The sequence below is a fragment of the Trematomus bernacchii genome, unplaced genomic scaffold, assembly GCF_902827165.1.
Source record: "Trematomus bernacchii unplaced genomic scaffold, fTreBer1.1, whole genome shotgun sequence".
Taxonomy (NCBI): domain Eukaryota; kingdom Metazoa; phylum Chordata; class Actinopteri; order Perciformes; family Nototheniidae; genus Trematomus; species Trematomus bernacchii.
The window spans coordinates 7109039-7180077 of NW_022987910.1; the positions used below are offsets into that span (position 1 = coordinate 7109039).

Genomic DNA, 71039 nt, shown 5'->3' on the forward strand with positions numbered 1-71039 from the left:
AACGTAATATCTCACTACAAAAACGCAAATATTTAATTTTAAACAGACAAGTCCTTTCAAGTCATCCGTCTCAAGCTTAAGTCAAGTCTCAAGTCATGAATACCAAGTCAAAGTCAAGTCAAGTCTTTTATCAATGTTAGTCAAGCAAGTCTCAAGTCCAAAAATATGCGACTCGAGTCTGACTCGAGTCAAGTCATGTGACTCGAGTCCCCACCTCTGGTGTGTGTATATATCTATATATATATATGCTATATATGCTCTGAACATTCCACTTCCTGCCTGCCCGACCTTACGTTACGGCTGCGCCGCGACAAAAATAGGATTCGATCCTAATTTTAGAGGAGCCCTGCGCCGAGCCACTTCTGGGACGCTTCTGAGCCGTAACGCGCCGCGTGTGGTGGAATAGCACCCATTGACTAGAGTGGCCGCGATCGCCGTGAGCACCGCGGCGCAGCCGTAACGCGCCCGTAACGCGCCCGTAACGCGCCCGTAACGCGCCGCAGACGGACCCGGTGGAATCTAGGGGTAATATATCACACTGAAAGGGCCATTCTGCATACTGTTACTTTGGATGATCTAAGAATACTTCATATTTCTGTACTTTAATTTGAATAAATCTGTAAATACTACATATTTTTACATTGTGACGTTTCTACTTTAACTTAGGCAGAGGAGTTACAGTAGGTAAGTTCTCCACTGACTGCCGTGGTATACCGGCTCCTTCCCGTTCATTGCTGAATTCTGTTCCCAACCTGTAAAAAACCCAGGACCTCCTTGTGTTTTCTGCCAAAATGTTGGAATTCATATATAGCGTTTACCTCTGTCACTCACATATAGGTATTTATATTTGAGAAATTATAGGATCAGTTTTTACAATAATGATTCTAATGCAAGTCACAGCTACTTAATATATGTTAATTGTAGACACATATTATTCATGGATATACAACTAGTTCCACCTTTGCAAAAAATTGAGATAACATATACAAAATTCTGATTCTTGTATTGTATTTTCATTTAAAAAAAGAAGAAGACACAAATCACTTTATGCACTATATACATTTTAAAACATTATCTATTAAAATGCTTCCTTGTTAGGAGTATTAAGGTGTATTTAAAAATAACTACAGGGAGATCTTAGTTTAAAGACTAACTGTGAGAATGATACTATGTTTAATAAGTCATAGTTAAATTACTGTCCAATTATTATGCCACATTTACATTTACTTTTTTATTATTTTACCCTATACCTGTCTTTTTCTGTCCTTTATATTTTGAGAAAAGTATTATTTTGGATGAGGGAGTTAAAGTAACACTTTTGACAGCTGATCAAAATAAACAATGCAATAAATGAATTTGGCCATGTGAATTTAATTTGGTGTTATTGTTATTTTTCAGTCAAAGAGATGTTTAATTGTCACCTGACATGCCTCCTAATCCCTCTTCAATTAAAAATAACTTGTTGTTTGTGTTTGTAGAGATGCCTGTTAGTTTATGAAACACTTCAGACCTCTGCAGAGGATTTGTCTTTAGGGGCTCATTTAGAAGAAGAACGTGATGAAATGTAAGTGCCTCAGGCCTGACTATAACTCAAACCTCAGGCTATTTCCACTCGAAGCGCTTTAACAAACTAACAAACTTCCTCTGGAGTTCACAGTGTCCCCAGTCTGCCTCCACACCTGTCCCCTCAGCCTATACTGGAAACTTCCCCTCAGGCCTGTTGCATCATGATAATCATAATTATGCCCTGGAGGATTTGACCATGATGTTGACTTTCGATAAAAAACTTTCTACCCTGAAGTAAAGAAAGAAAGACTCATACTTTAAGTTTATATGCTTATGTTTTTAAACCTTTGGAAGCAATTAAGTTAGATGTCAAATAATTCCTAGATAAGACCATACTGTTAGGCTTTGACAGGAACTTCACAATGAGATACAAGTGAAAAATAAAAGTGATGGAACATTTACCAATGTTATAGTATTGGTAAGGTCTCACAATGTGTGCATGTTGATATAAAAGTTATTTAATTTGGAGGAATAAAAAGTGTGCAACCCTCTGACCTTAGAATGTTCTTCCTATGTTTGACGTGTAAGTGCATTAGCACATTAATAATTCTCTATTTGTTTAACTACTGAGAGTAGCAGTGCCGGAACTCTTAGGCAGGCTGACCGATGATTTGGAAGACATGGCCATCTGATTTTAGGTGTCAACGAAGACTGTGGATCTGGCTGGCTGTCAGCGTAGATGGCCTACTGATGATCTGGCTGTGCATCCGCAAAGATGGCATGGTGAATGCTTTCTTCTAGGAAGAACGTCCTGCAAATGGCAAGGTGAGACATGTTGAGACATGGCCGAAGGACGTTAGGCTTACTGGTCAACAGGTCGACTGAAGGCTCAGAAAATACAAGATCAGTCAGAAAGTAGGTGGGCTAGCTGGCTCAGGGAAGGCAAGGCAGAAGGCATGGTCCGAATGGCTGCCGAGGCCATCAGCTTCCTCAACTGCCCATTTCCTCTGCACCTATGCTGCCAAACCAGAAACATCTACCATCTCATCTGCCATCCCTGCCAAACGCCAGACTGATCGTCAAGATCAGCAGTTGGCCATCTCCAAGATCTACCTGATCTTCAGGAAAGCCTCCTTGCATGATGACTTCAAGATAAATATAATCTGGGGCTGTGCTTTCAAGAAACTGCCACCTGAAAAATGTTTACTTAATGAACAAATCCGGGGTCCTGTTTCCAAAAACTGCATAAAACTCTGGATGATCATTTAGAAAAAGTAATTGGAAACTTTCACAAAAAAAAAGCAAGCTGGAGGCTGTGTGCTGAGTCCATGTTTTGGTCAAATTATTCTGTCACAAAGGAAATTAAAAGGAAAAGACCCATTAGATCAGATGTAGTGGCCAGCAGCTGGAAAACTCATCAGAGGCCTAGAAAGAGAACCGCTGTAAGCAGAGATACCCACCTATTCCTTAAGTTTGTCAATTAATATACTGTGTGGTCCACCATGTCAAAAGCTGCACTGATATTCATCGGTGCCAAAACAGAATACTCTCCTGTATCACCATCAATCAATATATCATTGGAGACTCTGGCTTTAACTATAAAAGGCAACTTGGAAATAGGCCATGGATTTTGGGTTAGAGAAGTTTCAAGATAGGATCTTTTGAAAAGTGACTGAATAATACTGGGTTTCTTTGCAGATAAATGTCAAATATCAAGTGCACAACAGTACCAGTAAGTTTGGTAAGGCAAATAACCCTTTTCCTGTTTGGCGCCTCCTTCCTTTGCGCCCAACCTTGTAAGTCCACAGAGATAAAACATCAATGTTCCATCATTCTTTCCCAAGTTTCTCCAAAATATATAAATACAAGTGCCCAATTTAAATTTACATTGGGGTTCATGTGATGCCACTGAATTGTTTTGGCTGACTCAAACAGTATGTCATCCACACAGAGGTGGCCGGAGCAGGGATGGGCACTCTTACATCTGTTGCTGGTGGCATCTTTCTCTCAGGCTGAGGAGCCAGTGTGCACACAGAGAGGGGACCCTGAGATCCCTCAGATGTTTAAGGATGGGGACATAATGTTGGGGGGAATCTTCTCTTTCCACAGCAGCTGGAAGAACAGACAGGATTCCTACATGGACAAACCACTGCCACTGCAATGCACCAGGTAACAGTATACCATATCAATATTTTGCTTCAAATTTCTGAAAGGGTATAACATTTAATATTTAAATGAAGATATACTCCTGTTGTGTGTGATTTTATCATCAAACATTTCCATGTACTGTGCCACTCTTTCTACTGCATGGAATTTTTTTAACTAATTATTAACTGTTTGCATCAAGCTTGGATTTCAGAGGGTTCCAGTTTGCCTAGGCTATGCTATTTGCTGTAGAGGAGATTAATAACAGCACGGACCTATTGCCTGGCATCTCTCTGGGCTATAGGATCTATGATTCCTGTGGCTCAATTGCCAAAAGTGTGAGGGTTGCATTGGCCTTTGCAAATGGTAATGAAGTTGTATCACAACCCTCTGAAGTACCATGTACAAGACCTGCCCAAGTGCAGGCCATTATGGGAGAACCTTCTTCCTCTCCTTGCATGGCTATGGCTACAGCCATCGGACCCTTTCATATTCCAATGGTGGGTATTGTTTGATATTATTAATATTCAACTATTGCAACTATGTATAGCAAAAGGGATTGTAGTTGGCTGTATAACTACTTTATATCCTGAATCTTTACCTTGGGATGTAACTTGTTTTTTTCTTTTAGATCAGCCACTTTGCTACTTGTGCCTGTCTCAGTGATAAATCCAAGTACCCATCCTTCCTCAGAACAATACCCAGTGACTACTACCAGAGCAGAGGCCTGGCACAGCTGGTTAAGCATTGTGGTTGGACTTGGGTTGGAGCTATTAGAACAAATGATGATTATGGAAACAACGGTATGGCCACATTCACAGAAACGGCCCAGCAGCTTGGCATCTGTCTTGAGTACTCTGTGTCCTTCTTTAGAACCGATCCACCAGACAAAATACAAAAGATAATTGACATTATCAAGGCTTCCACTTCCAAGGTGATCATTGCTTTCCTCTCCGGCATGGATTTGGATGTGATACTACATGAATTTTCTCACCACAACTTGACTGGGTACCAGTGGGTAGGCTCTGAGGGCTGGATCTTTGATTCACAAATTGCAGCCGTGGATAAGCATCACATTCTAGACGGTGCTATAGGTCTGTCCATCCCCGAAGCACATGTCAGTGGCATGAGGGAGTTCATGTTGGATGTGAGGCCGCTCAATGTATCTAGTAATGAAATGTTTACAACGTTTTATGAGACATTATTTAGTTGTAAGTTCAAGCAGTCAGAGTCTTCATCAAGAAATCAGAAAGAATGTACTGGACGTGAAGATTTGACTGTAGTACAAAACATCTTCACCGATATGTCTCTGATGCCTATCTTTAACAATGTATATAAAGGAGTGTATGCTGCGGCCCATGCACTTCATGTTATCCTCAGCTGTAACAAAACATGTAACACCAAGGTGCAGCTAGATCCATTTACGGTGAGTTGAACACCAATGTTACTGAAGTTTTTACATCAAATCACATCAACAAGGAACATGTTTATGACATTTTAACTTTTGCTGTCTATCATGCTGTTAAAACACTTGGACTACAACTCATTCTTCAAATTATGTTCTGCATTGACGGATATTTGTTTTTAGATTTTACAGCACATAAGAACTATTCAGTTTAAAACAAAGGAAGGAGAAGAGGTTTACTTCAATGAAAATGGAGACCCAGCAGCAAAGTATGAAATTATAAATTGGAAGCCAAGAGAAAATGACATTGTGGACTTTGTCACAGTTGGCCTTTATGATGCATCTTTACCTGCAAACAAACAGCTAAATCTGCAAAATGTGTCTATAACTTGGACACAGAACTCCCAACAGGTAAAATACTCTAAGATCACTGTCGTTGCTAATTACAGTCATTTTTTTGATTATAAATATGAAATTGACACTGTTAGTCATGCACGTCATAATGTATGTTTTTTGTGCATAAACATTTTAAATAGAAATATGCAAAGGCAACACCTTATTTAAGGTGAATGCCCATCTTTTTTCTTCTCATAGTCGATTTGATCCCACAGGTGCCTGTGTCAGTTTGCAGTGAAAAATGTCTTCCAGGAACTCGCAAGGTTCTTCAAAAAGGAATGCCTGTCTGCTGCTATGACTGTATAAGATGTGCAGAGGGACACATCAGCAACATTACAGGTGTAGTTACATGAATGCAAGACAAAACATGTATTGTTCATTTTAAGAAATTGCAGTGGATTTTTTATGTGATTTCAAAAACATGCAGTCCTTTAAGAAGAAAAAAACAAAGTATTGTTACATAATTGCAAATGATACATATACAGATACTTTGACACAAGTCTGAAGTCAGCTATATAAATATATGCAAAAGTCTTCCTAAGGATTAATGCATTATGTTAAAGCACCAATGTAAAATAAATGTTTCTACTTCAAGTCTAACTAAAATAAATCATTTCATTATTTATAGAAATTCATAGAAATCCCTGGGAAGAACTTGTGCTTGTACAAATAAGCAAAACATTGTATATACTTATTATGTGCTGTACTGTCTTGTATGCTTAGAAAAGATGCAACGTAGGGACAAATACAAAATTAAAACATAATTATACATAATGTTTACCACATTTTTTTTTCAGATTCTGTCACCTGTGTGCGGTGTCACCCTGAGTTCTGGTCAAATGAAAGAAGAGATGCCTGTGTAAAGAAGGAGGCAGAGTTTCTGTCATATGAAGAGATTATGGGAGCGCTGCTCACTGCAGCATCCTTATTTGGAACATGCATCACAGCTGTTGTGGCATTCATTTTCTTCAGATACAGGAAAACTCCAATTGTCAGGGCTAACAACTCTGAGCTGAGCTTCCTGCTGCTCTTCTCCTTGACTCTGTGTTTCCTGTGTTCTCTGACCTTCATCGGTCGGCCCTCTGAGTGGTCCTGCATGCTACGACACACAGCATTCGGCATCACCTTTGTCCTCTGTATCTCTTGTGTTCTGGGGAAAACTATCGTGGTGCTAATGGCCTTCAGGGCTACACTTCCAGGCAGTAATATGATGAAGTGGTTTGGGCCTGCCCAGCAGAGACTAACTGTTCTGGGTTTCACTCTAATACAAGTAATGATATGTATCCTCTGGTTAACAATTTCTCCTCCTTTTCCTTTTAAGAATCTTAAAGACTTCAAAGACAAAATAATCTTAGAGTGTGCTTTGGGCTCAGCTTTGGGCTTTTGGTCTGTACTTGGGTACATAGGACTACTGGCCATTTTATGTTTCATTCTTGCTTTTCTGGCTCGGAAACTGCCTGATAACTTTAATGAAGCCAAGTTTATAACCTTTAGCATGCTGATATTCTGCGCTGTATGGATCACTTTCATCCCAGCGTATGTAAGCTCTCCTGGAAAGTTTAGTGTTGCTGTAGAGATATTTGCTATTCTGTCCTCCAGTTTTGGACTGCTCTTTTGTATTTTCATCCCAAAAGGTTATATCATCTTACTCAAACCAGAGAGGAATACAAAAAAATATATAATGGGAAAGGGAGCCCTAAAATAATTATGGAACCCTATAATTAGATTTGTTTATTTTAGTGTCTCCAACTGTGAGTTATTTTACTGTGTAACGTAGCATATTGAGATGACTCCTTTTAATAGAATACAAGTTTCAACCAATATGTATATATGCAAATAAAAAAAGAATACAATTATATGCAGACCCAAAATACCAATCTCCTATGTGATTTCAGATTAATTGCCAGAAATTGTGATTCAAATAATAAAATCAACATTGTCTCGCATAAAACATTTGACTAAACTTAAATTGAATCTCGTCTCCTGAGACTTCTTTTCAAGCAGGAAAAAGCCCTTCTTGTTATTAATGGTGTATAAAGGGGTGTCATGAGCTCTCAAGCAGATTGGCGTGACCTGAAGAGCACAGCCATGTCCTTACTGAGGCCGCTCCTTTTGGTTCTGCTAATGGGGAAGGGGGACTCTGTTTTACCGACTGCAAGACTCAGCACAACCGCCTGAACTGTTCCAAGATGGTGACCTTGTTATTGGAGGCATTTTTTCATTCCGCACAACGCAGGATCTTTCACAACACCCTAGCTTCAATTTTTGAGAATTCAAATTTTCTCAAGCATTGATTTTTGCTATCAATGAGATCAACAAAAATCCTGACATGCTCCCTAATGTTAAACTTGGCTACAATATCTATAATAACTGTGGAACTATGGACATACTGAGAGCTGCACTGGCACTGGTGTCTATTTTACTGCAGATCAACCTCAGGCTATTTCCACTCGAAGCGCTTTAACCTGTTTAGCCCTGAGCCTGTTTTTCAGGTCTCAGGCTCGAAAATGACATTCCCAGAACAAATGACCATATCTTCCGTTCTAAAAGGGATACATTAATAATCTTTTTTCTCAAAGTAATGATAAACCTGTGAATTGGATGTAGAAAAGTCAGAATCAATATAGATATTTTTTTATTTTAACACCGCCAGAGGTCGCTGTATACCTAAAACCGCCAACGGGTAAAATGTACCTGCCAATGATTTCCAAGTTACAATGTACCATACAGAACAGTGAGTTTTGATCGCACAGGGATGAAATTTATACCAATATAATCTGTGGACTCTCAGCTTTTCATATGATATAGTTTCTGCAGATAGCATGAAGTATAAAATATCGCTACAGTGCTGATTTAAATGCTTGGTGTTAGACTTGTGTTTTGTTTAGGTACAAATCTCTCTATCTCTCTCTCTATCTATCTATAACTATATATCTATCTATCTATCTATCTATCTATCTATCTATCTATCTATCTATCTATCTATCTATCTATCTATCTATCTATCTATCTATATATCTCTCTCAATCTATCTCTCTATCTATAGGAACAGCAGTAGACAAAAGGCGTTGCTATAGCAACACGTCATGTTTACGCGCAAAATCAATAGCGCGAGGATCGCTGCATTTTCTATGGGGTAAATATTACCCGCTCTCGCTAATAAACGCTTGATGTTAGACTTGTGTTTCGTAAAGGTAACAATGCTTCATATAGTCTGATAGCCTTCTACTCATAAAAAAACAACAACATGACAATAATATAATATAATCATGTATTTTTTATATAATTGAACAGCAGATAACACAGAACGTATACAAATAACAAAAAACATCAGAGAAGAAGAACAATAAGAACACAACGCTTCACAAACACTCAAACACAATTGTTGCAAACACTGAGCACCTTGGCTGTGCATTTGCCACACACAGCATCCCCACACTTGACACATTTGCAGAACGTTTTATTTTGCATGCAGTGCGCCTTCACCATGCAGGTCATTCTCCTGCGCTCTTCTGCACCGCTGAAGGGCAGGTCCGCAAGTGGTGGCGCTTTTGATGCCATCCACTCAGCGCGCAGCTCGTGTGCCAGATGGAGCATGAAGTCCCTTCTCGGGATGTTCTCCTGGCTCATGCAGCTCCGGTACAGCACCCAGGCATTGATGGCAGCGAGATCCAGCACATTGTAAAACACAGCAACGGCCCATCTACGCGTGCCACCTGAGAGAAACAGAGGATTTAGTAAAAATGATTGACCAATGCAGTTTTTTGTATAGGCCTACATAATAATAATAATAACAATAATAGCCTACCTTTCACAGAATATTGGCGAGCCATTTGGTCGAGCACGTCAACCCCCACTTTTGAGTGGTTATAGTATTCTATAGTCTCTGGCTTTTTCTTTCTTTCTGTGGAGATGGCCACATGCTGGTGTTGCGTGCTCAGTGTTGTCACGTTTCTCCTCGGCTTACACTGGTAGACAGAGAGCACCACTTTGTCGCTCTTCAGCACCTTGGTGCTGAACAGCTCAGATCTCCCTTGCACAGAGGGTGGGAGCTCCCGCTTGTTGCGCTTGATGGTTCCCACTAGGCTGGTGTTTTTGGCGAGAAGCGCTTTGGCGAGAGGGAGGGAGGTAAAGAAATTGTCTGTTGTTATATTTCTTCCCTTACCAACAAAGGGCTCCACCAGCCTCAGCACCACATTCTCTCCTAGCCGTTGTGTTGCTGGCCTGCTGGCATATTGTCCCAGGTAAGGGAAGCCATTCAGCATGTATTTGCTGTCAACGTCAGCTGCCAGCCAAAACTTGATGCCAAATTTGTCCGACTTGTTGGGCATGTACTGTGTGAATGGACATCTTGATTTGGTCGGGAATAGCTGTTCATCCACAGTGATGTCAGACCCTGGCCTGTAGGACGCGATTGAATTGTCGACAAAACAATCCCACACCTTCCTCACGTGCATGAACTTGTCGGTGGTCAACCGGCACCGGCGGCTCTCCTTTTTATCAAAGCGCAGGTAGCGCATGATATCCCGAAACCTGGTCCTCGACAGTGTTGCGTTGCCCCACTGCTCGGACCAGAAACTCTCCATCTCAATGTTCTTCCCACAATATGCACCTCTCACATAGAGAAGCGCAATGAAGGCCTTCAGCTCCATAATACAGACATCCCAGGTGGCTCTGTCTCTCCGCGTAACATTACATTATCACACAGACACATAAAGGCTGTGAGTTTGTCAGTAATGCTGTGACGTGCGTGTAGTGTGGGGCCAGCAGACTCCGTGAGGATGTTCTGTATCTGCCGTATCCCTGTGCCTCCGCAAGGCTCCATGACCGTCCACACTGTGCCATCTTTCCCGATCTCTTGGGCTGGTGACAGCACACACTAAATAGGAGAGAGGAAAACACTACTTTAGACTAAAGTATATTTCATAAATGTTTATTTGATAATATTACAGCCTCGAAAGGAAATGAAAGGATAATTTGTAAAAAGAAAAGGCATTATCTATATGCCTTGATATCTTATAGGCCTACGATTTGTAGAAGAGTAGGCTATAGTCTTATTTTGTAGTATTAGTCTCCCATGAAGAGCAGGTAAACATATACAGTACACGTTATCTGCAGTGTTGAGTGTGTGTCAGGGGCAGACTGGGACTAAAAATCAGCCCGGGACTCTCGACTTCGGTACCGCTAGTAAATTCCGCGGAGGCTCAGTATCGCTGTCAGATGACCCATCAGAGGCAGAACAAACCCAGGACACATCACTCAGTCCTGATACTTCCCCACCATCAGACTCCGCTTCGCTCAGACGGTTTAGCAACGCTAATGCCTCCTGTACGTTCATGAGTCTCTTTCTTTTGTCCATTTCGGAAATATGACCGGCTCTATCTATCTATCTATCTATCTATCTATCTATCTATCTATCTATCTATCTATCTATCTATCTATCTATTTAATGTGTCTCTTCCCACATTAAAAATAAAAAAAATAAAAAAATATATATTTAAAAAATATATATTTTATTTTTAATAAACAAGGTAAATATTATATAATTGGTATCAGTAAAATGTATAATCTACAATAAAATCTCGTTTACAATTGTGTTACGATGTCTAAAGTTACTGATAAGTAACATGTTTCCTGCCTGGCCTTGCCCGTGTATCATTACTCCCTCTCGTCTGGGCGCTATGCACAGCGCCCAGACGAGAGTGCAGCAAGTGCAGCAGAAGCCAACTGTTGCTATCTTTAAACTATGCCGCCGAAACATAATTTCAGCCAATCAGCTTCGTCAAATCTGATAGTCACAGGGCTCCTACGTGAGCGCCCGGTGCAGTCTGTGAGTTGTTTGGACTCGTATCCAAGGAGACAAAACAGGAAGCTGTCATACACTCTGGAAGCTACCATTAGCAGCTAATGAAAACTCCATTTTTGACATAAAAATGGAATTATGGATCATCAATCATTTTTCAAAGTGACGGACACATTGGATTAACCTTCAGCTGCGTTTTTCTCGTTTTTGATCAGAATTGTTATTCTGCAAAAGGTGAGCATATCTCCATGTTTTGCTACCTAAAGCTACATTGTGTGATCTCTGTATTTGCTTCCCCTGTCGCGAGTTCTGATCGCTCAGTGATGATACTTATATTTCTAGAATTTGTGGAATCTCAGCTTGTAAACTTGTTTGTGCATATCCGATAAGTATATCGATTGATTTATACCTAGAGTCCGTTAGCATTTTTTCGCTCAGGGCTAATTTAGACGCTTCTTGTGAGACTTGTGTTTTGTTTCGGTAAACATGGTTCATATCATCAGTTAGATGCGTTTCCTCTGAGTAGTGTTGGAGCAGAACACCTATTGTGGTGGCTGATAGCCACCCCCTCTGCTACGCGCCGTTCGTTTGATGAGGCTGAAATCTCTATTAAAATAAAGAAAGGAATTGAAAACACCGGAATCAAAAGTTATAACAATTATCTGAGTTTACTTCTGGTAGGAAACCAAACACATATACAAGTTATACAGAGTACTCCGGACTTCAGGTCTGTGATGCGATGCGGACACAGATGTCGGGACCAGCCACTCACATACAAGTTATACAGAGTACTCCGGTCTTCAGGTTTGTGATGCGATGCGGACACAGATGTCGGGACCTGCCACTCACCAAACCAAAAAGCATTTTTACATACAAAAACATCAGTATTCATATCCTTATTTTGGGGCGGAGATGTGTTGACTTTCCCCTTCCCCTTTTACTCCCAAGCGAATCAGAGAGTCCGTGAGGAGGAGCTGTGTGAGCTGCTCACATCCCCCAGGTGTCCTTACTGGCTGGATTCACTTCTGGTCGGGTTCAATAGTTCTCACCAGAACGTGAAATTCCAAAGTTTCACAAGGTCAAAAGTAGGGATGGGTATCGTTAAGGTTTTAACGGTACTACTACTTTTATCGATACCGCTTATCGGTCCGGTCTTTTAACGGTACTCTTATCGGTTCTTTTGGAGAGAAAAATGAGGTAAACTAACTATATGTTGTATGTCAGGGACTACGGATGGAAATTAGCTCAAAGCTAAAATCCGGCATATTTACACTTGAAGCATTATTTGTCTAAAGTGTTCATTAATGTGCATTGTCCCTATTCAAATAAACAATTAAATGAAAATTAACAAATTGTGAACAAAACTAACATTGCTTTTTATTTAAATGAAATACATAATATTTCACATCAACAGAAACAACAACGTTTTAACAAATCATATTAAATAATCTGATGACAGAACTGTGAACAGAATGGCTGAAACTTTAACAAACTAAAAAACTCAGTTCCCTCTAATCATTAACCCATGTTTGAATCATTGAGTTAGCTCCGTGTGTTGCTGCTAGCATACATAATATACCTGACGTGGAAACGTTACTCGTGGATGGGGCTACAGAGCTACTAGAGAGACAGTCGAACCCGGTGCATTTCTCCGTCTGAACGTGGTGCACTTTTGCAAGATGTTTAGACAAATTGCTCGTGTTACCGCCCTGACATTCTAAACTCTTATTGCACTTTAGGCAACGAGCGAGACGGGTAAAGTTTAACCACACCTCGGAGCGCGTTCTCTCTGCCATCTCCTCCGTGTGTGTGTGTTGCTGCATGTAGCAGCTGCGTGTGTGTAAACTGCCCCGCCCCCTCGCACACAGGCGGGGGAGAGAGATCTCTCGTCTGGATTGGAGAGATCGAAAATACAAAAAATGACGCATTTTGCAGTCTTTTTGCGTATTAGAAACGGAGTTGGCGACACTAAAACTGCAATATAATGTTTGTGTAGCAATAATACACATGACATATTTTTTAGATGTCTCCAGTACCGATAAAAAGACCGATAACGTCGGAGCTTAACGGTACCACGGTCTTTAATAATTCAGCCCCGGGGCCCGTTTAATACCGGGGCTCGGTACCCATCCCTAGTCAAAAGTCAACCTTTATCTCCGTCCCGATCTTAACTCCATTCCTTTCCCATGGGAGTTTTTCACATAAACTATTCCCTCTCCGACATTTAAACCTTTGTCCAGATATTTAATGATGTCTTTAACGACCTTAAAAACAACATCTGGTGTAGAGGAGAGAACTATGTGTGTGTGTGACACAGGATCCCTGGGTCAGTGAGTTGTAAGAGAGAATATCATTTCTATATATGTGATTACCCAAAACCGTTGTGATTACTTAAAACAGTTCAAACAATACATGTTCACTAAAATACAATTCAAAATAATACATGTTTACTTCAATTGGTGTAGAATCATATATTTTTACTTCAGTAGGACACATGAATAGTTTATTACATTTTAAGAAGCCCTGAGACACAGTTTCGTGAGAAAAAAAATGGGGGAAAAAAGCCCCTTAACAGGTTAAATGGGAATTAAATCAGTGTTCCCAAAGCCCCGGTGTTCTGCAGTTTGTGTGGGCATACTGTACTGTTGCACAGTTTATGCTGTAGAAACTATGTCCAGGACAAGGTGTTTGGAAGTTTTGGAAGATTCATAGCTCTAACCACACTGAAGTTATGGAGGTATTGATCAGTCTTCTCATATTTTTAAGCCTCAAATTGTCCTTCCCCCCCTCTAACATCACCAGAAGTCATAATTTAAGGGGTCTTTTCTCAAAAAAAATTACCGGGGGAGCATCCCCCAGGACCCCGCTAGTATTGTTTGATCACCATTTCCACAGCCCCACCTAAAATATTTTCCACCAGCCGCCACTGTTATCTATCTATCTATCTATCTATCTATCTATCTATCTATCTATCTATCGATCTATCTATATCTCTCTATTGCTCTATCTCTCTATCTCTCTATCAATATATCTATCTATCTCTCTCTCAATCTCTCTCAGCAGTAGACAAAAGGCGTTGCCATAGCAACACGTCATGTTTATGTTTTACGCGTGAAATAAATAGCGCGAGGATCGCTGCATTTCTATGGGTAAATATTACCCGCTGGCGCTAATGGGTATAAATGGCATTTTTTTTGGCGATCTTTTCAATCTGACTTTATATTGACACATTTTAACAACAGAGGGTGCTACATAACACACTTTCAGGAAAAGTCACGGACTGGGAGACTTTAATATTTTATTGAAAAAAAGTTACATACAATCAAAAAACAGCTGCGGGTAAAATGTACCCGTTGGCGATTCTAGTGTTAACCTGTTAAGCCCGAGAGACCCCGGTACCGGGGCACTGCCGCAACATCTTGCAGGAAACAGTGTCTGAGGGCATGTTCATTTAATAAACTATGAATGTTTTATATCCATGTAACGGGAAGAAACTCATCTAACTGATCTTTTTTCTTTTTTTTTCAAAAGAAAACCCACAATGCTAACACTGAGCCTCTGAATTAGCAACGAGCGAAAAATGCTAACATATTACTGCACCGAAAATCACTCACAAAACCTTATTATTTATCTTTTCTCCACATCTATGACATCGATTCACATCGTGAGGTGACACAGAATCGAAGGGTACCCTCATTATCACTGAATAATATGAAATCGCTAAGTTATAAACAAAAACAGACATCAAAACAGGTGGCACTAGGTAGCTAAAAATGCTAACATGCTTACCTTGGCTCTGAAAGTGGTCTTCAATGTCATTAAAACGATAAAAACGCTGCTGAAGTTAATCCATAGGTTAATCCAATGTGTCTGTGTCCCTTTGAAATGATTTCTGATAATCCATGAGCAATGAGACTGATAATCCATGCTTTTCCGTTTCTAGATGTCAGAGCTAGAGTGTAGCTTCACTCTAATGCAAAATTACATGCGCAAAGCCCCCACCTTTTTGTTTCACAATGAGTGTGTTTGGGGGACTCCCCCTTCGATTCTATTTTCTCTAACGGTCAGAAAGAGGTGTCAACCATCAAAATCGACAAAGGGGGGCCAGAGATATGAAAAAAAAATGTTTCCACCCAAATCACCTCAGAGGTGGAGTGTTTTTGGCTAAACCTCTCTAAAAAGGTCAAATGTCACTTGTTTTGCATCAATCTTGATACAGGGTACTTATTATATATTGTACTTTGGATTCTTAAAGCTTTTAGTCTACCTTACCATCATCCAAGGGTAGTTTTCACTATAAGTAAAAAATAATTTTTGGACAGACACTATAATTTACAGTTTTTTACTATGTAAAATTTGAATTTTCTTTAAAATAAAAAACATCTATATTGATTCTGACTTTTCTACATCCAACTCACAGGTTTATTATTACTTTGAGAAAAAAGATTATTAATTTAACCCTTTTAGAAGGGAATATAGGGTTATTTGTTCTGGGAATGTCAATTTTGAGCCTGAGACCTGAAAAACAGGCTCAGGGCTTAACAGGTTAAAGAAAATTCAGATTGAACATAGTAAAAAACAGTAAATTATAGTGTCCGTCCAAAAATTATTTTTTTACTTATAGTGAAAACTACCCTTGGATGATGGTAAGGTAGACTAACAGCTTTAGGTATCCAAAGTACAACATATAATAAGTACCCTGTATCAAGATTGATGCAAAACAAGTGACATTTGACCTTTTTAGAGAGGTTTAGCAAAAAAAACTCCACCTCTGAGGTGATTTGGGTGGAAATGGGGGTTTTACCGTTTCTCTGGAACCCATTGGTCGATTTTGGTGATTGACATCTCTTTATGACCGTTAGAGCCAATAGAATCAAAGGGGAATCTCCCCCCTCACACACATGGTACAACAAAAAGGTGGTGGCTTCGTGCATATATGCTTATGTTTTTAAACCTTTGGAAGCAATTAAGTTAGATGTCAATCATTCCTAGATAAGACCATACTGTTAGGCTTTGACAGGAACTTCACAATGAGATACAAGTGAAAAATAAAAGTGATAGAACATTTACCAACGTTATAGTATTGGTAATGTTTCACAATGTGTGCCAGTCAGTGGCGAACCGTGTCTATCACAACTGGACCTTCTGCAGACACACACACACCCTCCGCCGCCGCCGCCGCGCCCCCCGCCGTTATAATGTCCGTCTTTTCACTGAATTGTCGTCTTGAAAAGGGTACTCACAACAATTCCGCAACAACATCATCTTCACCTGTTGCACTTGCCATTTCAACATTAAAAACAATAAAACGGCATATTAATTGCTTCGTGGCATTTATCTAGATCCTCTGACTCGAGCCAGTGAACTACCGGGCCTTCTAGAATACCCTGGAACCGAGGGAAACTCTGAAAGAATACGCCCATTGGCTACAAATCAATATATGATTGGTTGATCAAACTGTGAATCCAAAGGTACAGTACGCTCTCATTCAGTGCAACGGCCAGGGTATTCTATCAAGGATATAGAATACCTTGTTGAAGGATATTCTACCCAGAGACCGAGAAAAATATCTGATTGGTTGCTTTTTTTTTCTAACACAAAACCACTGAAATGCGTAGTGCATGGACCGAGAAGGACAAACAAATCAACGTAACACTGTAATATTACAGATCAACAACACAGATACGATTCTCATTTATTCATTTTACATACATTTTATTACATTTTATTGATGTATTGTCATACTGATATTCTGTAGAAACTGTGAAGTCCACTGAGACAAATGTAACATTTGTGATATTGGGCTATATAAATAAACATTGATTGATTGATTGATTATGTAATTAAATCGATTTTTTGTTTGTTTTATCTGAGTGTTCCAGGGTAGTCTCTGAATACCTTGAAGGCCCTGACGGTTCGCCACTGGTGCATGTTGATATCAAAGTTATTTCATTTAGAGGAATACAAAGTGTGCAACCCTCTGACCTTTGAATGTTCTTCCTATGTTTGAGGTGTAAGTGCATTAGCACATTAATAATGCTCTATTTGTTTAACTACTGAGAGTAGCAGTGCAGGAACTCTCAGGTAGGCTGACCGATGATTTGGAAGAGATGGTCATCTGATTTTAGGTGTCAATGAAGACTGATCTGGCTGGCTGTCAGAGTAGATGGCCTACTGATGATCTGGCTGTGCATCCGCAAAGATGGCATGGTGAATGCTTTCTTCTAGGAAGAAAGTCCTGCAAATGGCAAGGTGAGACATGTTGAGACATGGCCGAAGGACGTCAGGCTTACTGGTCAACAGGTCGACTGAAGGCTCACAGGGTTCAGAAAATACAAGATCAGTCAGAAAGGAGGTGGGCTAGCTTGCTCAGGGAAGGCAAGGCAGAAGGCATGATCCAAATGGCTACCGAGGCCATCGGCTTCCTCGACTGCACATTTCCTTAGATCAATGTTATGCTTTTTTATTTATGCATTTTATATCTAATCCTTAGGTAGATTTCTTAAAAAACAAAACTGTTTACTGAAGTTGAAGCTGCCAAACCTAAAACATACCATCCAGGCCCGCCCCTCCCTACACGCAGATCACGCAGACTGCGTGGGGCTTCATCTTGTGGAGGGGGCCTCATCTGATGCGCAAAAGGGGCGCAATTAAGCGCGCCACAGTTCCGCCGCTGCGAGGCTCCGGCGCTCGCAGTTCACGCGCGTGCTCCACTAGCACTAGCTGGCTTTAACTATAAAAGGCAACTTGGAAATAGGCCATGGATTTTGGGTTAGAGAAGTTTCAAGATATGATCTTTTGAGAAATAATTGAATAATAGTTGTTTTTTTAAATCGAGAGCAGACAAGTACCGGTAAGTTTGGTAACGCCAATAACCCTTTTCCTGTTTGGCGCCTCCTTCCTTTGCCCCCAAGTCCACAGAGATAAAACATCAATGTTCCATTATTCTTTCCCAAGTTTCTCCAAAATATATAAATACAAGTGCCCAATTTAAATTTACATTGGGGTTCATGTGATGCCACTGAATTGTTTTGGCTGACTCAAACAGTATGTCATCCACACAGAGGTGGCCGGAGCAGGGATGGGCACTCTTACATCTGTTGCTGGTGGCATCTTTCTCTCAGGCTGAGGAGCCAGTGTGCACACAGAGAGGGGACCCTGAGATCCCTCAGATGTTTAAGGATGGGGACATAATGTTGGGGGGAATCTTCTCTTTCCACAGCAGCTGGAAGAACAGACAAGATTCCTACATGGACAAACCACTGCCACTGCAATGCATCAGGTAACAGTATACCATATCAATATTTTGCTTCAAATTTCTGAAAGGGTATTACATTGAATATTTAAATGAAGATATACTCCTGTTGTGTGTGATTTTATCATCAAATACTTCCATGTACTGTGCCACTCTTTCTACTGCATGGAATTTTTTTAACTAATTATTATTAACTGTTTGCATCAAGCTTGGATTTCAGAGGGTTCCAGTTTGCCCAGGCTATGCTATTTGCCGTAGAGGAGATTAATAACAGCACGGACCTATTGCCTGGCATCTCTCTGGGCTATAGGATCTATGATTCCTGTGGCTCAATTGCCAAAAGTGTGAGGGTTGCATTGGCCTTTGCAAATGGTAATGAAGTTGTATCACAACCCTCTGAAGTACCATGTACAAGACCTGCCCAAGTGCAGGCCATTATGGGAGAACGTTCTTCCTCTCCTTGCATGGCTATGGCTACTGCCATCGGACCCTTTCATATTCCAATGGTGGGTATTGTTTGATATTATTAATATTCAACTATTACAACTATGTATAGCAAAACGGATTGTAGTTGGCTGTATAATTACTTTATATTCTGAATCTTTACCTTGGGATATAACTTGTTTTTTTCTTTTAGATCAGCCACTTTGCTACTTGTGCCTGTCTCAGTGATAAATCCAAGTACCCATCCTTCCTCAGAACAATACCCAGTGACTACTACCAGAGCAGAGCCCTGGCACAGCTGGTTAAGCATTGTGGTTGGACTTGGGTTGGAGCTATTAGAACAAATGATGATTATGGAAACAACGGTATGGCCACATTCACAGAAACAGCCCAGCAGCTTGGCATCTGTCTTGAGTACTCTGTGTCCTTCTTTAGAACCGATCCACCAGACAAAATACAAAAGATAATTGACATTATCAAGGCTTCCACTTCCAAGGTGATCATTGCTTTCCTCTCCGGCATGGATTTGGATGTGATACTACATGAATTTTCTCACCACAACTTGACTGGGTACCAGTGGGTAGGCTCTGAGGGCTGGATCTTTGATTCACAAATTGCAGCCGTGGATAAGCATCACATTCTAGACGGTGCTATAGGCCTGTCCATCCCCAAAGCACATGTCAGTGGCATGAGGGAGTTCATGTTGGATGTGAGGCCGCTCAATGTATCTAGTAATGAAATGTTTACAACGTTTTATGAGACATTATTTAGTTGTAAGTTCAAGCAGTCAGAGTCTTCATCAAGAAATCAGAAAGAATGTACTGGACGTGAAGATTTGACTGTAGTACAAAACATCTTCACCGATATGTCTCTGATGCCTATCTTTAACAATGTATATAAAGGAGTGTATGCTGCGGCCCACGCACTTCATTTTATCCTCAGCTGTAACAAAACATGTAACACCAAGGTGCAGCTAGATCCATTTACGGTGAGTTGAACACCAATGTTACTGAAGTTTTTACATCAAATCACATCAACAAGGAACATGTTTATGACATTTTAACTTTTGCTGTCTATCATGCTGTTAAAACACTTGGACTACAACACATTCTTCAAATTATGTTCTGCATTGACGGATATTTGTTTTTAGATTTTACAGCACATAAGAACTATTCAGTTTAAAACAAAGGAAGGAGAAGAGGTTTACTTCAATGAAAATGGAGACCCAGCAGCAAAGTATGAAATTATAAATTGGAAGCCAAGAGAAAATGACATTGTGGACTTTGTCACAGTTGGCCTTTATGATGCATCTTTACCTGCAAACAAACAGCTAAATCTGCAAAATGTGTCTATAACTTGGACACAGAACTCCCAACAGGTAAAATACTCTAAGATCACTGTCGTTGCTAATTACAGTCTTTTTTTTCATTATAAATATGAAATTGACACTGTTAGTCATGCACGTCATAATGTATGTTTTTTGTGCATAAACATTTTAAATAGAAATATGCAAAGGCAACACCTTATTCAAGGTGAATGCCCATCTTTTTTCTTCTCATAGTCGATTTGATCCCACAGGTGCCTGTGTCAGTTTGTAGTGAAAAATGTCTTCCAGGAACTCGCAAGGTTCTTCAAAAAGGAATGCCTGTCTGCTGCTATGACTGTATAAGATGTGCAGAGGGAGACATCAGCAACATTACAGGTGTAGTTACATGAATGCAAGACAAAACATTTATTGTTCATTTTAAGAAATTGCAGTGGATTTTTTATGTGATTTCGAAACCATGCAGTCCTTTAAGAAGAAAAAAACAAAGTATTGTTACATAATTGCAAATGATATATATACAGATACTTTGACACAAGTCTGAAGTCAGCTATATAAATATATGCAAAAGTCTTCCTAAGGATTAATGCATTATGTTAAAGCACCAATGTAAAATAAATGTTTCTACTTCAAGTCTAACTAAAATAAATCATTTCATTATTCATAGAAATTCATAGAAATCCCTGGGAAGAACTTGTGCTTGTACAAATAAGCAAAATATTGTATATACTTATTATGTGCTGTACTGTCTTGTATGCTTAGAAAAGATGCAACGTAGGGACAAATACAAAATTAAAACATAATTATACTTAATGTTTACCACATTTTTTTCTTCAGATTCTGTCACCTGTGTGCGGTGTCACCCTGAGTTCTGGTCAAATGAAAGAAGAGATGCCTGTGTAAAGAAGGAGGCAGAGTTTCTGTCATATGAAGAGATTATGGGAGCGCTGCTCACTGCAGCATCCTTATTTGGAACATGCATCACAGCTGTTGTGGCATTCATTTTCTTCAGATACAGGAAAACTCCAATTGTCAGGGCTAACAACTCTGAGCTGAGCTTCCTGCTGCTCTTCTCCTTGACTCTGTGTTTCCTGTGTTCTCTGACCTTCATCGGTCGGCCCTCAAATTTGTCCTGCATGCTGCGACACACAGCATTCGGCATCACCTTTGTCGTCTGTATCTCTTGTGTTCTGGGGAAAACTATAGTGGTGCTAATGGCCTTCAGGGCTACACTTCCAGGCAGTAATATGATGAAGTGGTTTGGGCCTGCCCAGCAGAGACTAACTGTTCTGGGTTTTACTCTAATACAAGTAATGATATGTATCCTCTGGTTAACAATTTCTCCTCCTTTTCCTTTTAAGAATCTTAAAGACTTCAAAGACAAAATACTCTTTGAGTGTGCTTTGGGCTCAGCTTTGGGCTTTTGGTCTGTACTTGGGTACATAGGACTACTGGCCATTTTATGTTTCATTCTTGCTTTTCTGGCTCGGAAACTGCCTGATAACTTTAATGAAGCCAAGTTTATAACCTTTAGCATGCTGATATTCTGCGCTGTATGGATCACTTTCATCCCAGCGTATGTAAGCTCTCCTGGAAAGTTTAGTGTTGCTGTAGAGATATTTGCTATTCTGTCCTCCAGTTTTGGACTGCTCTTTTGTATTTTCATCCCAAAATGTTATATCATCTTACTCAAACCAGAGAGGAATACAAAAAAATATATAATGGGAAAGGGAGCCCTAAAATAATTATGGAACCCTATAATTAGATTTGTTTATTTTAATGTGTTTCCAACTGTGAGTTATTTTACTGTGTAACGGAGCATATTGAGATGACTCCTTTTAATAGAATACAAGTTTCAACCAATATGTATATATGCAAATAAAAAAATAATACAATTATATGCAGACCCAAAATACCAATTTCCTATGTGATTTCAGATTAATTGCCAGAAATTGTTATTCAAATAATAAAATCAACATTGTCTCGCATAAAACATTTGACTAAACTATCTCGTCTCCTGAGACTTCTTTTCAAGCAGGAAAATGCCCTTCTTGTTATTGATAGTGTATAAAGGGGTGTCATGAGCTCGCAAGCAGATTTTACATAGTAAAAAACTGTAAATTATAGTGTCCGTCCAAAAATTCTTTTTTACTTATAGTGAAAACTACCCTTGGATGATGGGTTAGTAGACTAAAAGCTTTAGGAATCCAAAGTACAACATATATTAAGTACCCTGTATCAAGATTGATGCAAAACAAGTTAAATTTGACCTTTTTAGAGAGATTTAGCCAAAAAAACCCACATCTGAGGTGATTTGGGTGAAAATGTTTTTTTTTCCATATCTCTGGCCCCCCTTGGTCGATTTGGATGGTTGACACCTCTTTCTGACCGTTAGAGCCAATATAATCAAAGGGGGAGTCCCCCACACACACACGTTGTGAAGAGAAGAGGTGGGGGCTTCGCGCATGTAATTTAGCATCAGAGTGGACCTATCTCTAGCTCTGACATTTGGAAATGAAAAAGCAGTTTTATTGCTTAGGGATTATCAGAAATCATTTCAAAGAGGACACAGACACATTGGATTAACCTATGGATTAACTGCAGCATCGTTTTTTTATCGTTTTAATGCCATTGAAGACCAGTTTTGACCAAGGTAAGCCATGTTAGCGTTTCTAGCTACCTAGCTCCACATGTTCTGATGTACGCTTTCGTTTATAGCGTCGCAAATATTTATCACTGAGTGTTGAGGTTTTTTACACAGATTCTGTGTCTCCAGGAGATGCTAATCGATGGGTTGGCAGGGCATTTAGGATAAGTAATAAGGGAGTTATGAATGAGTTTAGGTGCCGTTTTAGGTTACATTTTTTCGCTCGTGGCTAATTCAGAGGCTGAGTGTTAGCATTGTGGGGGTTTTTTGGAAATTTTTTTTTAAAAGATCAGTTAGCTGAGTTTCTTCCCGTTACATGGATATAAAACATTCATAGTTTATTAAATATTAAGATTCCTTAGATGTTGTTTCCTGCAAATGACGCGTTTATCCGCCCGGTACCGGGGGGCGGTGCGTAACAGGTTAACCCTGCTGAAAAAACCAACATAGACCAGCTTAAGATGGTTGCTGGTTTTAGCTGGTTTTAGCTGGTTTTAGCTGGTGTTAGGCTGGTTTTAGCTGGTGTTAGGCTGGTGTTAGGCTGGTTTAGTTGGTTTACCAGGCTGGACAAGCTGGCCAGGCTGTTCTGGCTGGTTCAAGACCAGCCTGGTCAGCTAAACCAGCATAGACCAGCATGGATGTCATGCTGGTCTATGCTGGTTTTAGCTGGTAGTTAAGCTGGATGCTGGTGAAGCTGGTATTTATGCTGGTCTACCAGCAGTCTTGCTGGCTAAACTGAAACAGACACAGACAGACAGAGAGGGCGGGACACGGGGGGACGGCAGTGGTTGAAACAAAGCGGTATGTTTTGACTGGCACTAACGGCACTAACGGCACAACGGTTGAGGAGTGAAGATCAGTTGAGCGTTTCTGTGACTCCGCCCAGCGGCTGCTCTTCTGAGAGGCACCGCTCTGACAGCTCTGTCTACTGGGAAACGCGCTAAAAGTCCTTCTGGAGGTAAGCAACACTACACAATTTCACCAAGTCTGAGAGTAAAAGCTTTCTCGAAGGTTCGTTTTGCTTTCTTACAACGTTACGTTAATGTTAACGTAACCTTACGTTTGCTAGGAGGCTAGCTGTCTTAGCTAACAACAGTTAGCAGCTAACGTTTTCTGTAGTTTGTGTTTCCCCTGAAAAACGTGATGTAGTTATTTAAGGGTAAGTTAACTTAACGTTATCTTACAAGTTGAGAGAGTTACGTTTTGTTTAAAATCGTCAATGTAATGCCATTAGAGGTTTTGTGTTGAACATGAAGTTAGCTAACTGTAGCTCTCTACCAAAGGTTAGCATGTTAAGCTGTACTTTGTGTGGCAGCTCGCTTAATACAAAGAGGGTTTTTGTGCTTCATTGTAAACTTTTCTTACAAATGTGTGTTCATCTATCTGAAATTGTAGGGACAGTTTTTTTCTACTCAATGATACAGACCATTGTTGAGGAGATGCAAAACAAACTGTAAATGAGTTGGGTCTGACATATACTTTGAGTAATGTTACTTTGCTGCTAAAAAATGAAACATTATCAGAAGAGGATATCACCAAAGTGTGTGATTCTGTCGGGGGATTTGATCTGTTCTCTGCATGTCGTACAGGGCCTATGTACACACTGCTCTGGTATTAATTAAAAATATAATTGTAAAATGTAAGTCTCCCGCTCTTGTCATCGTTCAGGCTTTGCATTTGAACTCCTATGACTGGTTGCGGACTTGAAGGGAATAACTTCCTGGCCTTCCTAACATCCAGGAAAAAGGTGAGATTCTAATCCATTTCAATGCCAAAAGCAAGTTATTGTTTTTAACTTTTTTAATATGATTCTTTGGGGAATTTCAGTTTTATTGGACAGTAGAGATCTAATGGAAACAGTGGAGAGGGAGGAGAAAGGCCGAGCCGGATGGTTGCTGCTCCATGTGGAACGTGTTCTATCAGGTAAAGCACTTTGGTACCCAGTTATTTATGGTATTGAATTTGAATTTAGCCTTTGGAAGGTATTTTCCAACAGTGCATTGTAAAGACTGAAAAAACAGGCTCAGGTTAAAGCTTGACATGATTTGGTCTTTTACTTAAAGGTGGGGTAGGTAATTTTGGAGAAACCAGCTCGAGTGCGCTAGAATTTGAAAATACACAACCGGAAAAAATCTGCCACTTCCTTACAGAGCCCCTCCTCCAACACACACGAACGCGCACATGACCAATGAGGGCACGAGTTAAGTTTGTGCACAGATGGAAGGCTGACAGGCAGGTAGGCCATCCAGTTACTTTAGCCGGGCCGGCTAAAATGATTGGTCGTGCTTTTTACAGTACTACGGCTTCCACAGATGACATTTTTTATGGATTTTTTGTCAAAGCACTTAAGATATTCATTGCTATCGGGATGTTAAGAGCATTCCATGGAATATAACAAAAAGTGTATCTCGAGCCGGTTTCTCAAACTTACCTACCCCACCTTTAAGAGGATGTTTGTACTCCTGTCTTATTTTATTTCCTTATATTTCTTTCAGGTGTAACATCTACCAATGGTTGTACATAGACCTCCTCCACCTCTTTGCTGTCCTACTAGTCAACCCTCCTGATCAGAGCCTTTCCTAAATAGTGGTAAGTTGTTTTACAGTTCAGTGTACGTTAATTTAGCAACTTAATGCTTTACTGCTGTTCAATAAACCCTATATATATACATCCATCAGCAATCAATAAAACAAATCATCCAACACAAAATAGAAGAAATCTATTTATTTTTATACAACAGCATTGGGACTGCGCATTGATGTCATCAAGAGCCATTGAGTCTACCTTTTGTAGTCGGCCTCTCAGAATGTTTATCATTTCTTTGTCTCTTAACATTCCTATAATCATTTGTTTTTTTATTGTTGGTATTGTTTTGTTCTTTATTTTTGTTGGGAGAATCATTTTGCAATTGTGTAAGTGCTATATAAATAGTTATACTAATATAATTGTTGTTACCATCATTACTATTATTAAAAATGTTTTCTTTGTTTTCTTTATTCATCGCTGCAGAAAGGATCATGCCAGCCCACATCAAACACCTGATCAAGAACTTGTGAATCTTCAGGCAGAAAAGATGAAAACACCTGTTCAAAGTTCCAGTTTCCTGTACATCGAACCATGCATGTACTCTGTTCCACATGTCTTCAGTCAGTTCTGGACCCCATGACTCGGACACTAGTTCTACCAAGACTCATTAGAGGTAAGCAGTGGTAGGAGAGTGGAGTTATCTTTGTATTTAGGCTGCAAGTCGACAAGAATAGATTACAAATCGCTTAAAAAATTGTTCAGACAAGAGGCACCATGTGTTACCGCAGGTGTGGCGCTGATATAGTCTATATAATATGCAGTTGAACTTTAAAATTACATTATTTCCGGTGCAGAGACAAACACTCGAGGTGGATGTATAAAGTACATACTGGTGTTAATATAATATAGCGTATATCCCTCAATTTATCGACAATAACAATGACAATACATACTTCCGGGTGTAAAGTAATATATCTATCATACTGTAGCAGGGTGTCCGCGGGGTCTTAAAAAGTATTAAAAGTTGATAAATCAATTTAGCGAAAATGAAGGCCATTTCAAAGTATTAAACGGCATTTTCCAAGGTATTACATTTTGTAGCTTGTTTTCAATAAGTATATAAATTGTCCAAAGAGGTGTATTCTACAGTTTGCCTGAATGTAATCATTGCGTAGGTGTGTGTGTAGTGTGATTCTGTGTAGTTTATTTATGGCATCCCGTTGGATTTGACGTCATCTGAACAGGACATCGCACACTCACTGCTTGATAGCGCGCGAAGGTCCGTTTACGCCGGTTGTTAAACAACATCGTTATGGGGAAATGCAAGTTTGCGTCCAAATGGTTGGAAGATAAGGAGGAAGGACAATCAATACTGTATATAGTAAATGTGAGGTAAAGTGTAACCGGTTAAAACTCAAAGTGGCGATGAGGTCTTAAAATGTATGGAAAGGGTCTTAAAAAAGGTCTTAAAAGGTATTACATTTGACTTCAGGATTCCTGTATATACCCTGTGTAGATCCTACACATCCACTGGAGGTAGATTCTGAAAGTAAAATATACACTTCTCACTAGAAATGTAATCATAAAGCATTATTATGGCCAAACTATCCTACAATTTAGGATTTTCCACTGAAAAAAGTGTTGGATTCAAGATTCAAAGGTTTTATTCTACATAAGCAGCTACAGTGTAGAAATGTCAATGCAATTCTTCTGACCTGAGCTCCTCCAACAATACAACATATATAATAAAATACAAAAATACAAAATAAAAAGTAGTGCAAAAAGTTTATATACATTTAATGTAATAGAATATGATATTTACAAGAACAGAATATGAAATTAAATAATGTAAATTAAGAAAAAAATGTAATATGGTGTATTGCGTGGATAATAGACACAGTGAATCACAGTGAATGTTCAAAACTAAATTTGATACATTTTTCTTTTTCATCTCACAGTGCACATATTTAAGTAATAATAACACAAAGCTAAAAGTTAATCTGTTTTTCCTTTCTCTTTTCAAGAGTGCTTCAGAGGATGGCTGAATTCACAAAACGTGAAGAAGACAGAGAGGGAAAAGTTGGCCGGTTACTACATTTCACAAAAAATACAGGACCTTGTGAAAAGCGGAAAGAAACAGTTGAAGGAAACTGCTTAAAAATATGAAGTAATGGGTGTTTTGAAAATGTTTTCAAATTTGTGTTAATGTTCATTGTGTGTTATAAATTATTTTCCTGCTTCTAATCATTTGATGTATGAGTATTTATTTACAGACAATACTACATTCTGGTACCTTTCTGGTAAGGTGGGTGCTCTGATCTGAAATGATAGATTGAGCTACTGCAATTGGGTGAGAGTGTTTCGTCATCATATATGACCAGCTTAACTATCAAGTAATCCCAGCTAAAGTTCTACTCAAGATCATACAAGTCTGACCAGCTAATGGTGACCAGCTAGAACACTGTGACCACCAGCTTTTACCAGCTAAACCAGCTATCCTGACCAGCTAATGGTGACCAGCTACTAGACCACTGTGACCACCAGCTTTTACCAGCTAAACCAGCTATCCCAACCAGCTAATGGTGACCAGCTAGACCACTGTGACCAAACCAGCTATCCTGACCAGCTAAAGTGTCCAAAACCCCTCTTAACCAGCAAACTAATCCAGCCTAATATTGACTGGCTGGTCAGGCTGGTTTACCAGTCTGACCAGCCTGACCAGCCTTGTTGGTCTTAGCTGTTTTTTTCAGCAGGGAACAAACTAACAAACTTCCTCTGGAGTTCACAGTGTCCCCAGCCTGCCTCCACACCTGTCCCCTCAGCCTATACTGGAAACTTCCCCTCAGGCCTGTTGCATCATGATAATCATAATTACAGATGGAGCCTCTTATTTTGGACCCCAGCATACAGCTTCCTGCCGACTGCCAGCCAGTTGCCAGCCAGTTGCCTGCCAAAGACCAGTATTCAGGAATGTTAGGCCCTCCCACTATTCTCCAATTTCAGGGTTTAACCAGGAGATGGCGCTATATATTAAATAACTAAGACTTAGTTTTTCACAATAGAAAATGCAGATATTATATAAAAAACTAAAGTTAAAATCTTGTTTTTAATGCCCCAAGAGCAATAACATCTTGTCACAAGCTTTTTGGAAGAAAAAGACTGACTCAAGAGACCTGTAGTTGACTAATTACAGGCCTCAATAAAGTTCTGCCATTGGTTGTGAAAAACAACGGTGGACATAGTGGAAAGTGAAATTGACATTGTCGAATTTAATAAAAATACAAAATAATGTATCTGTGTACGTGTTTTACTATGTGATCTGCACTTATCAAACATCTAATTAAGGCGAGACACCCCAGGTGAATAGGGTATTTTTAACTTAAAGATATCAGCTAAATATTTCTCCAGTTAATTACTTACAATAAGGCAATTGTTTTTTGTATTACAAGTTTTCTGAAATAGCATGTTTAAATATCCAAATGAACCATTATCTCATGAAATATGCGCATATTTTAACACATTTCAGGAACCGAAATCTGAACTTTGGATAAAGCCAGGATCAAAATTATTGTTTCATTTTGTAGTCATATTAGTATCTAAGGCTTTTACAGAAGGGATTTTGGATATCTCTTTGTATCACTCCATAAATCAGAAAATACTGTCAACAGCCCTAAAATATCAATTTTCACCATGTTTTTAGGTATAAAATGTTATATAATTCAGGCTATGAATTATATATGACCAAACCCTTCTGTAAAAGCCTTCATAATATTGATAGGAATATAACTGGAAGGTTTGGTGTATGTAACTGCTGAGTGATTCTACAATTTAGGGTACATTCCATGTCCATTGATGTCCATTGATGATAATTATAATTATTCTAACTATTTTCTTCAAAAAGATCATATTTTGCCTATTATTGGAAAGCATGTTATAATATCACACAAACATTATGTGCATCCTATGCTTTATTTAGCTTGAAATGTGTCATGATGTTCTTAAATTGTCAGTTTTTGCTATGTCCGTTTTTCAGTTGAGGGTGTCTTGGATTCAAAATAATGAATAAAAACCATTAAAGTAAATTTAAAAAATGATTCATTTATTTCAAAAGTCTAAATACTAAAGAATAATAACATATTTTTAATTGATTTCCCCCTTTAAATAATTTAAATATCTTAATATATGAATGTCCGCAAAAGTTCTGTCAACTATGTTACTAACAGAACTTCCCCCTTTAACTCAAAAATTGTTTGTCCCAATACCATGTCACCAGCATCACATGATGCCATGTTCCTCTTTGGCAGACATTTTGAACACACTGTGGTGATTGTCCTCTACATTTTTACAATATTTTATGTATAATAGCACATGGTCAATTAATATACTCATTGACAATCAACAATGTTACGTACATTGTTATGGTTTACAATTGTTTAATGATTTTAATTCAATTATATGTGCAAATGTGATGTTAACCTGTTCAAGAAAATGACATGTGGTCATCCAGGCAAGGCCTACCATTGAAATGATGGGTCAAAATAGGGAAATTGTCAACTAGGTTACCTGTCAACTGAGTTACCCAGTACTGTAATAACTGTAGTAACTTAGTTGACAGGTAACCTAGTTGACAATTTGTACGACATGTAGACGTCATTACACATCATTATCAATGGAATTTTGCACTTCTGCCTTGAAATTAACATAGTGCTGATGGTTAATAATGTGTCCAGTCAACTATGTTATTTGCGTCAAATGTTTGACTTTCATTGTCAACTATGTTGCACCTCATTTTTTCAAATTTAAAATATCTAAAATAGTGCTTCTGATATCCTTTATAGTATAATGTATATCTACACAGGTTGGAGTTTTACATGACATCTCTTAAAACTATCAAAATGACCTGTATGGTAGTTTTATAATACAAAATATCCCTAAACTTAATGACAGTGCTGAACATATCACATGAAAAAACAAAACTTTAATACAATTATTTTTTAAACTTTAAAAAATCTTTGGATATATGGTAGAATAGACTCAAGAGCCTTTCAAATTTGATTTTACTTGAAGTGCAGGACTTAATCAAATGATAGTAATGACATCAAGTTTGTCCGTAACATAGTTGACAAACTGAGTAGTGAAAACATCCTTTCCCTTAAAATAAAAAAATATATAAAAATGTTTAAGCTTTGCAACTAGTGGATATGTTACACTGAGGAATATACTAACTTGAACCACTGATTGTTCTATCTATACATTTTATTTGGCATTAGTAAATAATTATGCACATTTACAGATATTTTACATGATATGAGTGATAACACGTGTTATAAGGGCTATTTCGCACAATAGGTGTGCCTTGAGATTTTTACTTGTCCTTTGGTGTGCCTTGGGCACAAAAAGTTTGGGAACCACTGCTGTAGAGAAATGTAAACGTTCACCATCCCCCACCCGCCTACTGTATGTTGCTTTTTGACATGTAAATGGGTAACTACCCCCCTCTGAGTGAATACCTGTTGTACCTGTCCGGGGCTAAGCCCATAGGACGATGCTCTGATGTCATCACCCTCGCACATTGGTCATATGTTTACAAAAAACGATGTTAACACTTTCTCGTTCTTAATATATGCTATATTTAGGGTCGATATGTGTTGAATTTACTTTAAAATAGCAGATCACTGTGATTCACTTCTCCGCGGCTCCTCCGTGCAGAGAGGCCCCCCCCCGTTGACAATTCACGAGCGTCTAACTCTCTCCCCCCTGTGAAGAGATATCACAGGGGGGGATTGGGACACACACATTCCGATGGCCAATTCGTTTTAAACAAAGAGTGGGGTGGGGGCTGGTGAACGGTATGGTCAATGTTTGTAAACACTGTGACATTTTGACTTTATTTGATCATTTCAGTTAAAAACTAACGTTCATATTTCATATTACTGTTTTGCCTGGCTGGACCTGTAATTTACAGGAAAGGAGTGCACGCTACTAAAGAGACACGCTACCATGGAAACCAAACAATGGTGTTGCTGTATTGAAGTCCGAGTGGAAACAGTCATATTTGGAGCGTTATGTTAGAATGAAACAGCGAGGTCGTGACTCACAAAAAAAAAGTGTTACTTCACTAACTGTAAGCTTGTCACTCAGAGTAACCTACAGTTAACTTAACTGTTGGAAAAGAAAGATCAGAGTTAGGAGTGTGAACACACAGCTGAGAGCTGCCGTTTCATTCTGACTGTTTAAAAAACGGTAACAACGGACTATTTTTCTTAGCGGATGCATGTAAATTTAAATCAATACATAGAACTATGTTTTAAATCAATAAAAATATTTTCTAAATCCATAAAAGCATTTTAATTAATATTGGGAGTCATGTCGTTACTTTGTTGAGAATGTGGCCATGTAATAAGCGGGATAATTTGCAGCGACTTGGTCATTATGGGGAAAAATAACACCCAGGGATCAAGATCCCTCCGCAACGCGGAGGGATCAGTAATTTTTAGTGAATTACTGAGTTTAGGCACGTTAATAACATTTTAATGAAGTTGAATACAGTATATTCATATTTGTCAGTGATTTCATGTCAATTCGGCGAACATAAACGATTAAATTAGGATTAAAAATCGAGAGCCGGCTGCTGTTCGTTACGGTAACCCAACTAGGACACTTGACACAGTGGCTTTTGGCAAAGCACACAAAGAAAACAAAAAAAACCGAGAGAGATGAGTTATTGTTATTACAACGTGACTTCACTATTATTTAACAACTATTTTTATTGGGTTCTTTTATTTGGGGTTAAGTACATTGTCAGAATAAGTGAGAAATGGATTTAACTTCTGTTAGACAGCTATCATACTGAATAAATATTTATGCAAAAATGTATGGCATTAATAATGTATATCTAATTACATTTAAAAATGTATGGCATTAATAATGTATATCTAATTACATTAACTGTGAATGTCTTTCATTTTATTTAAAATGAAATAAAATTACATAAAACATTTTCCATAAAAAAGTTGATTCAAGAACAAATCAGTACTTTTCTTATATGACTATTATTGCTAAATTTGAAAGGTCTTTACCAGCTTTGGAATTATATATATATATATATATAGCACCTTCTGCCATCCCATCTCTACTGACATATGGATCTTAACAAAGATCCGCTATACATTAGTACCAGATATACTGTACACGGACATTTTAGTGAACCAGACCAGCTGTTTCCGCCGGGTCTTCGCTTCCCGGGCATCACGTTGTTTACAAGTGTGTTCAGATGCTAAATGACAAGTGCAAGTGACAATTGTTGTCGTCTTCTCTGTGAACGTTTTTTTCTCCGTTATTTTGCCATTTTCAGATTTAAATTTCGAGCGGAAAGCTAACCAGGAAGTAATAATTACTTAAGCGGAGAACGGAGAAAGTAAACGTTACAGCAGGCATAACAACAGCCGGTGTTTATTTTATTATAATATATATCATTTGTTTTAAAGCTCAATATATAGTTCTATCCGTGACATATGGATCTTAACAAAGATCCGCTATACATTAGTACCAGATATACTGTACACGGACATTTTAGTGAACCAGACCAGCTGTTTCCGCCGGGTCTTCGCTTCCCGGGCATCACGTTGTTTACAAGTGTGTTCAGATGCTAAATAAAAGTTTAGCTTGTACTTTTGATACCCCGCCTCTCGGCACCACAACATCCAGTTTACTGTATTTCACATGAGCGATGTCGAACATTGAAAAGTCCTTATAAAATCTCTGTTATTAGATCAGTACTTTTCTTATATGACTATTATTGACTTGAACACTGAGAATGTATTTATTAACTTCAGACATTTGAAATATTTGAAATCAGATGAAAACAAACTGTAACGGACCCTGCCGTGTTATCTATGATTACTATGCCTTACTGTACATTCATAATTTCAGCCGGAGGTAGGTGGTAGGCGTTGCGGAGGAGCAGATTGCGAGTGAGGTGCCTGTTCTAAACGAACTATTCCAGCTGTTATAAAGCATTAAATAAAAAGTAAGCAAGGAATACAGAATGTTTCGTTACGTAACTTTGTTGAGAATGTGGCCATGTACATGTAATACATGGGATCATTTGCAGCGACTTGGTCATTGTGGGGAAAAATAACACCCATCCTGATCGTTTCAATGAAGTTGAATACAGAATATTCATATTTGTCAGTGATTTCATGTCAATTCGGCGAACATAAACATCAATGATGATGATTAAATTAGGATTAAAAATCGGGAGAGCCGGCTCGTTCGTTTTTTCCGACTAAACAACATCTATTATTTAGAAGTTGATTTCACATGACTCCAGTGTGGAACCCCACTGCACCCCCTGGTGGATCAATGATCCATTGCAGCTGGCTTCACAATAATTAAATGTATTTATCATGGGGGCGGTATCAAGTCTGACTGGGGGCCGGCCGGCCATCACGGAACGTGCATGAACCGATCACGACCCTCGCACTTTAAACTGTCCAAAATAAGACGCTTCATCTGTATGCCCTGGAGGATTTGACCATGATGTTGACTTTCGATAAAAAACTTTCTACCCTGAAGTAATGAAAGAAAGACTCATACTTTAAGTTTATATGCTTATGTTTTTAAACCTTTGGAAGCAATTAAGTTAGATGTCAAATCATTCCTAGATAAGACCATACTGTTAGGCTTTGACAGGAACTTCACAATGAGATACAAGTGAAAAATAAAAGTGATAGAACATTTACCAACGTTATAGTATTGGTAATGTTTCACAATGTGTGCATGTCAGTGGCGAACCGTGTCTATCACAACTGGACCTTCTGTAGACACACACACACCCTCCGCCGCCACCGCCGCGCCCCCCGCCACGCCCCCCGCCGTTATAATGTCTGTCTTTTCACTGAATTGTTGTCTTGAAAAGGGTACTCACAACAATTCCGCAACAACATCATCTTCACCTGTTGCACTTGCCATTTCAACGTTAAATACAATAAAATGGCATATGAATTGCTTCGTGGCATTTATCTAGATCCTCTGTCTCGAGCCAGTGAACTACCGGGCCTTCTAGAATACCCTGGAACCGAGGAAAACTCTGAAGGAATACGCCCATTGGCTACAAATCAATATATGATTGGTTGATCAAACTGTCAATCCAAAGGTACGCTCTCATTCAGTGCAACGGCCAGGGTATTCTATCAAGGATATAGAATACCTTGGTTGAAGAATATTCTACCCAGAGACCCTGAAAAATATCCGATTGGTTGGTTTTTTTTTCTAACACAAAACGTAGGGTTACGTATGGTAACCCATGTTATATAAGCACAGCGGAGCCCTCTACTGGACTCTATGGGGTACTCCCCTCAATCCTATCTATGCACGCATTTTTTCACTGAGACTTATACCCGTAGCCGGCCCCCTGGGCGGGCCTACCTGAATGCGCGTGCATCCACTGCATAAAAGGCGGCCCCGCCCGCTCACTGCTATCCCTTTACTTTCTCTTTTAGCTGAGCAGTATAGGCAGCAGGGCTTCCATAAGTAGAGGGCTCCGCTGTGCTTATATAACATGGGTTACCATACGTAACCCTATGTTATATCTCTCACAGGCTCCGCCCTCTACTGGACTCTATGGGTACAGGGGGCGGAATCCGACGTATACCCGCTCTGCTGTCCCGCGAGAGTATACTGCTCCAATCCCCTGTTTCAGACCGGCTTCCTGTCTAGCAGCCGCTGCGCCTCCCTCACCTCTCCCTCGGCCAACGCCAAGGAGAGAAGAAAAAAAGAGGCTGCGGCGGGCCGGGCACACCCTGACGCGCTTACCCCGCGGAGGTGTGCCATAACGTAGAGGATTTTCTCCCCCAGCCTTAATGCAGGGAAAAGGAAAAAAATCCAGCCCTCTGGGCCCATGTGCGCGTTACCTCCAACCGGGGCCGAGGGCCCCGAAAAACATAAGCACATTACGTCCCGGGAGGGGGTCAGATGCCCACTGACCCACAGCCTCCCCTCTCTCTCCTCACCAGTCCTGTGTTGCTCCAGCAAGCACAGATGATGAAAAGGAGCCAGACATGTCCAAGAGATAAAACTTGATGAAGGGACCTGGCCAAGATGCCGCCGTGCATATGTCCTCCACACTTACGCCATTAAATAAGGCTGTTGATACAGCCATGGCTCGTGTAGAGTGTGCATGGACTCCCGTGGGGAAAGTCTTCCCCGCCTGTCTGTAGGCATGTGAAATGCATTCACAAAGCCAGCCTGCCAGGCGTTTCTTGGACAAAGCTTTTCCAGTTACCCCACCGCCAAAACACACAAACAACTGTTCTGTGAGTCTAAGGGCAGCCATGCGCTCTACATAACATGCCAGCGCACGCACCGGGCAGAGGAGGTGCAATTTAGCCTCCCTCGCCCCACTATGGGGGGGAAATTAAAACGCCCCAACTGAATAGCCCTCGTCCTGAACGTACTCCTTAGGCTCTTAGGCACAAAGGAGGGGTTCGGTCTGAGTGTTGCACCGCTTCGGTCACCCCGGATGTTTAAACAACTCAGGTGCACCGATAAAGCGGTCAGACACTCTTTTGGCTGACGTTAAGGCAAGTGGCAATGCTGTCTTCCATGACAGTGCTTTCAGGGAAGAGAGCTCCAGAGGCTCAAATGGTCCTGTGACCAGAGCCTCGAGCACCAGCGGCAAGTCCCACTGCGGGGCAGAGACGCGCACTACTGGGCACAGTCTGCTGACCCCTCGCAAAAACCGCGACATCAGCGGCTGGGCAAAAACTGACTTGTCGCCAAATCCCTCATGGCATGACGAGATGGCTGCTGCATATACCTTCACTGTGGAATTAGCAAGCCCTCTGTCTACCAACAACTGTAAGTACGATAAAATAAAACCCAATTTACAAGATAGGGGCTCTATTTTTCGCTCCTCACACCATCGCCGGAATCCCAGCCACTTCGGCCTGTAACAGGCTGTGGTGGATCCCGCTCTAGCTGCCTGGATAGACTGAATCACACTATCAGACAATCCCTCCCGTCTCAGCCTCTCCTGGGAGATTGCCCCCACTTGGGGGAGTACCACGGCGCCCCTACGCGATCCGGTGCCACCAGAATGACTGACAGACGTTCCCGCCTCACTCTCCCTAGGAGAGGGAGAATGAGACTTAACGGTGGAGAGGCATAAAGCAGCTTCTTTGGCCATGGCTCGTGTGCAAACGCGTCCACCCCCAAAGGAGGGTCGTCGCTCAGAGCCATGGAGAACCACAGTGCGCAGTGGGTGTTGCGCCGGCTGGCGAACAGATCCACCTCTGCTGTCCCGAACTGGGCCCAGATCCGCTTCACCACCTCTGGGTGAAGCGTCCATTCGTCTGGCAGGGGTCCGCCCCTAGACATGAGGTCGGCCCCCCTGTTCTCCAGACCCGAAATGTGGAGGGTTCTCAGAGATAACATTACCTCCGCAGCCCATAACCACAATTTCTCCGCCATGGTCAACAGAGCGGCGGAGCAGACTCCGCCCTGTCTGTTGATATATGCCACTGTCGTGCTGTTGTCCCTCCTGACCATTACATGTTTCCCCTGAATTAAGGGTTTGAAATGTTGGAGGACTAATATCTAACTCTATATAAAATATAATATTTTATATAGAGATAAAATCCTGGCTGAGCAAAAACTTTCTCAACCTCAACGAGAGCAAGACTGAGGTCATCTTTTTCGGACCGCAACCTCCAGCCTCTCCGGTTGATATTCTGGGCTCTCTCAAAAAAAACATCCTCCCCTCGGTCATGAACCTTGGAGTGACCTTCACTAGCACTTTTAAATTCGACAAGCAGGTCAGCACCGTAGTCAAATCCTGCTTTTTTTAAATAAGACTATTGGCCAAAACCAAGTCGTATTTATCTTTTAATGACTTAGAAAGGGTTTTTAACGCCTTTGTAACCTCGAGACTGGACTATTGCAACGCTCTGTATGTGGGTATGGACCAGGCCTCAATTAAACGCCTGCAGCTAGTCCAAAACGCAGCTGCACGTTTGCTGACTGGCCACAAAAAGCGTGACCACATCACCCCTATTCTGGCCTCAGTACACTGGCTTCCAGTTCGGTTCAGAATTGATTTTAAAATCCTTTTATTTTTTTTAAAGCACTAAATGGGCTGGCTCCGGCCTATATAGCTGAACTCCTCCAGCGCTACACCCCAGCCAGAGCTTTAAGGTCTGCTGACCAGCTGCTGCTGGTAGTGCCCAAGACCAGGCTTAAAACCCGAGGGCACCGAGCCTTCGCAGCAGCTGGCCCTAGGCTCTGGAACACTCTGCCCCTCCATGTGAGGTCGGCCCAGACCCTAGGGGTTTTTAAATCTACACTAAAAACACACTTCTTCTCTCTGGCTTTCTAGTTAGAGCGGAGCACGACTCCTGACTTTTCCTTGTGTTTTTATTTTTATTTTGTTTTTTATATATATCTGTTGTAATTTATTGTCGTTTATTGTGATTGTAGTAATGTGTTTTTATTACATGTACAGCACTTTGGCTCGACCAAAAATCGCTTTTAAATGTGCTATATAAATAAAACCTGATTTGATTTGATTTGATTTAATATCACTGCCCACAGCTCCAGGAGGTTGATGTGCCACGTCTCTGTCAGAGACCAGCAACCTCCTACAGCTTCCCCTAGGCAGGTTCCTCCCCATCCCGTTCCGGACGCATCCGTGAACACTGAGATGTGGGAAATCACCCGTCCCAGCGGGGATCCCCTCCGGAGATGGTCCGGAGACCCCCAAAACTGGAGGTTGCCCCTCACGGAGGGGGGGATGGTCACCAGCCGCCGTTTGTGTCTCATGAGATCTAAACACAGACTGGAGAACCATCTCTGCAGGCGGCGCATATGCAATAACCCCAGCGGAACCACAACGTGAGCCGCTGCCATGAGACCCAAGGTCTGCATAACAGTTAAAGCCGTCACCGTTGCCCCCTGTCACAGTCTGCAAACTGCCTATAGCAAGGATGCCTGTCTGCTCTCTGACAGGGTGGCGCATAGCCTGCCTGCATCGAGCACCACTCCCAAATACAATACCTGTTGTTGAGGCATGGGGGCGCTCTTCTCCCAATTGACCGCAAATCCCAACTCGGTTAGATGTAGGATCAATTGAGCCGTATGAAACATTGCCCGTTCCCTGGCGCTGGCCATAACTATGAGGTCGTCTAGGTAAAAGAATACTCTCATGCCCCGGCTGCGCAGCGGCTGGAGTGCCACCTCCACGCACTTGCTGAACGTGCGCGGGGACAGGGAGTAGCCGAACGGCAGCCTGTTGTACTCGTAGGCCACCCCCTGGAAGGCAAAACGTAAATAACTTTCTGTGTTTCGGAGCAATTCCGACATGAAAGTAGGCGTCCTTCTGGTCGATGGTTGTAAACCAATCGCCTGGCTGCACCAGTTCCAATAACCGTTTCACAGTCAACATCTGGAACGTTTTGCGTACAATGTAAAGGTTCAGATCACAGAGATCCAGAATGGGCCTGAATTCGCCTGTTTTTTGGGCACCAGAAAATACAAAGAATAATGCCCCCTCTCTCTGTCTTGTGTGCGCACAACAGATACCACCTGTTTTCGCACTAAAGTCTGAACCTCTGTTGAGAGAAAACCTATCTCCCTCTGGGATGATAGATTTGCCTCCTTTATGCCTGTAAACGGATGAGGGGTGCTGGAAAACTGGAGTGAGTAACCCTGTTTCAGCGTCCTGTCCATCCACTCAGTTAGCATGCATCTGTGTTTCCACCTCCCGTAACACTGTGTCAGGGGATGTGCCATTAATTGTGTGGCCCCAGCAATAAAGCTTTGATATTCCCTGATGACCCGTGCCGCCGCAAAAACTCCTGTGAAGGGAGCATTTGCCCATGGGGGGTCGACACGGAAAGGGCCGACTCTCTACTGAGGTCTTTGAACACAGCATGGCACATTCCCTCGGGAGCGTGCGCACCGCTAAGATGTTCTCACCCGAACAGTGAAAAACATCAAGCGGAGCCTGCTTAACTGAGGTCTTTGAACGCAGCATGGTGCAATCCCTCGGGAGCGCGCGCTCCGCCATGATGTTTCCACCAAAACGGTGAAAAACATCATGTGGAGTCCTCACACTTGATTTTAATTGTTACCTAACCCTGTTACGCCTGCCACAATGCCCCTGTACCCGCATAGCGCGGTTTATCACTGCGCACTAGCTGACTCCTTTACTGGAGAAACAGCCTGGGCAGCGAGTGGGGAAACTGTACTGAAAACATTATGTGGCTGTGTGGGTGTGTGGAAAGCAGAGACGCTCAAACTGGAACACTTTTTATCACTTTTATTAGAAAAGGACGATTTAAGCACAAAAGGATCATAGAGGGAGGAGGCAGGATTTGCCCTTGCGTCCTGACCGGAGAATTCCCCTCTCCCTGCCGAGACGCTTCCTCCCGCCGCCAGTCAACTCCTGGAGGAGGGAGCTCCCCACCCGGTGCCCCTCTGCTGCGGTGGCACCCGAGTGCGGACCGGAGGAGGAGGAGCCCGACGGATTCGGTCAGCCTGTCCCTGCGGGGGTCGGCCCCGACCCAACACCTCGGGACAGACCGCGGAGGCAGAGGGCGCTCTCGGGGCTCTCACCCGACGCCTCTCTCTCCGTCTTACCCCCGCCGGACGCACTCCCCCTTGCGGGGGGGCCTGAGGGTGAGGCAGCGGCAACATGCGGCTGAGCTGAGCCTTCTCCACTTCCAGGCGGTTGAAGCGCTGAGTGACCGAGGCTATCGATCCAAAAAGCCCTTCTGTGGCAACGGGGGCCCCAAGGAGATCATCCCGGTCTTTCTTAGCCAGGGCGGTCAAACCTAACCACACGTGACGCGACGCCACGGTGGTCAGGGCCATCACACGACCGGCTGCGGTAGCCATGCCGTGGACCAGATTATTCATCTGGCGGTCTAGCACTAGCTGGCTTTAACTATAAAAGGCAACTTGGAAATAGGCCATGGATTTTGGGTTAGAGAAGTTTCAAGATATGATCTTTTGAGAAATAATTGAATAATAGTTGTTTTTTAGCAGATAAATCGAGAGCACCAGTAAGTTTGGTAAGTTTGGTAACGCAAATAACCCTTTTCCTGTTTGGCGCCTCCTTCCTTTGCCCCCAAGTCCACAGAGATAAAACATCAATGTTCCATTATTCTTTCCCAAGTTTATCCAAAATATATAAATACAAGTGCCCAATTTAAATTTACATTGGGGTTCATGTGATGCCACTGAATTGTTTTGGCTCACTCAAACAGTATGTCATCCACACCCAGGTGGCCGGAGCAGGGATGGGCACTCTTACATCTGTTGCTGGTGGCATCTTTCTCTCAGGCTGAGGAGCCAGTGTGCACACAGAGAGGTGACCCTGAGATCCCTCAGATGTTTAAGGATGGGGACATAATGTTGGGGGGAATCTTCTCTTTCCACAGCAGCTGGAAGAACAGACGGGATTCCTACATGGACAAACCACTGCCACTGCAATGCACCAGGTAACAGTATACCATATCAATATTTTGCTTCAGATTTCTGAAAGGGTATAACATTGAATATTTAAATGAGGATATACTCCTGTTGTGTTTGATTTTACCATCAAATACTTCCATGTACTGTGCCACTCTTTCTACTGCTTAGACTTGTTGTAACTAAATAGTATTAACTGTTTGTATCAAGCTTCAATTTCAGAGAGTTCCAGTTTGCCCAGGCTATGCTATTTGCCGTAGAAGAGATTAATAACAGCACGGACCTATTGCCTGGCATCTCTCTGGGCTATAGGATCTATGATTCCTGTGGCTCAATTGCCAAAAGTGTGAGGGTTGCATTGGCCTTTGCAAATGGTAATGAAGTTGTATCACAACCCTCTGAAGTACCATGTACAAGACCTGCCCAAGTGCAGGCCATTATGGGAGAAACTTCTTCCTCTCCTTGCATGGCTATGGCTACTGCCATCGGACCCTTTCATATTCCAATGGTGGGTAAGATTGTTTGATATTATTAATATTCAACTATTGCAACTATGTATAGCAAAACGGATTGTAGTTGGCTGTATAACTACTTTATATTCTGAATCTTTACCTTGGGATATAACTTGTTTTTTTCTTTTAGATCAGCCACTTTGCTACTTGTGCCTGTCTCAGTGATAAATCCAAGTACCCATCCTTCCTCAGAACAATACCCAGTGACTACTACCAGAGCAGAGCCCTGGCACAGCTGGTTAAGCATTTTGGTTGGACTTGGGTTGGAGCTATTAGAACAAATGATGATTATGGAAACAATGGTATGGCCATATTCACAGAAACGGCCCAGCAGCTTGGCATCTGTCTTGAGTACTCTGTGTCCTTCTTTAGAAACGATCCACCAGACAAAATACAAAAGATAATTGACATTATCAAGGCTTCCACTTCCAAGGTGATCATTGCTTTCCTCTCCCACAAGGATTTGGATGTGATACTACATGATTTTTTTCACCACAACTTGACTGGGTACCAGTGGATAGGCTCTGAGAGCTGGATCTTTGATTCACAAACTGCAACCGTGGATAAGCATCACATTCTAGACGGTGCTATAGGCCTGTCCATCCCCAAAGCACATGTCAGTGGCATGAGGGAGTTCATGTTGGATGTGAGGCCGCTCAATGTATCTAGTAATGAAATGTTTACAACGTATTATGAGACGGTATTTAGCTGTAAGTTCAAGCAGTCAAAGTCTTCATCAAGAAATCAGAAAGAATGTACTGGACGTGAAGATTTGACTGAAGTGCAAAACAGCTTCACCGATATGTCTCTGATGCCTATCTTTAACAATGTCTATAAAGGAGTGTATGCTGCGGCCCACGCACTTCATTTTATCCTCAGCTGTAACAAAACATGTAACACCAAGGTGCAGCTAGATCCATTTACGGTGAGTTGAACACCAATGTTACTGAAGTTTAACTCACATCAACAAGGAACTTGTTTACAATAACGTAAATTAAACTTTTGCTGTCTATCATGCTGTTAAAACACTTGGACCACAACACATTCTTCAAATTATGTTCTGCATTGACGGATATTTGTTTTTCAGATTTTACAGCACATAAGAACTATTCACTTTAAAACAAAGGAAGGAGAAGAGGTTTACTTCAATGAAAATGGAGACCCAGCAGCAAAGTATGAAATTATAAATTGGAAGCCAAGAGAAAATGACATTGTGGACTTTGTGACAGTTGGCCTTTATGATGCATCTTTACCTGCAAACAAACAGCTAAATCTGCAAAATGAGTCTATAACTTGGACACAGAACTCCCAACAGGTAACATACTCTAAGATCACTGTTGTTGCTAATTACAGTCTTTTTGTTTCATTATAAATATGAAATTGACACTGTTAGTCATGCTCGTCATAATGTATGGTTTTTATGCATCAACATTTTAAATAGAAATATGCAAAGGCAACACAGTAATCAAAGTGAAGGCCGATCTTTTTCTTTCTTCTCATAGTCGATTTGATCCCACAGGTGCCTGTGTCAGTTTGCAGTGAAAAATGTCTTCCAGGAACTCGCAAGGTTCTCCAAAAAGGAATGCCTGTCTGCTGCTATGACTGTATAAGATGTGCAGAGGGAGACATCAGCAACATTACAGGTATAGTTACATGAATGCAAGACAAAACATGTATTGTTCATTTTAAGAAATTGCAGTGGGTTTTTGGGGGATTTCGAAACCATGCAGTCCTTTAAGAAGAAAAAAACACAATATCGTTAGATAACAAATAATTGCAAATGATACATATACAGATACTGAGACAGAATTCTGAAGTCAGCTATATAAATATATGCAAAAGTCTTCCTAAGGATTAATGCATTATGTTAAAGCACCAATGTAAAATAAATGTTTCTACTTCAAGTCTAACTAAAATAAATCATTTCATTTTTCATAGAAATTCATAGAAATCCCTGGGAAGAACTTGTGCTTGTACAAAAAAGCAAAACATTGTATATACTTATTATGTGCTGTACTGTCTTGTATGCTTAGAAAAGATGCAACGTAGGGACAAATAAAAAATAAAAAAATAATTATACATAATGTTTACCAAATCTTTTTTTTTTTCAGATTCTGTCACCTGTGTGCGGTGTCACCCTGAGTTCTGGTCAAATGAAAGAAGAGATGCCTGTGTAAAGAAGGAGGCAGAGTTTCTGTCATATGAAGAGATAATGGGAGCGCTGCTCACTGCAGCATCCTTATTTGGAACATGCATCACAGCTGTTGTGGCATTCATTTTCTTCAGATACAGGAAGACTCCAATTGTCAGGGCTAACAACTCTGAGCTGAGCTTCCTGCTGCTCTTCTCCTTGACTTTGTGTTTCCTGTGTTCTCTGACCTTCATCGGTCGGCCCTCAAATTTGTCCTGCATGCTGCGACACACAGCATTCGGCATCACCTTTGTCCTCTGTATCTCTTGTGTTCTGGGGAAAACTATAGTGGTGCTAATGGCCTTCAGGGCTACACTTCCAGGCAGTAATATGATGAAGTGGTTTGGGCCTGCCCAGCAGAGACTAACTGTTCTGGGTTTTACTCTAATACAAGTAATGATATGTATCCTCTGGTTAACAATTTCTCCTCCTTTTCCTTTTAAGAATCTTAAAGACTTCAAAGACAAAATAATCTTAGAGTGTGCTTTGGGCTCAGCTTTGGGCTTTTGGTCTGTACTTGGGTACATAGGACTACTGGCCATTTTATGTTTCATTCTTGCTTTTCTGGCTCGTAAACTGCCTGATAACTTTAATGAAGCCAAGTTTATAACCTTTAGCATGCTGATATTCTGTGCTGTATGGATCACTTTCATCCCAGCGTATGTAAGCTCTCCTGGAAAGTTTAGTGTTGCTGTAGAGATATTTGCTATTCTGTCCTCCAGTTTTGGACTGCTCTTTTGTATTTTCATCCCAAAATGTTATATCATCTTACTCAAACCAGAGAGGAATACAAAAAAATATATAATGGGAAAGGGAGCCCTAAAATAATTATGGAACCCTATAATTATATTTGTTTATTTTAGTGTCTCCAACTGTGAGTTATTTTACTGTGTAACGTAGCATATTGAGATGACTCCTTTTAATAGAATACAAGTTTCAACCAATATGTATGTATGCAAATAAAAAAAGAATACAATTATATGCAGACCCAAAATACCAATATCCTATGTGATTTCAGATTAATTGCCAGAAATTGTTATTCAAATAATAAAATCAACATTGTCTCGCATAAAACATTTGACTAAACTTAAATTTCATTCTCGTCTCCTGAGACTTATTTTCAAGCAGGAAAATGCCCTTCCTGTTATTGATGTTGTATAAAGGGGTGTCATGAGCTCTCAAGCAGATTGGCGTGACCTGAAGAGCACAGCCATGTCCTTACTGAGGACGCTCCTTTTGGTTCTGCTAATGGGGAAGGGGGACTCTGTTTTACCGACTGCAAGACTCAGCACAACCGCCTGAACTGTTCCAAGATGGTGACCTTGTAATTGGAGGCATTTTTTCATTCCGCACAATGCAGGATTACGTAATTAACACATTTCAGACAGTTCCAGGAGTACGGAAATGTAAAAAGTATGTATTGTTAGGCATATTTTCAACGTCTTATGTACATTGTACTGTATCTGAGACTTAACACACATTTATTATTTTGTTCTATCTTTCACAACACCCTAGCTTCAATTTTTGAGAATTCAAATGTTCTCAAGCATTGATTTTTGCTATCAATGAGATCAACAAAAATCCTGACATGCTCCCTAATGTTAAACTTGGCTACAGTATCTATAATAACTGTGGAACTATGGACATACTGAGAGCTGCACTGGCACTGGTGTCTATTTTACTGCAGATCAACCTCAGGCTATTTCCACTCGAAGCGTTTAGCCCTGAGCCTGTTTTCAGGTCTCAGGCTCGAAAATGACATTCCCAGAACAAATGACCATATCTTCCCTTCTAAAAGGGTTAAATTAATAATCTTTTTTCTCAAAGTAATGATAAACCTGTGAGTTGGATGTAGAAAAGTCAGAATCATTATAGATATTTTTTTATTTTAACACTAGAACCGCCAGAGGTCGCTGTATACCTAAAACCGCCAACGGGTAAAATTTACCCGCCAATGATTTCCAAGGTACAATGTACCATACAGTGTTAAGGAATAATTCTTCTAGATAGCTTCTTTCGAGTTCAGTCTAAGCAACAAATTGTTTCTCATAACATTCTCACTGCTGTCCCAAATGTTTTAACCTTGGGCAGACAAGCTGTTCACACACCCACACACACCCACACACACCCACACACTTTGGATAAGTAGTCACCTTATCCACATTGTAAATTGTTGCCTTCTTTAAAGTTATGAGTAATTTAAGATGAATTATTAAATTAAATGTGGTACATAAGATAAAATAAATAAAATAACTTGACTTGATCATTTTGTTCACAACATTAGACCTGTCCTCTAATCTCTACTAGAATAAGATAAGTGTGCATGTTTGGGTGTTTTAACACTCCTGTAATGTACCTAATCTTGATATCCTTTTCGTTACAGAGCTGGGAAAATGGTGTATTGATTAGATTCTGATCCGTGCACGTCCAATTTTGACTGACTTTAGTTCTAATGTTAATGTTAATTTGACTTCAACCCATAAGTAATTATTTAAATTAACTCTAAATTTCACATGATGATGGATTAGGGTTCCACATTTCTTCCACTAATTTGTTTTACAATTAGGCTAAAGGTAAAGAGAGACATTGATGACCTTGTGTCCCTTTTGTTAGTACGTGGTTCCATTTTGTCTATGGCCTTGGACGGCTTCACTAAAAGTCACCCAGTTCTGCCCTGCTGCAGTCCGGCTGAGTGCAGTCACAGAGATGCTATGGCTGCTCTACATGACATTAATGGTCTGGTCCGAGAATGGACACCATTTCCTGCACCCAGAGAGAATGACACTCCTCAAACTGAACATTACAGCCGTTGATACTGTCTCACATGGGTCTGCTCCCCCCCACTGAGCCATGAACTGAAAGCATGACATCTGCTTTGAACACTTGGAAGCCTCCCTGTCACACCAGCACCAACCCTTGGGTCAGTCAGATGAGACTAACGGCTTCACTTAGGGCATTTGGTTCAGATACATGACTCTCGTTACTGCAGAGTGGGTTGTTTTTAAGGCTATTCATACTGCTATGATGCCTGTAAGTTGGCGAGCTGGTAAAAGCCCCTACTATTGTTCAAATAGGCCTAATGTCAGGGGTCGCTTAATGTCTAGTTCTACATGTATTCACATTATATAGACAATGTTTCCACCTAGTAAAACTAAAGGCTGCACGAAACTCAGGCTACAATACAACCATTCTGTTCTGCTCTATCGATTCAATATATAGATTCTACATCAAAACAATTAGCTTTTATTGTTTCCAATGATAACGTCACCTTCAGTGGAGGAATGCAAACCTGTTTTCAAATGTAAGGTTTTGATGTTGTTTGACATTTCTCAGTAATGACACCCTCAGACACCCAATATCATTCATGCTATGCCTTCAGTAATAACTGTTAAAGGGATGAAACTTTTCCTCCCAAATCAGATATGCTTTGTTTTTCAACAAATGTATCCATTTCCTGCATAATATATGTTTATCACAATGGTTTTTTGTAAGCTGCACACAGGTGATACTGAGTCTTCTCGATTAATAGATTATAAACTATACCATGCTTAAATAGACTCCTAAGTTATTATTTCATATGTACCATATGTAAGAAAAGGGAGGGAAGAGTCAATTATATTGAGTAAGTTATTTTATATTGGGTAATTTATTTCTCAAACCTATGTTTTATGGAAGAGACAAAATATTTCTGATAAACTAATATTTTATCAAAAGGTAAATGGTGAATTAATAAATTAATATAACATTTAGAATCATTGAGAAGGGGTTATATCCACAGGGACTAGCTCACCTTTAACTTACAATAACATTTCTCTGCTATGGACTGATGAGTATATGATTATTGCATGTTCAATGACTAACACAAACCTTCAAAATGATAATGTGCATGTGTCAGGAAGGCTCCCAAATAATTCTGAGGGGCCTATTTTTGTAATTAAATGATAATGTGCTAATCCATTACTTTGAGTTGTCTTCACTCAGAAAAACATCCCTATCAAGTGTTAACCCAATAACTAGGACAGCTCTCAAGGCCAAGGGTCAGAGAGAGAGGGTCACACTCTCCGGGTGCAGAGAGCACCCCCAGCCACGTGCAAGGAAGCACGAGGTCGTTCGAGATGGGATGCTTCTCTTCACCTTTCTGGTAAGATGGGGTTCTTCTCTTCATCTTTCTGCTCGGTGGGCTCTAGCAGACAACTCTGCAGGACGAGCGAGGGCTTCAGAGGTTTCTATAATACAAGGTTCCATGTTTCTTGGAGGAGTTTGATGTCTTCCTAACCTCTCCCACCTGGATGGATCAGGAATACGCAGTTGCACTGCTCTCAAGCAGATAGCAGAAGGAATACCGGCAGATGAGCCTCCGTCTCACTGGGGGGTCAGCTACAGTGCTCACTGAATGAGCCACACAAAAGCAGAGCAATTGGGGGCTTGAAATATGGCGCTCTGATGAAGAAGAGTTTGAGCCAATCAGCACCTCAGTGCTAATCTACAGTATCAGGATGCCTTTACACACCAGACACTCAGTGTCATAAAGGGAGGAGGAGAACGAGTCAGGAAGACTGACGGACATGTTCTTCCAGCTCTCGTACAAAGATGAACTTTGAATTGAATAACCAGATGTTTAAAGATGTACAATTAATGATTGGTCTTTATATTTCCAATGACCAGACATGTGTTAAATAGTGGTGATAAATTGCGTTTGTCAGATCAGATTACACTTTCACACTAAACAAAATTAATAAATAAATATTTTCAGATTATAAGGTATTGAATAATAAGGTATTTCTAATATTATAACAGATAATGTTAATATCCTTAATCATCCAGCAATGAGGCTTAACAACACAACTCTTTAATGTATTACCCATGCACAGACAGACATAAAATGATGTTTCAAGTACTGGATTAATTTCAGTTTTGGCCCAAAACAAATATTTATAATAATTCATATAACAATTATGTAGCATATTTGATCCTCAAATTAGAGAAGTATAGTTTAAAGAAATTGATATTCTATATTCAACATTAGATAAACACAGAAGAACCCTTTCCAAGTACCATAAGTAGATGATCAGGTAAGTATGGCTAATAAGAATAAGTGATAGACTTAATTTGGTACAGATCAGTGGTAGCATTTACAAATGTATGAATTCAAGTTTTAAGAATGTTTAATCTTTCCTTTCCAGGTTTTTACAAAAGTCTTTGAATATTTGCCTAACTTTTCCTTTTCAGATTTGAACAATGTACTTGACTAAAATGAATGTACTGATTTTACTAAGACTAAGTGCCTTACTCTTGACTAAAGCGTAATGAAGTAAACGTAAAGTAATCCTAAAATTGAGGACACTGCAATTTTGCAGATTACAGATTGATCAAATCACCACTGTGAATTTATGCCTTAGCTGGATCTCTTATGATCCTAAGTTTTAAATGCTTTTGACTAGTGATTGCCTTAAAGCAAATCTTTAAGCTGCTGCTGGTTTTGATTTTATAGTTTGATAAATGACATTAACTAATGGTTTAAATGATAAAAGATATTAGTTTAAAACACATATTTTTGCTATTATGTATCTGTGTTTTATGTGTGTTCATTATTGTGCTTATTGACAAAAGATGCTCCAAACACTGATGAGAGATAATTGTTCCTATTATGATTGGCTGTATCAATCATTGTGATTGAATGTTTCAATCTTATTCTACTTTGTGATGTAATTGAATGTAAGGTGAGACCACACTCGAATCTGAAGACGCCTATTGATTTAAGTATTGACCAGAATTATTATTAGACTAATGTTTTAAGGTTATCAAAAATGATAAAAAGAGAGGAACTGTTAAGGAATAATTCTTCTAGATATCTAACCTTTTGCTCTGTGACGTTTTATGATCTACTCTGACGTCTGTTATCTCCTTTAAGGAAAGGCCTTGGTGTCATATGTGTTGTTGTCACCAGTTTGTGACCGGTCAACTTGTCTGGCACGAAGGGTAATTGTTGTGAGTACACTGAGGCACTTCTTTATCGGTGTTTGTGGGCTCTAGGATGTGAAATCCTTGAGGCCATGAGTGTCGGACGCAGGTGGCTCAGTGTTCCCAGCTGTTTAGTCTACTCCTTCAGAGATGTTGATTTCTCTCTGTGAACCAGATAAAAGGTCTAGCATAGAGAGAGGCTCTTCAGAATTGACGTGGCAACTCTACCGTGTAGTCAGAACCTCTGACTCTTTGATTTGTGATGTGAATCCTCCGGCCGAATACTCTGAATAAACCCATCAGTGTTTGACATCAAAGCTCCAACTCTCACCGTGTCTCCTTCCTGAGTCGGTGACTCCATGCATTGCTACACAGAAGTTTCCTCCACATACAGAACAGTGAGTTTTGATCGCACAGGGATGACATTTATACCAATATAATCTGTGGACTCTCAGCTTTTCATATGATATAGTTTGTGCAGATAGCATGAAGTATAAAATATCGCTAAAGTGCTGATTTAAATGCTTGGTGTTAGACTTGTGTTTTGTTTAGGTACAAATCTCTCTATCTCTCTCTCTATCTCTCTATCTCTCTATCTATCTATCTATCTATCTCTCTATCTCTCTCAATCTATCTCTATCTATAGGAACAGCAGTAGACAAAAGGCGTTGCTATAGCAACACGTCATGTTTACGCGCAAAATCAATAGCGCGAGGATCGCTGCATTTTCTATGGAGTAAATATTACCCGCTCTCGCTAATAAACGCTTGATGTTAGACTTGTGTTTCGTAAAGGTAACAATGCTTCATATAGTCTGATAGCCTTCTACTCATAAAAAAACAACAACATGACAATAATATAATATAATAATGTATTTTTTATATAATTGAACAGCAGATAACACAGAACGTATACAAATAACAAAAAACATCAGAGAAGAAGAACAATAAGAACACAACGCTTTACAAACACTCAAACACAATAGTTGCAAACACTGAGCACCTTGGCTGTGCATTTGCCACACACAGCATCCCCACACTTGACACATTTGCAGAACGTTTTATTTTGCATGCAGTGCGCCTTCACCATGCAGGTCATTCTCCTGCGCTCTTCTGCACCGCTGAAGGGCAGGTCCGCAAGTGGTGGCGCTTTTGATGCCATCCACTCAGCGTGCAGCTTGTGTGCCAGATGGAGCATGAAGTCCCTTCTCGGGATGTTCTCCTGGCTCATGCAGCTCCGGTACAGCACCCAGGCATTGATGGCAGCGAGATCCAGCACATTGTAAAACACAGCAACGGGCCATCTACGCGTGCCACCTGAGAGAAACAGAGGGTTTAGTAAAAATGATTGGCCAATGCAGTGTTTTGTATAGGCCTACATAATAATAATAATAACAATAATAGCCTACCTTTCACCGAATATTGGCGAGCCATTTGGTCGAGCACGTCAACCCCCACTTTTGAGTGGTTATAGTATTCTATAGTCTCTGGCTTTTTCTTTCTTTCTGTGGAGATGGCCACATGCTGGTGTTGCGTGCTCAGTATTGTCACGTTTCTCCTCGGCTTACACTGGTAGACAGAGAGCACCACTTTGTCGCTCTTCAGCACCTTGGTGCTGAACAGCTCAGATCTCCCTTGCACAGAGGGTGGGAGCTCCCGCTTGTTGCGCTTGATGGTTCCCACTAGGCTGGTGTTTTTGGCGAGAAGCGCTTTGGCGAGAGGGAGGGAGGTAAAGAAATTGTCTGTTGTTATATTTCTTCCCTTACCAACAAAGGGCTCCACCAGTCTCAGCACCACATTCTCTCCTAGCCGTTGTGTTGCTGGCCTGCTGGCATCTTTTCCCAGGTAAGGGAAGCCATTCAGCATGTATTTGCTGTCAACGTCAGCTGCCAGACAAAACTTGATGCCAAATTTGTCCGGCTTGTTGGGCATGTACTGTGTGAATGGACATCTTCATTTGGTCGGGAAAAGCTGTTCATCCACAGTGATGTCAGACCCTGGCCTGTAGGACGCGATTGAATTGTCGACAAAACGATCCCACACCTTCCTCACGTGCGTGAACTTGTCGGTGGTCAACCGGCACCGGCGGGTCTCCTTTTTAACAAATCGCAGGTAGCGCATGATATCCCGAAACCTGTTCCTCTACAGTGTTGCGTTGCCCCACTGCTCGGACCAGAAACTCTCCATCTCAATGTTCTTCCCACAATATGCACCTCTCACATAGAGAAGCGCAATGAAGGCCTTCAGCTCCATAATACAGACATCCCAGGTGGCTCTGTCTCTCCGCGCTTCAGTAATGGTGCAATCACGGATTTCCTCCAACATTACATCACACAGACACATAAAGGCTGTGAGTTTGTCAGTAATGCTGTGACGTGCGTGTAGTGTGGGGCCAGCAGACTCCGTGAGGATGTTCTGTATCTGCCGTCTCCCTGTGCCTCCGCAAGGCTCCATGACCGTCCACACTGTGCCATCTTTCCCGATCTCTTGGGCTGGTGACGGCTCAGTGGCACACACTAAATAGGAGAGAGGAAAACACTACTTTAGACTAAAGTATATTTCATAAATGTTTATTTGATAATATTACAGCCTCGAAAGGAAATGAAAGGATAATTTGTAAAAAGAAAAGGCATTATCTATATGCCTTGATATCTTATAGGCCTACGATTTGTAGAAAAGTAGGCTATAGTCTTATTTTGAATTATTAGTCTCCCATGAAGAGCAGGTAAACATATACAGTACACGTTATCTGCAGTGTTGAGTGTGTGTCAGGGGCAGACTGGGACTAAAAATCAGCTCGGGACTCTCGACTTCGGTACCGCTAGTAAATTGTCAACGGGGGGGTGGTAGTGACTTATCAGACCAGCCCACTTCGGTATCTCATCCCGATGGCCAGTCCGCCACTGGTGTGTGTTATCATATCAGATATATAATATATATACATATATGCGGCCGAGTGTTTTTAGCGAGAAGATGGTGAGTGTGTGTGTGTGTGTGTGTGTGTGTGTGTGTGTGTGTGTGTGTGTGTGTGTGTGTGTGTGTGTGTGTGGGTGTGGGTGTGGGTGTGTGTGTGGAGGTGTGGCTTCACTGTGTGTGTCCGAGCGTGTTTGACAGATAGGAACACTGAAGTGAGTGAGGAATAGCCTATGTTGTATATCCCTATGTATTTGTATCTTACCTTCTGCATGGGCTGGTACATCAAGCGGGGGGTCAGGATGGGACGGCCTCACGTTCCGCGGAGGCTCAGTATCGCTGTCAGATGACCCATCAGAGGCAGAACAAACCCAGGACACATCACTCAGTCCTGATACTTCCCCACCATCAAACTCTGCTTCGCTCAGACGGTTTAGCATCGCTAATGCCTCCTGTACGTTCTCTTTCTTTTGTCCATTTCGGAAATATGACCGGCTCTCTCTCTCTATCTATCTATAACTATCTATCTATCTATCTATCTATCTATCTATCTATCTATCTATCTATCTATCTATCTATCTATCTATCTATCTATCTATCTATCTATCTATCTATCTATCTATCTATCTATATCTCTCTCTCGCTCTATCTCTCTATCAATATATCTATCTATCTCTCTCTCAATCTCTCTCAGCAGTAGACAAAAGGCGTTGCTATAGCAACACGTCATGTATATGTTTTACGCGCGAAATAAATAGCGCGAGGATCGTTGCATTTCTATGGGTAAATATTACCCGCTGGCGCAAATGGGTATAAATGGCATTGTTTTTGGCGATCTTTTCAATCTGACTTTATATTGACACATTTTAACAACAGAGGGTGCTACATAACACACTTTCAGGAAAAGTCACGGACTGGGAGACTTTAATATTTTATTGAAAAAAAGTTACATACAATCAAAAAACAGCTGCGGGTAAAATGTACCCGTTGGCGATTCTAGTGTTAACCTGTTAAGCCCGAGAGACCCCGGTACAGGGGCACTGCCGCAACATCTTGCAGGAAACAGTGTCTGAGGGCATGTTCATTTAATAAACTATGAATATTTTATATCCATGTAACGGGAAGAAACTCATCTAACTGATAATTTTTTTTTTTTTTTCAAAAGAAAACCCACAATGCTAACACTGAGCCTCTGAATTAGCAACGAGCGAAAAATGCTAACACTTTACTGCACCGAAAATCACTCACAAAACCTTATTATTTATCTCTTCTCTACATCCATGACATCGTTTCACATCGTGAGGTGACACAGAATCGATGGACACCCACATTATCACTGAATTATACGAAATGGCGACGTTATAAGCAAAAACGGACATCAAAACAGGTGACGCTAGGTAGCTAAAAATGCTAACATTTTTACCTTGCCTCTGTAGTCTCTCCAAAGTGGTCTTTCAATGGCATTAAAACGATAAAAACGCTGCTGAAGTTAATCCATAGGTTAATCCAATGTGTCTGTGTCCCTTTGAAATTATTTCTGATAATCCATAAGCATTAAAACTGCTTTTCCGTTTCCAGATGTCAAAGCTAGAGATAGGTTCACTCTGATGCAAAATTACATGCGCGAAGCCCCCACCTTTTCTCTTCACAATGAGTGTGTGTGGGGGACTCCCCCTTCGATTATATTGGCTCTAACGGTCAGAAAGAGGTCTCAACCATCAAAATCGACCAAGGGGGGCCAGAGATATGGAAAATCCACCCAAATGACCCCAGAAGTGGTTTCTTTTTGCTAAATCTCTCTAAAAAAGTCAAATGTCACTTGTTTTGCATCAATCTTGATACAGGGTACTTATTATATGTTGTACTTTGGATTCCTAAAGCTTTTAGTCTACTAACCCATCATCCAAGGGTAGTTTTCACTATAAGTAAAAAAGAATATTTGGACGGACACTATAATTTACAGTTTTTTACTATGTAAAATCTGAATTTTCTTTAAAATAAAAAACATCTATATTGATTCTGACTTTTCTACATCCAACTCACAGGTTTATCATTACTTTGATAAAAGAAATTATTCATATAACCCTTTTAGAAGTTAAGTTGTAGTCATTTGTTTTGGGCATGTCATTTTCGAGCCTGAAACATGAAAAACAGGCTTGGTGCTTAACAGGTTAAAGCGCTTCGAGTGGAAATAGCCTGAGGTTGATCTGCAGTAAAATAGACACCAGTGCCAGTGCAGCTCTCAGTATGTCCATAGTTCCACAGTTATTATAGATACTGTAGCCAAGTTTAACATTAGGGAGCATGTCAGGATTTTTGTTGATCTCATTGATAGCAAAAATCAATGCTTGAGAACATTTGAATTTTCAAAAATTGAAGCTAGGGTGTTGTGAAAGATAGAACAAAAATAATAAATGTGTGTTAACCTCTTAAGCACGGCGGTCCCCCCATAGGTCATTTGTTCTGGGAATGTCATTTTCAAGCCTGAGACCTGAAAAACAGGCTCAGGGCTTAACAGGTTAACTACTGAGAGTAGCAGTGCAGGAACTCTCAGGTAGGCTGACCGATGATTTGGAAGAGATGGTCATCTGATTTTAGGTGTCAATGAAGACTGATCTGGCTGGCTGTCAGAGTAGATGGCCTCCTGATGATCTGGCTGTGCATCCGCAAAGATGGCATGGTGAATGCTTTCTTCTAGGAAGAACGTCCTGCAAATGGCAAGGTGAGACATGTTGAGACATGGCCGAAGGACGTCAGGCTTACTGGTCAACAGGTCGACTGAAGGCTCACAGGGTTCAGAAAATACAAGATCAGTCAGAAAGTAGGTGGGCTAGCTTGCTCAGGGAAGCCAAGGCAGAAGGCATGATCCGAATGGCTACCGAGGCCATCGGCTTCCTCTACTGCACATTTCCTTAGATTAATGTTATGCTTTTTTATTTATGTATTTTATATCTAATCCTTAGGTAGATTTCTTAAAAAACAAAACTGTTTACTAAAGTTGAAGCTGCCAAACCTAAAGCATACCATCCAGGCCCGCCCCTCCCTACACGCAGATCACGCAGACTGCGTGGGGCCTCATCTTGTGGAGGGGGCCTCATCTGATGCGCAAAAGCGGCGCAATTAAGCGCGGCACAGTTCCGCCGCTGCGAGGCTCCGGCGCTCGCAGTTCACGCGCGTGCTCCACTAGCACTAGCTGGCTTTAACTATAAAAGGCAATTTGGAAATAGGCCATGGATTTTGGGTTAGAGAAGTTTCAAGATATGATCTTTTGAGAAATAATTGAATAATAGTTGTTTTTTTAAATCGAGAGCAGACAAGTACCAGTAACTTTGGTAACGCAAATAACCCTTTTCCTGTTTGGCGCCTCCTTCCTTTGCCCCCAAGTCCACAGAGATAAAACATCAATGTTCCATTATTCTTTCCCAAGTTTCTCCAAAATATATAAATACAAGTGCCAAATTTAAATTTACATTGGGGTTCATGTGATGCCACTGAATTGTTTTGGCTCACTCAAACAGTATGTCATCCACACAGAGGTGGCCGGAGCAGGGATGGGCACTCTTACATCTGTTGCTGGTGGGATCTTTCTCTCAGGCTGAGGAGCCAGTGTGCACACAGAGAGGGGACCATGAGATCCCTCAGATGTTTAAGGATGGGGACATAATGTTGGGGGGAATCTTCTCTTTCCACAGCAGCTGGAAGAACAGACAGGATTCCTACATGGACAAACCACTGCCACTGCAATGCACCAGGTAACAGTATACCATATCAATATTTTGCTTCAAATTTCTGAAAGGGTATAGCATTGAATATTTAAATGAAGATATACTCCTGTTGTGTGTGATTTTATCATGAAATACTTCCATGTACTGTGCCACTCTTTCTACTGCATGGAATTTTTTTAACTAATTATTATTAACTGTTTGCATCAAGCTTGGATTTCAGCGGGTTCCAGTTTGCCCAGGCTATGCTATTTGCCGTAGAAGAGATTAATAACAGCACGGACCTATTGCCTGGCATCTCTCTGGGCTATAGGATCTATGATTCCTGTGGCTCAATTGCCAAAAGTGTGAGGGTTGCATTGGCCTTTGCAAATGGTAATGAAGTTGTATCACAACCCTCTGAAGTACCATGTACAAGACCTGCCCAAGTGCAGGCCATTATGGGAGAACGTTCTTCCTCTCCTTGCATGGCTATGGCTGCTGCCATCGGACCCTTTCATATTCCTATGGTGGGTAAGATTGTTTGATATTATTAATATTCAACTATTGCAACTATGTATAGCAAAACGGATTGTAGTTGGCTGTATAACTACTTTATATTCTGAATCTTTACCTAGGGATGTAACTTGTTTTTTTCTTTTAGATCAGCCACTTTGCTACTTGTGCCTGTCTCAGTGATAAATCCAAGTACCCATCCTTCCTCAGAACAATACCCAGTGACTACTACCAGAGCAGAGCCCTGGCACAGCTGGTTAAGCATTTTGGTTGGACTTGGGTTGGAGCTATTAGAACAAATGATGATTATGGAAACAACGGTATGGCCACATTCACAGAAACAGCCCAGCAGCTTGGCATCTGTCTTGAGTACTCTGTGTCCTTCTTTAGAACCGATCCACCAGACAAAATACAAAAGATAATTGACATTATCAAGGCATCCACTTCCAAGGCGATCATTGCTTTCCTCTCCGGCATGGATTTGGATGTGATACTACATGAATTTTCTCACCACAACTTGACTGGGTACCAGTGGGTAGGCTCTGAGGGCTGGATCTTTGATTCAGAAATTGCAGCCGTGGATAAGCATCACATTCTAGACGGTGCTATAGGCCTGTCCATCCCCAAAGCACATGTCAGTGGCATGAGGGAGTTCATGTTGGATGTGAGGCCGCTCAATGTATCTAGTAATGAAATGTTTACAACGTTTTATGAGACATTATTTAGTTGTAAGTTCAAGCAGTCAGAGTCTTCATCAAGAAATCAGAAAGAATGTACTGGACGTGAAGATTTGACTGAAGTGCAAAACAGCTTCACCGATATGTCTCTGATGCCTTTCTTTAACAATGTCTATAAAGGAGTGTATGCTGCGGCCCACGCACTTCATTTTATCCTCAGCTGTAACAAAACATGTAACACCAATGTGCAGCTAGATCCATTTACGGTGAGTTGAACACCAATGTTACTGAAGTTTTTACATCAAATCACATCAACAAGGAACATGTTTATGACATTTTAACTTTTGCTGTCTATCATGCTGTTAAAACACTTGGACTACAACTCATTTTTCAAATGGTGTTCTGCATTGACGGATATTTGTTTTTCAGATTTTACAGCACATAAGAACTATTCAGTTTAAAACAAAGGAAGGAGAAGAGGTTTACTTCAATGAAAATGGAGACCCAGCAGCAAAGTATGAAGTTATAAATTGGAAGCCAAGAGAAAATGACTTTGTGGAGTTTGTCACAGTTGGCCTTTATGATGCATCTTTACCTGCAAACAAACAGCTACATCTGCAAAATGAGTCTATAACTTGGACACAGAACTCCCAACAGGTAAAATACTCTAAGATCACTGCTAATTACAGTATTTTTTTTCATTATAAATATGAAATTCACACTGTTTGTCATGCACGTCATAATGTATGTTTTTTATGCATCAACATTTTAAATAGAAATATGCAAAGGCAACACAGTAATCAAAGTGAAGGCCGATCTTTTTCTTTCTTCTCATAGTCGATTTGATCCCACAGGTGCCTTTGTCAGTTTGCAGTGAAAAATGTCTTCCAGGAACTCGCAAGGTTCTCCAAAAAGGAATGCCTGTCTGCTGCTATGACTGTATAAGATGTGCAGAGGGACACATCAGCAACATTACAGGTGTAGTTACATGAATGCAAGACAAAACATGTATTGTTCATTTTAAGAAATTGCAGTGGATTTTTTATGTGATTTCGAAACCATGCAGTCCTTTAAGAAGAAAAAAACAAAGTATCGTTACATAATTGCAAATGATACATACAGTATACAGATACTGTGACACAAGTCTGAAGTCAGCTATATAAATATATGCAAAAGTCTTGCAAAGGATTATTGCATAATATCAAAGCACCAATGTAAAATAAATGTTTCTACTTAAAGTCTACCTAAAATAAATCATTTAATTATTCATAGAAATTCATAGAAATCCCTGGGAAGAACTTGTGCTTGTACAAATAAGCAAAACATTTTATATACTTATTATGTGCTGTACTGTCTTGTATGCTTAGAAAATATGCAACGTAGGGACAAATACAAAATAAAAAAAGGAATTATACATAATGTTTGCAACATCTTTTTTTCTTCAGATTCTGTCACCTGTGTGCGGTGTCACCCTGAGTTCTGGTCAAATGAAAGAAGAGATGCCTGTGTAAAGAAGGAGGCAGAGTTTCTGTCATATGAAGAGATTATGGGAGCGCTGCTCACTGCAGCATCCTTATTTGGAACATGCATCACAGCTGTTGTGGCATTCATTTTCTTCAGATACAGGAAGACTCCAATTGTCAGGGCTAACAACTCTGAGCTGAGCTTCCTGCTGCTCTTCTCCTTGACTCTGTGTTTCCTGTGTTCTCTGACCTTCATCGGTCGGCCCTCAGATTTGTCCTGCATGCTGCGACACACAGCATTCGGCATCACCTTTGTCCTCTGTATCTCTTGTGTTCTGGGGAAAACTATAGTGGTGCTAATGGCCTTCAGGGCTACACTTCCAGGCAGTAATATGATGAAGTGGTTTGGGCCTGCCCAGCAGAGACTAACTGTTCTGAGTTTCACTCTAATACAAGTAATGATATGTATCCTCTGGTTAACAATTTCTCCTCCTTTTCCTTTTAAGAATTTTAAAGACTTCAAAGACAAAATACTCTTTGAGTGTGCTTTGGGCTCAGCTTTGGGCTTTTGGTCTGTACTTGGGTACATAGGACTACTGGCCATTTTATGTTTCATTCTTGCTTTTCTGGCTCGGAAACTGCCTGATAACTTTAATGAAGCCAAGTTTATAACCTTTAGCATGCTGATATTCTGCGCTGTATGGATCACTTTCATCCCAGCGTATGTAAGCTCTCCTGGAAAGTTTAGTGTTGCTGTAGAGATATTTGCTATTCTGTCCTCCAGTTTTGGACTGCTCTTTTGTATTTTCATCCCAAAATGTTATATCATCTTACTCAAACCAGAGAGGAATACAAAAAAATATATAATGGGAAAGGGAGCCCTAAAATAATTATGGAACCCTATAATTATATTTGTTTATTTTAGTGTCTCCAACTGTGAGTTATTTTACTGTGTAACGTAGCATATTGAGATGACTCCTTTTAATAGAATGCAATGTACCATCATTTCAACCAATATGTATATATGCAAATAAAAAAAGAATACAATTATATGCAGACCCAAAATACCAATTTCCTATGTGATTTCAGATTAATTGCCAGAAATTGTTATTCAAATAATAAAATCAACATTGTCTCGCATAAAACATTTGACTAAACTATCTCTTCTCCTGAGACTTATTTTCAAGCAGGAAAATGCCCTTCTTGTTATTGATAGTCTATAAAGGGGTGTCATGAGCTCGCAAGCAGATTGGCGTGACCTGAAGAGCACAGCCATGTCCTTACTGAGGCCGCTCCTTTTGGTTCTGCTAATGGGGAAGGGGGACTCTGTTTTACCGACTGCAAGACTCAGCACAACCGCCTGAACTGTTCCAAGATGGTGACCTTGTTATTGGAGGCATTTTTTCATTCCGCACAGCGCAGGATTACGTAATTAACACATTTCAGACAATTCCAGGAGTATGGAAATGTAAAAAGTATGTATTGTTAGGCATATTTTCAACGTTGAATATTCATTGTACTGTTTTTGAGACTTAACACACATTTATTATTTTGTTCTATCTTTCACAACACCCTAGCTTCAATTTTTGAAAATTCAAATTTTCTCAAGCATTGATTTTTGCTATCAATGAGATCAACAAAAATCCTGACATGCTCCCTATTGTTAAACTTGGCTACAGTATCTATAATAACTGTGGAACTATGGACATACTGAGAGCTGCACTGGCACTGGTGTCTATTTTACTGCAGATCAACCTCAGGCTATTTCCACTCGAAGCGCTTTAACCCTGCTGAAAAAACCAGCAAGACCAGCTTAAGATGGTTGCTGGTTTTAGCTGGTTTTAGCTGGTTTTAGCTGGTTTTAGCTGGTTTTAGCTGGTGTTAGGCTGGTTTTAGCTGGTGTTAGGCTGGTGTTAGGCTGGTTTAGTTGGTTTACCAGGCTGGATAAGCTGGCCAGGCTGTTCTGGCTGGTTCAAGACCAGCCTGGTCAGCTAAACCAGCATAGACCAGCATGGATGTCATGCTGGTCTATGCTGGTTTTAGCTGGTAGTTAAGCTGGATGCTGGTGAAGCTGGTATTTATGCTGGTCTACCAGCAGTCTTGCTGGCTAAACTGAAACAGACACAGACAGACAGAGAAGGCGGGACACGGGGGGACGGCGAGACGGCAGTGGTTGAAACAAAGCGGTGTGGTGCCGAGAGACGGGAGTCGGAGGCGGTGTATCGAATGAACAAGCTAGACCTTTATTTTGCATCTGAACTTCATGTCAACAACAACATGCACGAGGAGAAGAATACCGGCGGAAACACTAAGTCCGCCTCACTCAAATGTCCGTGCGGAACAATACAGTACAGTAGATCTGTGGGTGGATAATGTCAATCACCACACAAGCCCCCCCAGAATTCACCCATAGTCAAAATCCTCGTGCCTGGGAGGAAGTACCACCCGACCCCGGCGTGTACGGACCACCGGGGCCGAGGAGGGCGGGGCCGCAGGCGTGGGCAGGGGCAGGGGCGCCAACGAGGGCGAGGGCATCCCCACAGGGGACGGGGGGCGGGCCATGGGAGGGCGGCCCCGACGTGGGGGCAAAGCCAACTCCAACGGCCTGGAAACGTCCACGTGAGCAGGCTTAACCCGATCAACAGACACAGTCTCAGGCCTGCCACCAACGTCCACCACCAGGCTCTTGTCCCCGTGACGTATGACCCTGAACGGACCGTCGTACGGGGGGCGCAGGGGGCTGCGGTGGGCGTCGTGGCGAATAAAAACGAAATCCGCCGACCGTAATCCGGGGGACACCCAGAAAGCTGGGCTGCTGTGCTGCGACGTTGGGACGGGCGCGAATGTCCCGGCGGCCTCCAGCAGGGAGGAGCGCTGCCCGGCCGCAGACCAGGGCACAGTGGCGGTGGGAATGAATTCCCCGGGGACCCGTAGCGTCTGGCCGTAAACGAGCTCCGCCGACGAGGACTGCAGGTCCTCTTTGGGGGCACACCTGAGGCCGAGCATAACCCATGGGAGCTTATCCACCCAGTTGCCGTCTGTCAAGCCGGCACGCAGCGACGCCTTCATGGACCGGTGAAACCGCTCACACAATCCGTTAGCCTGGGGGTGATAAGCGGTGGTGCGGTGCAGCTTGACCCCCAAACCCACAGCAACAGCGTTCCACAGCTCCGAGGTGAACTGAGGACCGCGGTCAGAGGAGAGGTCAGACGGGGTCCCGAAACACGCCACCCACGTGCCGATGAAAGCGCGGGCGACGTCGGAAGCTGACGTCGAGGTGAGGGGAACGGCCTCGGGCCAGCGGGTCGTCCTGTCCACCATCGTAAACAGGTATGTGAAACCGTGAGAGGGGGGAAGCGGACCTACGAGGTCGACATTGACATGGTCAAACCTCCTCTCAGGAACCGCAAAAAGTTCAAAAGGGGCCCTAGTATGGCGGTGGACTTTGGCCCGTTGACAGGCCACGCATGAGTCGACCCAGGACCTCACGTCCTTCTTAAGCCCCTGCCACACGAACTTCTGCGACAACAACCTCACGGACGGCTTCCTACCGGGGTGGGAAAGATTGTGAACCGCCTCAAAAACGGGTCGGCGCCATTCCGCAGGGACCAGCGGCCGAGGCTGGCCCGTGGAGACGTCACACCACAGCTTCGCGCCTGAGTCACCGACCGTGACCTCCTCCAGGCGTAATCCCGTGACCGAGGCCTTGAGGGTTTGGACCCCGTGGTCAGAGGCCTGGTCAGCGCCCATGCGGAGGTAATCGAGGCCCAGCTGCACAGCTCCGACAACCGCTCTGGAGAGGCAGTCCGCGACCACGTTAGCCTTGCCAGCGATGTGTCGAATGTCCGTGGTGTACTCGGAGATGTACGAAAGCTGGCGTTGCTGTCGGGCGGACCACGGCTCGGCCACCTTGGACATGCAGAAGGTAAGCGGCTTGTGATCCACGAACGCCGCAAACTCCCGGCCTTCCAGCAGGAAACGGAAGTGACGAACCGCCAAATAGAGACCAAGGAATTCCCTGTCGAAAGCGCTGTACTTGCGCTCCCTGGGAGTCAACTGGCGGCTGAAAAAGGCGAGCGGTTGCCAGGCGCCGTCGACCCATTGTTCATGCACCGCGCCCACCGCGTAGTCAGACGCGTCGGTGGTGATAGCGATGGGGGCCCCGTGCGACGGGTGAGCCAACATCGCGGCTTCGCTCAGGGCGGCTTTGGTGGCGTCGAAAGCAACCTCCCTCTCAGCCGTCCAGTCTATGGCCTGGCCGGGGGACTTGTCCTTGAGGGCCTCGTACAGCGGGCGCATCGTGTGGGCCGCCCGGCGGATAAACCGGTGATAAAACGTCACCATCCCGAGGAACTCCCGGAGCGCCCGAGCTGTAGGCGGTCGTGGAAAGGCGGACACGGCCTCCACTTTTGACGGGAAGGGGGGCGACCCCACCCTTGTTGATGAGGTGCCCGAGGAACTGGATGGAGGACAACCCGAACTGACACTTCGCCGGGTTGATAATCAGGCCGTGTTGGTCGAGCCTTGCGAAAAGGACCCGGAGATGTGCCTGGTGCTCTTCGGAGGAGGAGCTGGCGACCAGGATGTCGTCTAAATAGACGAAGATGAATGGCATGTCTCTGAGTGCCGAATCCATCAGCCGCTGAAAGGACTGAGCAGCGTTCTTAAGTCCAAAAGGCATACGCAGGAACTCGAAAAGCCCGAACGGCGTAATCACAGCAGTTTTGGGGACGTCCGAGGGGTGCACCGGAACCTGGTGGTAGCCCCGCACCAGATCCACCTTGGAGAAGACCAGCTTGCCCGCCAGGTGAGCAGAGAAATCCTGGATGTGAGGGACCGGGTAGCGGTCTGGCGTAGTGGCGTCGTTAAGGCGGCGGTAGTCGCCACACGGTCGCCAGCCACCGGCTGCTTTAGGGACCATGTGAAGCGGCGAAGCCCAAGGGCTGCCTGAGCGGCGGATGATGCCCAGACGCTCCATGTTGACGAACTCCGACTTGGCGACTGCCAGCATGTCAGGGTTGAGCCGCCAGGCCCTAGCGTATACTGGAGGGCCCACAGTGTCAATGTGGTGCTCTACCCCGTGCTTGGCGGTGGCAGCGGAAAAGGTGGGCTGCGTCAAGTCGGGAAACTCACTGAGAAGGTGCTGAAACTTGTCACCCTGTGAGAGTGAGCTGGAGAGCCCGCTGAATGACGCCTCGCCGCGGGTACATGTGAACGAGGCAAATGTCATTGCGTCCACCAGGCGGTTGTTCTTGACGTCCACCAGCAGCCCGTGAGCGCACAGGAAGGAGATGTCAGCCGTGACGAAATCCCACCTAAACCGCTGACCCTCGAAGCACAGGTCCACTGTCTTTGTGCCATAGGTGCGAATAGGGGTGTCGTTAGCGGATGTCAAAGGTGGGCCGTGACCCCCACCGGCGGCGTCCTCCACGGTAGCCGGCAGGACGCTCCGCTGGGCTCCTGTGTCACAAAGGAGTCTGCAACCAGAGAGGGTGTCCCTGATGAACAGGAGCCGGTTGGACGTGCCCACGCTCGCGGCCACTACCGAGCGCAGGCCTTGGCGTTTCCCGTTACCTTGTAGGTGCAGGGGGGACGGCACATCTTCGCTTTCGCCCCGTAGCGTGCATGGTAATAGCACAGGCCAGGGCTGGAGTCGCTGACGTCGGCCCTGGAGCTCCTGCTAGGTGGCATGCCTGTACCCGGGAAGGCGCCGCTGTGTGTCGGGGCCAGCACCTCAGGGGTAAAACGCTGGGTTGCCAGGAAGAACCGGTCAGCCTCCTCGGCCAAAGCGCGGGGCTCGGTAATAGCCGTATTAGCGAGTGCTGTCTGCACATGCGGCGGCATGTGCCGAAGAAACAGTTCGATAAACAAAAAATTAGGCTCCTCCGTACCCAGCAGGCTGAGCATCATCTCCATATGGTCTGAAGGCCTGTTGTCCCCCAGGCCACGAATAGCGAGCAGGCGTCGGGCCCGCTCCGACCGTGACAGCTCGAACGTCTTCAGCAGGAAAGCCTTGAACGCTGCATATTTATCCAGGGCAGGGGGAGATGTGATAAAACCCACCGTCCGGGTCGCAGTGGAGCTCCCCAGCGCCGAAACGACGTGAAAATAGCGCGCTGCGTCATCAGCAACTCCGCGGAGGGCGAATTGAGCCTCCGCCTGAGCGAACCATGCAGCTGCAGCTGTCTCCCAAAACTCCGGCAGTTTGAAAAAAACGGCGTTATTTCCCATGTTCTGAACAGTCTCGGAATCTTCAACGAGACTAACGTCGGGGTCACCAATGTGGTGCCGAGAGACGGGAGTCGGAGGCGGTGTATCGAATGAACAAGCTAGACCTTTATTTTGCATCTGAACTTCATGTCAACAACAACATGCACGAGGAGAAGAATACCGGCGGAAACACTGAGTCCGCCTCACTCAAATGTCCGTGCGGAACAATACAGTACAGTAGATCTGTGGGTGGATAATGTCAATCACCACAGCGGTATGTTTTGACTGGCACTAACAGCACTAACGGCACAACGGTTGAGGAGTGAAGATCAGTTGAGCGTTTCTGTGACTCCGCCCAGCGGCTGCTCTTCTGAGAGGCACCGCTCTGACAGCTCTGTCTACTGGGAAACGCGCTAAAAGTCCTTCTGGAGGTAAGCAACACTACACAATTTCACCAAGTCTGAGAGTAAAAGCTTTCTCGAAGGTTCGTTTTGCTTTCTTACAACGTTACGTTAATGTTAACGTAACCTTACGTTTGCTAGGAGGCTAGCTGTCTTAGCTAACAACAGTTAGCAGCTAACGTTTTATGCAGTTTTTGTTTCCCCTGAAAAACGTGATGTAGTTATTTAAGGGTAAGTTAACTTAACGTTATCTTACAAGTTGAGAGAGTTACGTTTTGTTTAAAATCGTCAATGTAATGCCATTAGAGGTTTTGTGTTGAACATGAAGTTAGCTAACTGTAGCTCTCTACCAAAGGTTAGCATGTTAAGCTGTACTTTGTGTGGCAGCTCGCTTAATACAAAGAGGGCTTTTGTGCTTCATTGTAAACTTTTCTTACAAATGTGTGTTCATCTATCTGACATTGTAGGGACAGTTTTTTTCTACTCAATGATACAGACCATTGTTGAGGAGATGCAAAACATACTGTAAATGAGTTGGGTCTGACATATACTTTGAGTAATGTTACTTTGCTGCTAAAAAATGAAACATTATCAGAAGAGGATATCACCAAAGTGTGTGATTCTGTCGGGGGATTTGATCTGTTCTCTGCATGTCGTACAGGGCCTATGTACACACTGCTCTGGTATTAATGAAAAATGTAATTGTAAAATGTAAGTCTCCCGCTCTTGTCATCGTTCAGGCTTTGCATTTGAACTCCTATGACTGGTTGCGGACTTGAAGGGAATAACTTCCTGGCCTTCCTAACATCCAGGAAAAAGGTGAGATTCTAATCCATTTCAATGCCAAAAGCAAGTTATTGTTTTTAACTTTTTTAATATGATTTTTTGGGGAATTTCAGTTTGATTGGACAGTAGAGATCTAATGGAAACAGTGGAGAGGGAGGAGAAAGGCCGAGCCGGATGGTTGCTGCTCCATGTGGAACGTGTTCTATCAGGTAAAGCACTTTGGTACCCAGTTATTTATGGTATTGAGTTTGAATTTAGCCTTTGGAAGGTATTTTCCAACAGTGCATTGTAAAGACTGAAAAAACAGGCTCAGGTTAAAGCTTGACATGATTTGGTCTTTTACTTAAAGGTGGGGTAGGTAATTTTGGAGAAACCAGCTCGAGTGCGCTAGAATTAGAAAATACACAACCGGAAAAAATCTGCCACTGCAGAGCCCCTCCTCCAACACACACGAACGCGCACATGACCAATGAGGGCACGAGTTAAGTTTGTGCACAGATGGAAGGCTGACAGGCAGGTAGGCCATCCAGTTACTTTAGCCGGGCCGGCTAAAATGATTGGTCGTGCTTTTTACAGTACTACGGCTTCCACAGATGACATTTTTTTATGGATTTTTTGTCAAAGCACTTAAGATATTCATTGCTATCGGGATGTTAAGAGCATTCAATGGAATATAACAAAAAGTGTATCTCGAGCCGGTTTCTCAAACTTACCTACCCCACCTTTAAGAGGATGTTTGTACTCCTGTCTTCTTTTATTTCCTTATATTTCTTTCAGGTGTAACATCTACCAATGTTTGTACATAGACCTCCTCCACCTCTTTGCTGTCCTACTAGTCAACCCTCCTGCTCAGAGCCTTTCCTAAATAGTGGTAAGTTGTTTTACAGTTCAGTGTACGTTAATTTAGCAACTTAATGCGTTAGTGCTGTTCAATAAACCCTATATATATACATCCATCAGCAATCAATAAAACAAATCATCCAACACAAAATAGAAGAAATCTATTTATTTTTATACAACAGCATTGGGACTGCGCATTGATGTCATCAAGAGCCATTGAGTCTACCTTTTGTAGTCGGCCTCTCAGAATGTTTATAATTTCTTTGTCTCTTAACATTCCTATAATCAGTGGCGGCCGGTGGTCTTTTTTTTTTGTGGGGCTCTTGACGTACCGTAAGTGACCTGTCCGGGGGGTCCGGGGGGTTTCCCCCCGCAAATTTTTTCGAGAAATGACCCCTTAAATGATGACTTCTGGTGATGTTAGAGGGTGGGGGAAAGGAGAAATCGAGGCTTAAAAATATGAGAAGACTGATCAATACCTCCATAATCTTCAGTGTGGAAAATATTATTTATCAACCTGAACATCTACTACTTTACCAGGAATTTGTGTTCTCAGAACTGGTCTGTTTTTTTCTTTCTTAAAACTGTTCATGTTTTATGAACCAACACCTTCACCAAGTAGCTTTACAGTGAACTGCATGTGAGATATAAAATTAATAGCATCTTTTCAGTAGCATTAATTATAAATATTTAAGTGGTTCAATACAAGTCACTACAGCATTTCAAACTGAACTGTGAATAAATGCAATTTAAAAAAAATAACCACAGCACAAAATGTCATAAATTGTGTTTTGTCTTTGTTTCTCTGAGGATTATTTACAAACAGGCTTATTTACATATAGCAATAACTCAGAAATGAAAAAGCTACATCGTCTAACACGAACAACCAGTTAGCATAATGATAATATATGTGTTATGTACAATGTAACTGGCAAGGCTAGAGCAAGAAAGAACATAAAGTTTGCAAAAGGTTTAAATAACTTCAAGTATCTGTCTTCAGATTACGTGGAGGTTTTAGTCCGATGGGAAGCAGATTTTAAGCGACACCGAAGATAAACCAAAAATGTGGTGGAGCTGCAAACCGTGTAGTGTTGCTGGGACAGAACAGGAGCTATAACCGTTGGAAAATACATCACAGACAATGCAACAAACGTGGAGACAGAACAATCACTTCTGTGATAAATGCCCACTTATTAATAAACTTCTAACAACCATGGGAAACCTCCTCTCTACATATAAAGTGATATCCAAGCATGGGAAACAAAAGACAGCATTTACCTGTTTGCATCCAGCTAGCCAAGCCTTTCTTGTGTACCAGCTACTAAGCCTCGTGTATAAATGTTGTCTTTTTCACGAGATTGCTGCGATATATTCAAATCGGGTTGGTCCGGTGCAAGGTCTTTAAGCAACAATTTATCTGCCAAACTTCTCCTTTCGAAAGGATTGGAGATTAGCTCTTGAACAGAATTAGCCGGGGACCGAGGTCCGGAGACTCCACCTGCACACGAAGCCATCCTCATCAACTACTGCGTCAACCGGATACGAGTCACTGTCCAAACTACTCACAGACTGCACTGGGCGCTGACATTGGCGCCCGGTGACCGTCATCTTTGACGACGCTGATTGGCTGAAATTATATTTTCGCGGCATAGTTTACACGTTACAGATAGCAACAGTCAGCTGCTGGTGGCTGCTGCTGCACTGGTTGAAGGCTCCTCTCTTAGCGCCCAGACGAGAGAAGGTGCATGGGCAAGTCCAGGCAGGAAACATGTGACTTATCAGTAACTTTAGACATCGTAACACAATTTTAAACGAGATTTTATTGTAGATTATACATTTTACTGATACCAATTATATAATATTTACCTTGTTCATTAAAAATAAAAATAAAAACATATATATTTTTTTAAACATTTTTTTTTTTTTTAATTTTAATTTTAATTATTATTATTTATTTATTTTTTCAATATGGGAAGAGGTGGGGCGGCGCCCCTAGCGCCCCTATGGACCGGCCGCCACTGCCTATAATCATTTGTTTTTTTATGTTGGTATTGTTTTGTTCTTTATTTTTGTTGGGAGAATCATTTTGCAATTGTGTAAGTGCTATATAAATAGTTATACTAATATAATTGTTGTTACCATCATTACTATTATTAAAAAAGTTTTCTTTGTTTTCTTTATTCATCGCTGCAGAAAGGATCATGCCAGCCCACATCAAACACCTGAGGCCTGTACTACGAAGCCGGATTTTCCTAACCTGGATATGTTTGAGTTAGCCGGTTGGCCCAATCCAAAACAGCTCTTTAGCTCTGGCTAAACTGTACTACGACGCTGGTTATCAAGTGGATCGCTCAAGCCAGCCGTGTCCTATCTAGTTCGGTGCGCGTTCACATGAAAGGGGTGGTATTTGGAGCATTCGACCAATCACAAACATGGACAAGCGCACTGACAGCGCAGCGTCATACTTCCTGAATGAAAAGTGAACTTTAATATTAGTCAAATATGAAGAAGTTAAACTTTAAACATCCATGACTTAAACACTTTATCCAGGATAAAAGCCACATAGCTGCACCTGCAAGGTGAATACAGCTGGTAAAAGAAAAAGCGTTTGAATGCGTACATTAACAGGTTTATGATATCACTGCCCCGTTACACGAGTGGATCTGACTTTAATTACATTTGACTCGAGTGTTTCGTCAACTTAATGTGTTGCTTAAAATAATACTTCTGCATACAGTATGTGACACTGTGAGTGTTGCACGGCCAGATACGGCTCAAGAAGCTGACTCAAATAAGGAAATATATGATACATTATGATGTGATATGATATGAATGATAATGGGACACATCGACGTCTGCACTCACAGTGCCGCGGACTGTACTTAATGTTACTCTGATCCGGTTACTTATGTTGTGGCAGATATTTAAGTAAGCTTTCTTAACGCTAATGTTATAATAGTCAGATTGCTCTGAAGATGGGAGGGGATATTCTATTAATTTTCACGTTCACACAGTCAGTTGATTTTTGCCGGCCGTCTTTCCTGCAACGGCAGTTTTTCTGTATCCTCTATCCTGTAATATGACTTGATAGCTTTAAACTCCGCACACGGAGCTCTGATTGGTCAGCAGGCGGTGCTTTCACTGAGTTGATCTCTTAGCCTGCAACCTAACCTCCTCCCGAGGAGGTTAGCCGCTCAGCATAAGTTACCATGGAGATCTAGCCCGCTAAAAAGAGAACCAGCGTTGTAGGACCGGAAAGCCCGAGTTTTCCCTGAAGTCAGCCGGCTAAGCGAAAATCCAGCTTCGTAGTACAGGCCTCTGATCAAGAACTTGTGAATCTTCAGACAGAAAAGATGAAAACACCTGTTCAAAGTTCCAGTTTCCTGTACATCGAACCATGCATGTACTCTGTTCCACATGTCTTCAGTCAGTTCTGGACCCCATGACTCGGACACTAGTTCTACCAAGACTCATTAGAGGTAAGCAGTGGTAGGAGAGTGGAGTTATCTTTGTATTTAGGCAAGTCGACAAGAATAGATTACAAATCGCTTAAAAAATTGTTCAGACACAACCTGGTCTCACCAGAATGCGTGACTACACCACGACTCCTTAACACCGCATTGCGTGGTGGAGTCACGAACTTTGCTACATTTACGTGTCTGCACCACGCAAACAACCCCAATGTAAAGTGAATGAGGCTCCTTTGTCGTGGTGCACACACGCATTTCTACAACGTCCAGCAGTGAGCTTTTATTCTATAAAACGTTTTTAAAATCTACTTTATAGCTTGTAGTAACTCACAGGAGGCTTCTTTTATTTTATTTGTATTCATAATCATTTTTATTTTTCGTCAGAATGTATTATGGTGCATTATTCACCAATGTTTGTTCTCAAAAAACAATGCATTGTGTGTAATACAACTGTGATTTTTATTAAATTAGTTCGTT

The 71039-nt window shown here is 41.9% G+C and overlaps 5 protein-coding genes and 2 long non-coding RNA genes across 7 annotated transcripts; 6 read left to right on the forward strand and 1 right to left on the reverse strand.

The window, feature by feature from the left end:
• Window positions 1-3872: 3872 nt before the first annotated feature.
• Window positions 3873-7220, forward strand: LOC117470407 (extracellular calcium-sensing receptor-like). The gene is made up of 5 exons (XM_034115180.1): window positions 3873-4151; window positions 4283-5077; window positions 5240-5467; window positions 5668-5791; window positions 6250-7220. The coding sequence occupies exons 1-5, from the start codon at window positions 3888-3890 to the stop codon at window positions 7155-7157; spliced, it is 2319 nt and encodes a 772-aa protein (XP_033971071.1). The 5' UTR covers window positions 3873-3887; the 3' UTR covers window positions 7158-7220.
• Window positions 7221-18412: 11192 nt separating this feature from the next.
• Window positions 18413-22023, forward strand: LOC117470384 (extracellular calcium-sensing receptor-like). Its single transcript, XM_034115146.1, has 6 exons — window positions 18413-18537; window positions 18719-19016; window positions 19148-19942; window positions 20105-20332; window positions 20533-20656; window positions 21116-22023. Exons 1-6 carry the CDS (start codon window positions 18428-18430, stop codon window positions 22021-22023), a joined length of 2463 nt encoding a protein of 820 aa, XP_033971037.1. The 5' UTR covers window positions 18413-18427.
• Window positions 22024-23710: 1687 nt separating this feature from the next.
• LOC117470520 lies at window positions 23711-24793 on the forward strand. The gene is made up of 3 exons (XR_004554699.1): window positions 23711-23883; window positions 24594-24672; window positions 24753-24793. It is a non-coding gene; the product is annotated as an uncharacterized LOC117470520 (long non-coding RNA).
• A 16033-nt stretch (window positions 24794-40826) lies between these two features.
• LOC117470389 (extracellular calcium-sensing receptor-like) lies at window positions 40827-44453 on the forward strand. Its single transcript, XM_034115150.1, has 6 exons — window positions 40827-40951; window positions 41133-41430; window positions 41565-42359; window positions 42522-42749; window positions 42954-43077; window positions 43546-44453. The coding sequence occupies exons 1-6, from the start codon at window positions 40842-40844 to the stop codon at window positions 44451-44453; spliced, it is 2463 nt and encodes an 820-aa protein (XP_033971041.1). The 5' UTR covers window positions 40827-40841.
• Window positions 44454-50558: 6105 nt separating this feature from the next.
• On the reverse strand, window positions 50559-51706 carry LOC117470570 (piggyBac transposable element-derived protein 4-like). Its single transcript, XM_034115391.1, has 3 exons — window positions 51629-51706; window positions 50995-51520; window positions 50559-50902 (listed from the first exon to the last, which is right to left on the reverse strand). Exons 1-3 carry the CDS (start codon window positions 51704-51706, stop codon window positions 50559-50561), a joined length of 948 nt encoding a protein of 315 aa, XP_033971282.1.
• A 4419-nt stretch (window positions 51707-56125) lies between these two features.
• Window positions 56126-59745, forward strand: LOC117470388 (extracellular calcium-sensing receptor-like). Its single transcript, XM_034115149.1, has 6 exons — window positions 56126-56250; window positions 56432-56729; window positions 56864-57658; window positions 57822-58049; window positions 58247-58370; window positions 58838-59745. Exons 1-6 carry the CDS (start codon window positions 56141-56143, stop codon window positions 59743-59745), a joined length of 2463 nt encoding a protein of 820 aa, XP_033971040.1. The 5' UTR covers window positions 56126-56140.
• A 6667-nt stretch (window positions 59746-66412) lies between these two features.
• LOC117470515 lies at window positions 66413-69318 on the forward strand. Its single transcript, XR_004554698.1, has 3 exons — window positions 66413-66461; window positions 67030-67123; window positions 69286-69318. It is a non-coding gene; the product is annotated as an uncharacterized LOC117470515 (long non-coding RNA).
• The last annotated feature ends 1721 nt before the right edge of the window (window positions 69319-71039 follow it).

Bases quoted from the DNA above. Each gene is read 5' to 3' on its own strand.
- LOC117470384 (XM_034115146.1), top strand. From the start codon at position 18,428: ATGTTTAAGGATGGGGACATAATGTTGGGGGGAATCTTCTCTTTCCAC. The intron at 19,017-19,147 runs GTGGGTATTGTT...TTTTTCTTTTAG, and splicing joins GACCCTTTCATATTCCAATG to ATCAGCCACTTTGCTACTTG. The intron at 20,333-20,532 runs GTAAAATACTCT...TTGATCCCACAG, and splicing joins GGACACAGAACTCCCAACAG to GTGCCTGTGTCAGTTTGTAG.
- LOC117470570 (XM_034115391.1), bottom strand. From the start codon at position 51,706: ATGCGCTACCTGCGATTTGTTAAAAAGGAGACCCGCCGGTGCCGGTTG. The intron at 51,521-51,628 runs GTGTGGGATCGT...CCATTCACACAG, and splicing joins AGTTCACGCACGTGAGGAAG to TACATGCCCAACAAGCCGGA. The intron at 50,903-50,994 runs GTAGGCTATTAT...TGTTTCTCTCAG, and splicing joins TCGCCAATATTCGGTGAAAG to GTGGCACGCGTAGATGGCCC.
- LOC117470389 (XM_034115150.1), top strand. From the start codon at position 40,842: ATGTTTAAGGATGGGGACATAATGTTGGGGGGAATCTTCTCTTTCCAC. The intron at 40,952-41,132 runs GTAACAGTATAC...GTTTGTATCAAG, and splicing joins CTGCCACTGCAATGCACCAG to CTTCAATTTCAGAGAGTTCC. The intron at 43,078-43,545 runs GTATAGTTACAT...TTTTTTTTTCAG, and splicing joins AGACATCAGCAACATTACAG to ATTCTGTCACCTGTGTGCGG.
- LOC117470407 (XM_034115180.1), top strand. From the start codon at position 3,888: ATGCTATTTGCTGTAGAGGAGATTAATAACAGCACGGACCTATTGCCT. The intron at 4,152-4,282 runs GTGGGTATTGTT...TTTTTCTTTTAG, and splicing joins GACCCTTTCATATTCCAATG to ATCAGCCACTTTGCTACTTG. The intron at 5,792-6,249 runs GTGTAGTTACAT...TTTTTTTTTCAG, and splicing joins ACACATCAGCAACATTACAG to ATTCTGTCACCTGTGTGCGG.
- LOC117470388 (XM_034115149.1), top strand. From the start codon at position 56,141: ATGTTTAAGGATGGGGACATAATGTTGGGGGGAATCTTCTCTTTCCAC. The intron at 57,659-57,821 runs GTGAGTTGAACA...TTTGTTTTTCAG, and splicing joins TGCAGCTAGATCCATTTACG to ATTTTACAGCACATAAGAAC. The intron at 58,371-58,837 runs GTGTAGTTACAT...TTTTTTCTTCAG, and splicing joins ACACATCAGCAACATTACAG to ATTCTGTCACCTGTGTGCGG.